The sequence below is a fragment of the Lissotriton vulgaris genome, chromosome 9 (assembly GCF_964263255.1).
Source record: "Lissotriton vulgaris chromosome 9, aLisVul1.2, whole genome shotgun sequence".
Classification (NCBI taxonomy): Eukaryota; Metazoa; Chordata; class Amphibia; order Caudata; family Salamandridae; genus Lissotriton; species Lissotriton vulgaris.
The window spans coordinates 308,340,279-308,412,367 of record NC_141697.1 but is presented as its reverse complement, the minus strand read 5'-3'; positions in this window follow the sequence as shown (position 1 = coordinate 308,412,367).

Sequence of the window (72,089 nt, the reverse complement as noted above, 5' to 3'; positions counted from 1 at the left end):
GATGAACTTGCTGCTGACTCCGCTGCTTAACTTTTAAGCTGCCCCCTCGAACGTTGCTCTCGGTTTGCTGATGGAGCTGTCATGACTCCATCTCGAGCCCGCTGTTTTTTCCTCGCGGTGGGTTTCTCTCGCGGCTGGGCTCAGCCGCTAACATCCACACAACAGAGTTCACCCCTATGAGAGAAACCAACAGGAACGTGTCAATAGTCGAATTTTTATTGATTGAAGGCAGCTTAAGCAGGCACAGGGCAGTAAAGTCCATGCAAAACAAAGTATTTGACCTCTGCCAGACGCGTTTCGGGAACGCCAGCTCCCTTCCTCAATGGCTCAAAGTCCCGCTGATACCGCAGCACTTGTTCTTTGCACACTTATTTGTTCCCTGGACTGCCCCAGTGGGCGGGGCCAATCGCTTGGCTTGCTGGTCCTGGTAGTACAAAAAAGTATATATTCCAACTCCTGTGAGTGCGTTGCATTGAGCAGTCTTAAGAATCACATTTAGCCCATGTGGGTCGATGAACTTGCTGCTGACTCCGCTGCTTAACTTTTAAGCTGCCCCCTCGAACGTTGCTCTCGGTTTGCTGATGGAGCTGTCATGACTCCATCTCGAGCCCGCTGTTTTTTCCTCGCGGTGGGTTTCTCTCGCGGCTGGGCTCAGCCGCTAACATCCACACAACAGAGTTCACCCCTATGAGAGAAACCAACAGGAACGTGTCAATAGTCGAATTTTTATTGATTGAAGGCAGCTTAAGCAGGCACAGGGCAGTAAAGTCCATGCAAAACAAAGTATTTGACCTCTGCCAGACGCGTTTCGGGAATGCCAGTTCCCTTCCTCAATGGCTCAAAGTCCCGCTGATACTGCAGCGCTTGTTCTTTACACACTTATTCGTTCCCAGGACTGCCCCAGTGGGCGGGGCCATTCGCTTGGCTTGCTGGTCCTGGTAGTACAAAAAAGTATATATTCCAACTCCTGTGAGTGCGTTGCATTGAGCAGTCTTAAAAATCACATTTAGCCCATGTGGGTCGATGAACTTGCTGCTGACTTCGCTGCTTAACTTTTAAGCTGCCCCCTCGAACGTTGCTCTCGGTTTGCTGATGGAGCTGTCATGACTCCATCTCGAGCCCGCTTTTTTTTCCTCGCGGTGGGTTTCTCTCGCGGCTGGGCTCAGCCGCTAACATCCACACAACAGAGTTCACAACTATGAGAGAAACCAACAGGAACGTGTCAATAGTCGAATTTTTATTGATGGAAGGCAGCTTAAGCAGGCACAGGGCAGTAAAGTCCATGCAAAACAAAGTATTTGACCTCTGCCAGACGCGTTTCGGGAACTCCAGTTCCCTTCCTCAATGGCTCAAAGTCCCGCTGATACTGCAGCGCTTGTTCTTTGCACACTTATTCGTTCCCAGTACTGCCCCAGTGTGCGGGGCCAATCGCTTGACTTGCTGGTCCTGGTAGTACAAAAAAGTATATATTCCAACTCCTGTGAGTGCGTTGCATTGAGCAGTCTTAAAAATCACATTTAGCCGATGTGGGTCGATGAACTTGCTGCTGACTCCGCTGCTTAACTTTTAAGCTGGCCCCTCGAACGTTGCTCTAGGTTTGCTGATGGAGCTGTCAGGACTCCATCTCGAGCCCGCTGTTTTTTCCTCGCGGTGGGTTTCTCTCGCGGCTGAGCTCAGCCGCTGACATCCAGCGCCCAGCCACGAGAGAAACCCAACGCGAGGAAAAAACAGCGGGCTTGAGATGAAGTCATGACAGCTCCATCAGCAAACCGAGAGCAACGTTCGAGGGGGCAGCTTAAAAGTTAAGCAGCGGAGTCAGCAGCAAGTTCATCGACCCACATGGGCTAAATGTGATTTTTAAGACTGCTCAATGCAACGCACTCACAGGAGTTGGAATATATACTTTTTTGTACTACCAGGACCAGCAAGCCAAGCGATTGGCCCCGCCCACTGGGGCAGTCCTGGGAACGAATAAGTGTGCAAAGAACAAGCGCTGCAGTATCAGCGGGACTTTGAGCCATTGAGGAAGGGAACTGGCGTTCCCGAAACGCGTCTGGCAGAGGTCAAATACTTTGTTTTGGATGGACTTTACTGCTCTGTGCCTGCTTAAGCTGCCTTCAATAAGTAAAAATTCGACTATTGACACGTTCCTGTTGGTTTCTCTCATAGGGGTGAACTCTGTTGTGTGGATGTTAGCGGCTGATCCCAGCCACGAGAGAAACCCACCGCGAGGAAAAAACAGCGGGCTCGAGATGGAGTCATGACAGCTCCATCAGCAAACCGAGAGCAACGTTCGAGGGGGCAGCTTAAAAGTTAAGCAGCGGAGTCAGCAGCAAGTTCATCGACCCACATGGGCTAAATGTGATTTTTAAGACTGCTCAATGCAACGCACTCACAGGAGTTGGAATATATACTTTTTTGTACTACCAGGACCAGCAAGCCAAGTGATTGGCCCTGCCCACTGGGGCAGTCCTGGGAACGAATAAGTGTGCAAAGAACAAGCGCTGCAGTATCAGCGGGACTTTGAGCCATTGAGGAAGGGAACTGGCGTTCCCGAAACGCGTCTGGCAGAGGTCAAATACTTTGTTTTGGATGGACTTTACTGCCCTGTGCCTGCTTAAGCTGCCTTCAATCAATAAAAATTTGACTATTGACACGATCCTGTTGGTTTCTCCCATAGGGGTGATCTCTGTTGTGAGGATGTTAGCGGCTGAGCCCAGCCGCGAGAGAAACCCACCGCGAGGAAAAAACATCGGGCTCGAGATGGAGTCATGACAGCTCCATCAGCAAACCGAGAGCAACGTTCGAGGGGGCAGCTTAAAAGTTAATCAGCGGAGTCAGCAGCAAGTTCATCGACCAGCATGGGCTAAATGTGATTTTTAAGACTGCTCAATGCAACGCACTCACAGGAGTTGGAATGTATACTTTTTTTTACTACCAGGACCAGCAAGCCAAGCGATTGGCCCCGCCCACTGGGGCAGTCCTAGGAACGAATAAGTGTGAAAAGAACAAGCGCTGCAGTATCAGCGGGACTTTGAGCCATTGAGGAAGGGAACTGGCGTTCCCGAAACGCGTCTGGCAGAGGTCAAATACTTTGTTTTGCATGGACTTTACTGCCCTGTGCCTGCTTAAGCTGCCTTCAATCAATAAAAATTCGACTATTGACACGTTCCTGTTGGTTTCTCTCATAGGGGTGAACTCTGTTGTGTGGATGTTAGCGGCTGAGCCCAGCCGCGAGAGAAACGCACCGCGAGGAAAAATCAGCGGGCTCGAGATGGAGTCATGACAGCTCCATCAGCAAACCAAGAGCAACGTTCAAGGGGGCAGCTTAAAAGTTAAGCAGCGGAGTCAGCAGCAAGTTCATCGACCCACATGGGCTAAATGTGATTTTTAAGACCGCTCAATGCAACGCACTCACAGGAGTTGGAATATATACTTTTTTGTAGTACCAGGACCAGCAAGCCAAGCGATTGGCCCCGCCCACTGGGGCAGTCCTGGGAACGAATAAGTGTGCAAAGAACAAGCGCTGCAGTATCAGTGGGACTTTGAGCCATTGAGGAAGGGAACTGGCGTTTCCGAAACGTGTCTGGCAGAGGTCAAATACTTTGTTTTGCATAGACTTTACTGCCCTGTGCCTGCTTAAGCTGCCTTCAATCAATAAAAATTCGACTATTGACACGTTCCTGATGGTTTCTCTCATAGGGGTGAACTCTGTTGTGTGTATGTTAGCGACTGAGCTTAGCCGCGAGAGAAACCCACCGCGAGGAAAAAACAGCGGGCTCGAGATGGAGTCATGACAGCTCCATCAGCAAACCGAGAGCAACGTTCGAGGGGGCAGCTTAAAAGTTAAGCAGCGGAGTCAGCAGCAAGTTCATCGACCCACATGGGCTAAATGTAATTTTTAAGACTGCTCAATGCAACGCACTCACAGGAGTTGGAATATATACTTTTTTGTACTACCAGGACCAGCAAGCCAATCGATTGGCCCCGCCCACTGGGGCAGTCCTGGGAACGAATAAGTGTGCAAAGAACAAGCGCTGCAGTATCAGCGGGACTTTCAGCCATTGAGGAAGGGAACTGGCATTCCCGAAACGCGTCTGGCAGAGGTCAAATACTTTGTTTTGCATGGACTTTACTGCCCTGTGCCTGCTTAAGCTGCCTTCAATCAATAAAAATTCGACTATTGACTTGTTCCTGTTGGTTTCTCTCATACGGGTGAACTCTGTTGTGTGGATGTTAGCGGCTGAGCCCAGCTGCGAGAGAAACCCACTGCGAGGAAAAAACAGCGGGCTCGAGATGGAGTCATGACAGCTCCATCAGCAAACCGAGAGCAACGTTTGAGGGGGCAGCTTAAAAGTTAAGCAGCGGAGTCAGCAGCAAGTTCATCGACCCACATGGGCTAAATGTGATTTTTAAGACTGCTCAATGCAACGCACTCACAGGAGTTGGAATATATACTTTTTTGTACTACCAGGACCCGCAAGCCAAGCGATTGGCCCCGCGCACTGGGGCAGTCCTGGGAACGAATAAGTGTGCAAAGAACAAGCGCTGCAGTATCAGCGGGACTTTGAGCCATTGAGGAAGGGAACTGGCGTTCCCGAAACACGTCTGGCAGAGGTCAAATACTTTGTTTTGCATGGACTTTACTGCCCTGTGCCTGCTTAAGCTGCCTTCCATCAATAAAAATCAGACTATTGACACGTTCCTGTTGGTTTCTCTCATAGGGGTGAACTCTGTTGTGTGGATGTTAGCGGCTGAGCCCAGCCGCGAGAGAAACCCACCACGAGGAAAAAACAGCGGGCTCGAGATGGAGTCATGACAGCTCCATCAGCAAACGGAGAGCAACGTTCGAGGGGGCAGCTTAAAAGTTAAGCAGCGGAGTCAGCAGCAAGTTCATCGACCCACATGGGCTAAAAGTGATTTTTAAGACTGCTCAATGCAACGCACTCACAGGAGTTGGAATATATACTTTTTTGTACTACCAGGACCAGCAAGCCAAGCGATTGGCCCCGCCCACTGGGGCAGTCCTGGGAACGAATAAGTGTGCAAAGAACAAGCGCTGTAGTATCTGCTGGACTTTGAGCCATTGATGAAGGTAACTGGCATTCCCGAAACGCGTCTGGCAGAGGTCAAATACTTTGTTTTGCATGGACTTTACTGCCCTGTGCCTGCTTAAGCTGCCTTCAATCAATAAAAATTCGACTATTGACACGTTCCTGTTGGTTTCTCTCATAGGGGAGAACTCTGTTGTGTGGATATATATATATATATATATATATATATATATATATATATATATATATATATATATATATATATATATATATATATATATATATATATATATATATATATATATATATCCACGCAACATAAATATATATATGTGTGATGTGTGATCTGAGGAAATGGAAAAATCTTCATTCTTCGGGGTCTTACTAATATCAATATAGAACTTGGCACAGAAGCTGAAATATGAAAAGACATCTTTATTAAACTTTCAATAAGTGAGGCTACGTCACCCAGCTGCCTTAGCAACTGAATGAGGCAGTCTGAAGAATACAGAGAACAGAGGCCTTTTATATGCTTAGGGTTACAAAACTCAGCATAAAAGAAAGGGGCAGTCCTAGCTTTTGCAAGCATGCAACAAAAAACAACATTCCTTCTTACACAAGCTGGACAAACCCATAATAAATTACCACAACCCATATCGTAAACAAGCCATAGAGAAGGAACAGAAACAGATGAGAAGTAGGATAAGGGATTTGTATGTGCATACCAAACTTTTCAATCTCCTGTCCTCTGATCCTTAATCTTGATCAGCTACTGGGCAAGGAACTGGTCTAACTAGGTCAGCTTCAGGCAACAGGGTCAGTTCACACAGGTTATTCAGAAGTCAGCTAAAGTCATCTGCCTATGTGAGGGCAACCACAAAATGGCTGCCATGCACAAAATGGAACCCAAGGGTTCAGAACGAAATTTTCAAATACACAGTGAATCCATTGGTGTAACATGACGAAAACACTCATACTTGCTGAGCTCACTGTTTACGGTTCGCCGTTACCAAAATCGTAACAGAACCACAACCTTTATAACCCAGGTTCAGAATTCACGGAATCGCAGACCCTCCTTTTGCCCTTACATAGGCAATAACCTAAACTCACGTCAATCTGAATCCAGGTCTATATTCATCAGATCATCAAGATGTTGCTGGAGCATAATCCTATTACTTAGCAACTCTCTCGGGACAGGTCTCCTTACACACGTAGTAGCACAAAGGCCACATATGGCAGGACCAAATAGGGAATACCTCTATCTGTAGTATGTGGCATAAGACCACACACCCCACAATTAGTGATGTTCACTACTATCTGGTGTTGGTGCAGAAGCTGTACAAAGGAATTATTAGTGAACTCTGACCTCCTAACCAGTTCCTGTTCAGGTAAAGTATAGAAAGAATGCAAAGAAGTCGTAGTAGGAAGAGAATAGGTTGGGAGGTGGGTGCAGAAGTCAATTGAGTAGAAAAAACAATCCCACCCATAAAAGACAACGTCATGTTTAGAAAAACACTAGAAAACACGTCATTAAGAACATATAGACAACAGGAGAAAGTAGTGACCACTATTACAAATGAAATTATAAATTTTCACAACCCTAAGCAAAAAGCAAATCCTAAAATTATCTAGTAACATTTTTAGGGCTCCTATGTATTTTAGTAATTTATTATATGTTCAGGTGAAACAGTGGTGACCCTCATCAATGCTCTGAGGTGAAAAGGGGATACTCTTCCACAGAGAATGGACTTTATTCTGCTTTTACTAAACAGAATAGTACTTTAAAATAATGCCAGCAAAACAATAAGAATCAGACTCCTAACACCTAGTCTATACAATCACACGGAAACCTCTTGTGAAACCAATTATGCCCAGAGTCCGTTCAAAAAGCCTCTCTGGCAGGCTTCTATTGTCCATCAAATCTGCTCCTGTTGTTGCATGGGCCTCTTGATTCAGGCCTCCCATGGAAAAAATGCTTCTCAGTATCTGTTGGAGTGCCCTCCTGGCAAACACTCATAGCTCACTTAAAATTCTCAATGTCTCAATGCAGTGCACCAGTATCTCTCCTCTGTGGCAGACACTACAGATATTGTGCTCTTCATTGGTCATGGGCACAGATCATCTCGTACAGACCCTGGACCATTCTCAGGCTCCAACACTCATCATTCAGTGTCAGAGGACGCTCAGGCTGCTCTTTCATGGGCACCAGAATGTAGTGCCTTTTGCCAATCTTCGATCCTCCGGTGCACTGCACTTCCATTGGAGCAAAGGAAAAAGGGGAGTGTGTGTGGCCAAAACTCAGGCCAAGGGGCTCAAGGGACTGCACTCTGTCAGAGGTTACCAGCACATGACAGGCGCTCTTTTGCACTGGAATTCTGGTTCTGTGATGTCCAATGTCGTCTGATGGAGCAAGTGTGATGCTTTAAACAGTTCATTGTATAACAAGGGGACTGCAAACAGGTGGCCTGCGATCTTCAAAGGAGTGGCCACACGCCATGGGACAATTCTGGTCTAGAATACACTGTCATTTTCAAAAAAACAATATAAATAAAAAGGCAGTAGGCAAAACAGTTCAGAAAAATGGGGTGGTGATGGACAGAGTATCTGAATTAAGCAGAACACTCCTACCCAGTCAACAGATCAGGGCTTGATCCATCACCGTTTTTTAGCTCACTGCACCATCCCAGCTCAGAACCTGGCTACATGCAAATTAGTCTGTCCCTGGCCCAGTGCATCATGGGAACAGGGCAGACCAAACTACCAAGCCAATTCTTTTACTGGAAAGGAAACAAGCTTCTGGGGACCGGTTTCTGGCATTACAGCCTTCTTTGGCCCAGCTTGCTTGAATCCTGATGGTGCAGTGAGCAAGGGACTCACATCTGAGCATACCCTTCCATGCTTATGGTGGACAAAACGATTCAGAAAAAGGGGGTGGTGATGGACAGAGTATCTGAATTAAGCAGAACACTCCTACCCAGTCAACAGATCAGGGCTTGATCCATCACCGTTTTTTAGCTCACTGCACCATCCCAGCTCAGAGCTTGGCTACATGCAAATTAGTCTGTCCCTGGCCCAGTGCATCATGGGAACAGGGCAGACCAAACTACCAAGCCAATTCTTTTACTGGAAAGGAAACAAGCTTCCGGAGGCCGGTTTCTGGCATTAGAGCCATCTTCGGCCCGGCTTGCTTGAATCCTGATGGTGCAGTGAGCAAGGGACTCACATCTGAACATACCCTTCCACGCTTATGGTAGACAAAAGGATTCAGAAAAAGGGGGTGGTGATGGACAGAGTATCTGAATTAAGCAGAACACTCCTACCCAGTCAACAGATCAGGACTTGATCCATCACCGTTTTTTAGCTCACTGCACCATCCCAGCTCAGAACCTGGCTACATGCAAATTAGTCTGTCCCTGGCCCAGTGCATCATGGGAACAGGGCAGACCAAACTACCAAGCCAATTCTTTTACTGGAAAGGAAACAAGCTTCCGGGGACCGGTTTCTGGCATTACAGCCGTCTTCGGCCCGGCTTGCTTGACTCCTGATGGTGCAGTGAGCAAGGGACTCACATCTGAGCATACCCTTCCATGCTTATGGTGGACAAAACGATTCAGAAAAAGGGGGTGGTGATAGACAGAGTATCTGAATTAAGCAGAACACTCCTACCCAGTCAACAGAGCAGGGCTTGATCCATCACCGTTTTTTAGCTCACTGCACCATCCCAGCTCAGAACCTGGCTACATGCAAATTAGTCTATCCCTGGCCCAGTGCATCATGGGAACAGGGCAGACCAAACTACCAAGCCAATTCTTTTACTGGAAAGGAAACAAGCTTCCTGGGACCATTTTATGGCATTACAGCCGTCTTCGGCCCGGCTTGCTTGAATCCTGATGGTGCAGTGAGCAAGGGACTCACATCTGAGCATACCCTTCCACGCTTATGGTGGACAAAACGATTCAGACAAAAACAGTGCCTCTAGGCTTTTTCAATTTGGTTTCCGTGTAAGAGCATATCCTTCATCATCTAAGGGTAGATAGCGACATGATTAAGTCTAAAGAAAATTCTTAAAAAACAGTCTGGTCATACAAAAGGGAATTATACATAATATGGGGGTCTCTGGTACATTACTGTAATCTGGAAGTGTGAACCTGAACAATACATCAACAATAATAAAAGCTGACTAGTGAAAGAAATATGGAAAAGAGAAATGGGACTAGGTCACAGCTAAAATCCCCAATAACTAGGCATGATGCAACATCGGTCAGGGGAGAAGTGACAAAAGAAAAATGTATAGGAAGAACAAGAAATTACTTGGGTAATAGTCAAGCATGTGACACAATACCAAGAGTGTGAGTGATACACAAAAAAAAATCACAATAGTTTAAAAATGTAACTCTACCGCTGGCCGCTACACCATTTACGGTAACCTCAGCTAATGTTCCAGTTCCTTCTTCAGGGAAAAAAATGAAACCTGGTTTCCTTTATGGTACAAAGCCATACACAACGTAGGATGCAGAACAAAACTGAGTAATGTAATATAGAAATTAAGTCACCATGTACAAGAGTCACAAATCTATAATTTATCCTTACGTCCAATCAGGATACATACATTTAGGGCTGCCTGTTCCTTTAAGGGAAGAGGCAGTAAGTGACTGTGACACACTTTGATCCTGTATATCTTTTTTATTTTTCTTGAATACTATTCATAGCCAAATTGACATACACTGGTGAAGTGTTGTCTGTGTCGTGTTCACAAAAATGAAAATATCATATTTGTGAAATTTAGCAAATCAACCCAACTGTTGTGCAGCGATAGGCATCGTCATGTACATCCCTTCACAACATAGGTAAACTTGTAATAGTATCAAAAGCACCAATATAAAACAAAAACATGCACAAAAAAACATACAAAAACGCACATTTGACAGTAGATCACAAGTTGGTGGATATCTGCTGTCAAATACAACTTTCTAACATACAGGACCAGCAAGAACAATTCATGATAGGACCAAATACACAAACATAAAAGACACATGAACATTTCTTTCCAAAGGAGTTACGCAAAAACACATCTCCTTTCAACCAACCAAACTCACGTGTCTTGACTTCCTTAAATCCCCCAGAACAATCCATGAATGATCTGTAGGCAGAAGCAAAAAAAATACACAACACACAAAAGAGGAACATTTCTCATAACAAACGAATTTCAATTATAACTTTTAATCAGAAGGCAAAACCTGATACACATTAACAAACACAAAAATAAATTTCCATTACTTAACTGTTCCCATCTTGTCAGTCAGCTTGCAACATCAAGTCACCTTAGTAAAATTCTTACACTGACACCATAGATTAATTTGGCACCTACAATTTCCCACTGTAAAAAATAATTCTTACACTGACACCACAGATTAATTTGGCACCTACAATTTCCCACTGTAAAAAATAATTCTTAATTGGCAAATCGTTCTCACTTAGGCATGTAGCCTTCAAAATTTTAGTAAAGGGCTGCATCTTATTTTCTTGTCTAAGACCTAATGCAACAATTCATTTTCTGTCAAATAAAAGCAACTAGCAGACATTATTTTTTTTCAGAGCTGAGACACAAATGTATCAGTTCTGCAGAGCATTTAACATGATGTTGGGACTTTCAAAGAAACCTTTTTTATATTTTTTCTTTGGAATTAAGGGCCCGATCGGTATTTTCGGCCGCTACCGATCGGTAAACAGGTGAATGGCATGTAGGGGGCATTATTTTACCGAATCGGTAAAACCGATTCGGTAAAATAAAAAATCGGTAAATATACCGATTTGGAGCCACCCATATGTAGATGGGACTCTTCAGAGTCCCAGGAGCCTTAACGAATCGGTATTTTACTATCAAATCCAATTTGATGGTAAAATACCGATTCCGCTGTGCATGCACATGTGTGCATGCACACCTATGCCATGTGACAGGCATGCCTGCCCTTAGGGCAGGTATGCCTGCCACATGGCACCTGTGCCTGTTTTGGGGGTGCCAGAGGGTGTCAAAGTAACACCCCCTGCACCCTTGTGAAATTCGGTATTTACCGATTCGGTAAATACCGAATCGGTAATGCCCATTCATTCCTATGGGCTTCAAAGCCCATAGGAATGAATGGGCATTATCGATTCGGTATTTACCGAATCAGTAAATACCGAATTCATCCGATTCGGTATTCCAGCACATCTGGAATACCTACATGTCGGATCCATTGATTTACCGATTTTAATTTACAGAATCGGTAAAATTCGGTAATTTAGAATTGGTTAATCGTCCCTACGTACATCTAGCCCTCAGTTCTTTAATTGTACTGATGTTCTTATGGAGAAACCAGAAACCCCACCTTTTAGAGGCCCGTTTAGCAAGGTTTTTCTGCATTCCACAGAGACAAGGCACTATTTTAAAAGGTCACAAATGTCAACATGACAGCCTCTTCCATTGTTTACAGGGAAACTAAAGATAGCATCTCAGCGCAATTTGAGCCAGCCTCTGTAGTTTTCCCAGCCCCCAGCTTCTGCCACTCTGAATCTGTCAAAGACAGAAGGCCTTCCTTATTCCTCCTAACCTGCAATAATTCACTCTGATTTAAAAAATAATTTCTCCTTTTTAGGCGCTAGAAAATGATCTCTATTCCCAGATTATTAAACTACTACATTTACTGTGAATAATTCACAAAACCTAATAACACACATACCAGTTTTTAGAACAAATGCTTGTTGCAATGGTACTCATTTCAGCAACCTTAATTGGATCTCACTGGGCCATTTAAAAGTAAACCCAAATGGGGACAACCTGCAAATTTGTATTATACCTACATGTATGCTTTTACTGAAGCCTAAAGCACTTTAAAGCTATTATAAATGGCAAAAATGCTGTTTTAAATGGTCTATTTTACCCAAATTCGACTTTGATATTAGGGCCACTTAAAAATAAATATCCTATAATTGTGTTACATATTAATCATCCTCAGAAAGTTCTTTACAAATTGCAGAGATTGGACTTTGGACATATCCCATGTAAATCCTTATAAAAATGAGTTTTTTTACACCTGTGCTAAGTAAAAATTCCATATGCTAATGTCCTCATTATGCAGGATAGCACAACTTAAATTAAATTATAAAGCTAGGAGGTCACAGTATGAGCATTAAGCTTCATGAATAGTAAAAAACGAATTTTGTGGCGCTTATTTTTAATAATTATTTTTCAAAATGTATTAATTATTTTTAATAAACCCAATCATTTTTGATAATTCCACATATAAAAGCGAGCTGCATCCCTTGCCTATCATTTTAGACGCATTCATTTATAAGCCTATGCACAGAAGCCTAACTTATAACATGACAACATGTTTGCGCCACTTTTTATCTTTTTTTTTAAAGTACAATTTTTAATTAGCAACAGACCCAAGAATATGCTTACAAAATTTTGCTTAATAGACTGAAAACATAAAAAAACGACAAACACACATTTGAGCTCATTTCAGAAATAAATAGAAAGGGGTCAACACTCAGGACACACAATACGGCGCACTTGGAAAGGGGCGATCACTCGATCCCCCCGAACGTATGGTAGGGGCCCGGATCCCCCCGGGAAACCATTTTGGGTGGGAGGCGTGTCTCGGCTGGTATGCCTGAAGTGGCATAGCCGGGGCGTGCCTTTTCCCGCCCAAGAGGGGTTGTCCTAGACACCTACACCGTTGGCCACGCCCCGTAGGCGTACCAGAGGAGGGTCCACACCCTCCCGAAGAGGAATAAAAGGAGCAACAATCCAAAGGAGCGTCCTCTTGTTCCGGTGCTTGGAAGCTGCACCCTCTCGTTGCACATGAGCCCTCGACGGAACAAGGAGCAATTTTGAGAACTTGTAATTTTTGTGTTTCTCTTCCAGGAGCCTTCTCTGCATTTCGGACCTCTGGATCCAGGACCTCGTTGAGTAGCTAAGCAGCAAGGGCCGAGCATTCGACAACGATGCCTGGCAAGAAGGCTGGAAAGAAGGCAGGGACGGAACAGATGCTCCGCATGCTGATGAAAGATATGGCGAGCATGAAGAAGCAGATGGCCGCAATGAATAATACGGGTAGACCAGAGAAGGTCATCGGACCAGCATTGCCGGGAGTAGTCCCCACAGGGAGAGGTAAAAGGGCCAGGAATAGGGCGGCAGGGGGGATGCCCCAGTTCCCGAGTCACCCCCGGCAAGCCCAGTTAGTCCGGTCGAGGCCCCGGTACCGATCCTGGATCCGGGCCGACCGATTCCGGTTGTAGTTACGCCCACCAGCGAGGTGGAAATGCCTCCAGAGTTGGCAGCCCAGTTGGCCGCATGGCTTGGAAAGAATACCGAGGGTGCAGCGGCACCCGGAGACACAGCCAAAGAGGCTAGGTTGCTAATGAAGCAGTTGCGGCAATCGCGAGATGCCGCGAAGGCGAATCTCCCTCTTGTCCCCTCACAGGTTCCCTCGGAAGAACCAGCGGCTGGCGGTGGAAAATCAGCGGGACCAGCGATGGAGTCTGGTAAGCAGCCATTGCCAATGGCAAATGGGGGGTCTTTGCCCTCAAGGAGGGAAAAAGTAGTTCAGCATATTCCATTGGCCACGAAGGAAATGATTTGGGCTGATAAATACGTAAATATGTTTTCCCTCCTGACTGACCATCATGAAATTGAGTATGTTAAGGCTCAGAAGGATTTGTTGCATCCGAGTGTGTGGCGCGCGAAAATAGCGGGCTTCAGGGTGGATGAGACGATCTCTAATTGGGCCAAGGCCTTTGGGATGTTTACGGCTATTATGGGTGAACGTAAGCCTGAGATTTTGAGTGAACTGGCCTGTTATCAGACACGCATAATGGATTTCTATGAGACATATGAGGGCGATCAATGGAGGGGTTATGATAGTAAGTTTCGTAAGGCCAAGGAGCACGATTCGTCTCTGACGTGTGACTGTCTCGACTCCGTCTCTTGGCAGAAGCAGCTCTTGCCGGGCACGAGGAAGTCGTCCTCGCTCAGTGAGTATGGGTCAGCGCCTTCCCGCCATCAATCGGCGGCGCCCTTTCGAGCAAGCCCCGCTGGTGATCACCAACCCAGGAGTGGTGGGAATGGGGGTAGGAAAGGAGTTTGCTGGAATTTTAACAGAGGCAGGTGCACAAGGCCACAGGGGACATGTAAGTTCAGGCATGAGTGTGCGGGATGCGGGCACTCTTCACACCCTGAGAGTTCGTGCAGAGCCAAGAATGGAGATACTGGGGGTAGAGGAGGTGCCAAACAGGTCTAATATAGGCCAAGGGGTACCACTGCCTACCCCCGTAGATATCATGGCAATGATCCCCTGGCTAAACGAATACCCTGATCATGTCTCCGCTGGGGTGTTACGGTACGGCTTCTCATATGGTTTGCACATTCCGGCGGGGGATTTTCGGGGGGACTCACTGTGTAGAAATCAACTGTCCGTTCAGCAGCACCCGGTGGTGGTAGAAAGCAAGATTGCGAAAGAAGTGGCCCGAGGCAGGGTCGCCGGCCCATATAGGCACCCGCCCGTTCCTAATTTCATCTGTTCACCGTTGGGAGTAGTCCCCAAGAAGGACCCGGGTGAGTTTAGGTTAATTCATAACTTGTCGGCTCCTAGGGGTCTTTCGGTAAACGATGCGATTGATCCAGGAGTCTGTTCGGTGCGGTACGCATCCTTTGATGAGGCCGTCGCCATGTTGAATGGCCTGGGGCCCAGAGCGCTGATGGCTAAATCAGATATTGAATCAGCGTTCCGGTTGCTCCCGGTACACCCGCAGGATCAGCGTCTGTTAGGTTTTGTGTTTCAAGGACGCTATTACATGGATAGATGTATACCTATGGGCTGCTCCATCTCTTGTGCTTATTTTGAGAAATTCAGCTGTTTTTTGCAATGGGCGTTCACCAGAGCTACGGGCTATACACAGGTGATGCACTATCTAGATGATTTTTTGTTCTTGGGACCAGCCGGTGACACGGAATGTGCACAGGCTTTACTGGAATTTTGCAATCTCATGAAACGATTCGGCGTGCCATTGGCACCGGGAAAAACTGTGGGACCATCTACTTCACTCGAGTTTCTTGGAATTGAGCTCGATTCAGTGGAGGGATGCTTCCGTTTGCCCAGGGACAAAGTAATGAAATTTAGGGCCTCGCTAGAATTGTGCATTAGCAAGGAAAAGGTGACTCTACATCAGTTGCAGCAAGCAGTGGGCCAGCTTAACTTTGCCCTTAGAGTGATACCAATGGCCCGCCCCTTTTCCCGCTCTATTGCACAAGCCATGGTCGGTCTCAAAGAAGGACACCACCGCACGAGACTGTCTGCAGAGGTTCGCCCGGATATGCGCATATGGTTGGCATTTCTGGCGGATTTCAACGGTCGAGTGGTATGGAGCAAACCACCGGCATCCTCGGATGAGCTGGGTTTGTGGACCGACTCGGCAGGGAGCGTAGGATTCGGCGCCATCTTTGGTAATCGATGGTCGGCGCAAACATGGCCGACGTGGTGGCACACCAGTGGGTTAACAGGTAACATTGGGTTTCTTGAGTTGTTCCCCATTTTGGTGGCCCTGAAGTCATGGCCGGACGATTTCCGTGATCGCTCAGTGGTGTTTTGGTCCGATAATATGACCGTGGTTGAGTGCATAAATAACCAGGCAGCACGCTGCAAGTGGATTTTGAGGGTATTAAAGGAGATTGTACTGCTGTGCATGAGACTGAATGTGCAGTTTAGGGCAAGGCACGTGCCGGGGGGTACTGAACCAGGCGGCTGATGCACTCTCTCGTTCCCACATGCAGGCCTTCAGGGGTTATCTACCTTCCGCGGAACTAGTGGCGGCACCATTCCCCGAAGCTCTCTGGTCACTCGGTGCCCCGGATTACAGGACCTCGTGGGAGCCAGCTTAGCCCCAAGGACATGGAAGGCATACGAAGGAGCGTTTCGTTCCTATTGTGCAAAGGGGGATAAGTGGGGGCAGGAGGAGTATGTACTGAAGTTTTTAGTAGCACTCCACAAGGAAGGCCGATCAGCAGCGACGGCCAATAGGCACCGGGCCGCCATTGCATTCATGGCACAGGCATATGGCATCAGGGACCCTACATTGTCCTTTTTGGTAAAGAAGGCGCTGCGAGGGTGGCAACGCCTCGAGGGTCGTAGAGTAGACGAGAGGCGCCCGATTGGGCTAGAAAGATTGTCCCTGTTGATGTCGGTGCTCCCCACGACATGTTCCTCCCAGTCTGAAGCAGTGCTATTCCGGACCGCTTTCGCATTAGCATTCCATGGGGCTATGCGGGTGAGCGAGCTGGTGGCAAGAAATAGGAAGGATGTGGGGGGAGGCCTATGTCGGGAGCACTTCCAGATCAAGGGTGATTCAATGGTAATCACAATCGCCAGGTCTAAGACCGATCAGGGTGCGATGGGGGAAAGTATTGTGGTCCAGCGCATGCGAGGGTCCCCCATGTGCCCGGTGCAGTGCGTTGAGGAATATCTGGCGCAAAGGGCTGTAGCATGGGGGGAAGCTTGCTGAGAAACATTGACGCCACCCCACTGACAAGGTTTCAGTTTCAGCGGGTGTTAACTTTGGCAATCGCGGCAGCGGGCTTGGACCCGAGCGATTTTGGGACCCATTCCTTCAGGATAGGGGCTGCTACAGAAGCTACAGCCGGGGGTCAGAATGTGGAAATGGTGAAAAAGTTGGGGCGATGGTCCTCGAACTGTTATAAAAGGTATGTGCGGTTGCACATGTTGTGAAGCTAATGTCATGCACTCACGCTTCTTGTCTTTTGTTTGGTTTACAGTTTCGCGAGCTTGCGAGGCGGGGCGGACTGTGCAGTCGACCCGACACCTGGGGACCAGCGGTCAAAGAACACCGGCTGAGGGAAGAGTGGTGTGGGTCGTGGGCCACTCATACGTGAGACGTGCCGCGGACGTATTCAAAGCAGGTGACATGATTCACGCAGCTGGGGAATACGGGTACAGGGTGACCTTCCACGGAAGGGGCGGGCTCTGTATTGACCAGTTTCAATGTTTTGTCGAGGGACTGTTAGGGCGGACAAGGTCACCGCCGTCTATAATCATAGTGCATCTGGGTGGTAACGATTTGGTGGCGCTCGGTCGGCGGATACTCCTCGAGCGGGTTCTATCCACTGTTAGCTGGCTGGCAAAGAGGGTTCCGGGGTGCACGATAGCATGGTCGCACATGATTCCAAGGAAGGTGTGGCAAGGGGCCCTCTCTGTGTCAGCTTTGAATCATTCAGTAAAGAAAGTCAATAACAAGCTGGGTAGATTGTTTCGTTCAGAGCAGTTGCACTGTATTCCGCATGGTTGTATTCGGGGGGATGATATGTATCTCGAAGATGGGGTTCATTTGTCCCGGGAGGGGAATGTCTTACTCATAGGAGACTTCATAGCATGGTTAAAGGGTTTGTGTAATCATGACCTTTTGTAGGAGTGTGGGGGGTCCGGATAGCCAGTCAACTATCCGGCCTGTGGCGGTAAGGTCATGATCGGTGAGCAGTAATTTCAAGATCCCTAGAGGAGGGGCACCACCCATTATGGATGGAAGCGCCCGGGGGGAGGCGGCCATTGGCCCCTCACACGGGGAGGCGGCACCCACTAAGTATGGGGTCGCCGAAGGGAAGGCGGTCATAGGCCCCTCCCAGGGGAGGTGGCGGCTTGATGCCCCTCCTAGGAATTTCCCGGGGCCAGGATATCCGCGACGGCGGATGTGATGAACAGTGTGGGGTGGGAGGGGGGTCCATGCTACCTTCTAGACACCTCACACGAGTCCTCGGACGACCATTAAGATGGCGTCGAGTTAAATAAGGGGCCCCCGCTAAGACAAGGGAAATTGGCAGTTGGCACAGAGGTACAGTCCTCTGTGCGCCCGCCCCTCACACGTGAGGGGGGAGTTCTGGTGGTAGGGATCTGACACCGGTTACGACCTTGCCGTTGGCCCGTAATGTTAGGATGTACAATTTTATTTAGAAAGTATGCATTTGCAGGATGTTTAGACTCGGCTAGGAGAACCTTTGTATCAGAGATTTGTTAAGGTTAGCCAATAAACGTGACTGCAACATAATGTATAAATGAAAATTGTACATGATATGAAACTGTTATTTTAATGTTTTAATTTTGTTTCATATTTTAATAAATACGGCCGGGAGGGTGACTCCCTCCCGCCTTCCAAAAGTTCAGAACTGCATCCGTCTTCCCATCCTTGGGGATTGTGTTGGGAGGGGGTGAAAGGCATCCCGGCCATATTTGCCATGCATTTCGTGAATAGCGCCATAGCTATTCACTTACAGAAGTTGCACTACTGGGGGAACCACATAGACATTTAAACACACATTTGACCAACAAATCAATACTCAGAACAAAAACAAAGAACAGCCCACAGACTGTACTTGAACCAAACCATTTGCAAATACTAGTTGAAAGCCATATTTACAAGAAACGCTTCTCAATAGTGTTCCAAAAGACTGCAAAAACAGCCCAACAGACTGATGTATGTCCAAGAAGTGAAAATACAATCAATTCACTAGCTTTGGCTAGCAGAACACCAAACAAAATCGTTCTGCATATCTTCATTCATAAAACTGCGCAGAACAAAGGATCCTTGTTTTGAATTATGTCATATTTTAATTCCCTGGGGATACAAAATCACCTAGGAAGAAATATGTTTTTAAATGTAACCTATTTAGATATTCCCTTTAGGGGAAGCTGGCTAATTTACTTCACATCATACTACAGTACCTTTCAAAAAAAGTAACACATTTTTCCATGTGAGCTTAAAATAGGCATGCCAAAAATTCTGCGGAATACGCAAGTATTATAATCAAAGTAGTGCTTATGGTACTTTTCGTACGTGCACCGTTCCTAAGGACCAAATAGAGAAAATTCTCCTCATTACCTGTCTACACAAATTTCAATTCGCATATCCAAACCTGTACAAACCAAAAGTTGGCCAACACAAATTCCAAAGTTCCAAAGCTACATTTCCAAATTTGCTAAGATCAGGCATCTTATAGCTCACTAATCTAGCTTCAAACTTCAAGGGGTTATCTCTACCAATACACTCACAAATATACGAGCCCCTCGGCTATGGTAATTGCAATAACCAAATCAAAAACCAAGAAACCAACCCTTTGGCTTTGGTAATTGCAATAACCAAATCAAAGACCCAAAGAACCAAAAACTAAGGGCTGGGAGCGACCCACCTATACTTAACTGTTACTTTTACTAATCAAAAGGTTATCCACATTCTAACTGTCAAGTTCTATATGACCTAACGGTCTTTTTAGAATACTCACGCCAAAAAGGTTCTCAGTCAAGAGTGACATCATGTGGAGGATCAAAATCAGGAAGATCAGAAATATACTGGGCTGCCGAAACAAAGAATCTCCAGAATCCCTGTGCACAGAGTACCTTCTTAGTAGAATCCTGTTCTGTCCTCCTCAGTAGATTTCAGTCTCCTGACAAGATCACTCCCACAGAAAGTCACTTCTCTGATGAGCCCCGCGTTGGCTGCGCCATTTGAGGAAATGGAAAAATCTTCATTCTCAGGGGTCTTACTAATATCAATAAAGAACTTGGCACAGAAGCTGAAATATGAAAAGACATCTTTATTAAACTTTCAATAAGTGAGGCTACGTCACCCAGCTGCCTTAGCAACTGAATGAGGCAGTCTGAGGAATACAAAGAACAGAGGCCTTTTATATGCTTAGGGTTACAAAACTCAGCATAAAAGAAAGGGGCATTTCTAGCTTTTGCAAGCATGCAAAAAAAACAACATTCCTTCTTAAAGCCGGACAAACCCATAATAAAAGACCACAACCCATATCGTAAACAAGCCATAAAGAAGGAACAGAAACAGATGAGAAGTAGGATAAGGGAGGTGTATGTGCATACCAAACTTTACAATCTCCTGTGCTCTGATCCTTAATCTTGATCAGCTACTGGGCAAGGAACTGGTCTAACAAGGTCAGCTTCAGGCAACAGGGTCAGTTCACTCAGGTTATCCAGAAGTCAGCTAAAGTCATCGGCCTATGTGAGGGCAACCACAAAATGTCTGCCATGCACAAAATGGAACCCAAGAGTTCAGAACGAAATCTTCAAATACACAGTGAATCCATCGGTGTAACATGAGGAAAACACTCATGCTTGCTGAGCTCACTGTTTACGGTTCGCCGTTACCAAAATCATAACAGAACCACGACCTTTATGACCCAGGTTCAGAATTCACCGAACCTCAGATCAAGGCTCTCCGGAGCTGGAACGCATAATGGCTGTCATACCGGTGGGTGAATAAACTGATTTAATGCACCTTATTTGTGGTCTGTGCTCTATTCAGTGGCATTGGCAGTGGAGCAAAGAAAGCAAAAGGCCCTCAGGGAAAATACACAGAAGCAAACAATAGAGGGACGAACTGACCCACAGGACCCCTTTGATATCAACATTAGGGACCTGGAGAATTTGGCTGTACTAGAGGAACTACAAGAGGAGAGTGGATCCCAGGAAGTACCGCCAATGGATGTAGCCAGTAGAGGCGCAGCCATTGGTATTGCCCAGATTGGAGAACGTAGTATCTTCAAACCATCCTCACGGTTCTGCCCCCAGAGACACTGACTGATGCTGTCGACATTTTCTCAGAAACGGTGAACCAAGAACTGCAAAAACTATTTAAGCAGGAAGAAACCAATAAGCATACAATGAAATGGAATCTATCGTCACACCAAAGGGATGCAATTCTGAGCCTTGAGAGGGATGACTCGATCGTGATTAAGCCTTCCGACAAAGGCAGAAATGTCGCCAGAATTACTGCAAAGAAGCCCTACGCCAGCTACAAGACCGCAACAATTACCTACCCACAACAGAACAAGAATACCAATGAAGTATACGCGAATACCATATCCTGATTGAGAACTGGTATGGTAAGGGGATATTATCCAGGGAGGAGTACCTATATCTACAGAATAAACAACCTTGGTTACCCAATTTCTATCACTCACCGAAAGTACATAAAGACTTCACTAGACCACCAGGGAGACCCATTGTGGTAAACAGTCAAAACATTGAGTAAAAAATATCGAATGGACATAATATTGAGTTCAAAATATAGAATGGACAAAATATCGAATGGACAGAATATAGACATCAAAAATATCATTTTTGAGGTAAGTAATGTAATATTGAATGTTAGAAATATAGAAAGTTAAAATATCGAAGTATATATAATAGGTTATTAAAATTATCGAATTTTTAATAATATTGAATTTTTTATAGTGTTTTTTATTTTATTATATGTGTGAAAAGTGTGTATTTATGTTATAATTTATTTTAATTAATGCATTTAGTTTTTTTAATTGTTGCGTAGTTTAATTCTGTAGCGGGTTATGGGTTTATAGGGGAATAGGGTGGGAATTAATTTATTTATAATTAATTAAATAATTCAATTTAATTAATTGTATTTAATTTGAATTATTTGTTAATTAATTTTAAATCTTTATTAATTAATTGTTACTTTGTAATTAATTATTATTATTAAGTAACTAATTGTAATAATTAATTAAAATTTGTAATTATAATTGATTAAATATTATATTATATTAAATTGGTAATTACTTGTAATACATTTTTTATAGATAATAATTTATATTTTTTTAAATAATATATGAAGTATTTACATTCCCTACTGTTGCACTCTCTGGAGTGGGAATAGTAATTTTTACCCCTACGCTATCCAACGCTTTCCCTACTGGTGCACTCTGGAGTGGGAATAGTAATTTTAACCCCTACGCTGTCCAATGCTTTCCCTACTGTTGCACTCTTTGGAGTGGGAATAGTAATTTTTACCGCTACGCTATCCAACGCTTTCCCTACTGTTGCACTCTTTGGAGTGGGAATAGTAATTTTAACCCCTACGCTATCCAATGCTTTCGCTACTGTTGCACTCTTTGGAGTGGGAATAGTAATTTTAACCCCTACGCTATCCAACGCTTTCCCTACTGTTGCACTCTTGGGAGTGGGAATATTAATTTTTACCCCTACGCTATCCAATGCTTTCCCTACTGTTGCACTCTTTGGAGTGGGAATAGTAATTTTAACCCCTACGCTCTCCAATGCTTTCCCTACTGTTGCACTCTTTGGAGTGGGGATAGTAATTTTAACCCCCACGCTATCCAATGCTTTCCCTACTGTTGCACTCTTTGGAGTGGGAATAGTAGTTTTTACCCCTACGCTATCCACGCTTTCCCTACTGTTGCACTCACTGGAGTGGGAATAGTAATTTTTACCCCTACGCTATCCAACGCTTTCCCTACTGTTGCACCCACTGGAGGGGGAATAGTAATTTTTACCTCTACGCTATCCAATGCTTTCCCTACTGTTGCTCTCACTGGAGTGGGAATAGTAATTTTTACCCCTACACTATCCAACGCTTTCCCTACTTTAGCACCCACTGGAGTGGGAATAGTAATTTTTACCCCCACGCTATCCAACACTTTCCCTACAGTTGCGGTCTTTGGAGTGGGAATAGTAATTTTAACCCCTATGCTATCCAACGCTTTCCCTACTGTTGCATTCTTTGGAGTGGGAATAGTAATTTTTCCCCTACGCTATCCAACGCTTTCCCTACTGTTGCACTCTTTGGTGTTGGAATAGTAATTTGTACCCCTACGCTATCCAACGCTTTCCCTACTGTTGCACCCACTGGAGTGGGAATAGTTATTTTTACCCCTACGCTATCCAAAGCTTTCCCTACTGTTGCACTCAATGGAGTGTGAATAGTAATTTTTACCCCTACGCTATCCAACGCTTTCCCTACTGTTGCACTCTTTGGAGTGGGAATAGTAATTTTTACCCCTACGCTATCCAACGCTTTCCCTACTGTTGCACTCACTGGAGTGGGAATAGTAATTTTTACCCCTTCTTTATCCAACGCTTTCCCTACTGTAGCACTCTTTGGAGTGAGAATAGTAATTTTTACCCCTACGCTATCCAACGCTTTCCCTACTGTTGCACTCTTTGGAGTGGGAATAGTAATTTTTACCGCTACGCTATCCAACGCTTTCCCTACTGTTGCACTCTTTGGAGTGGGAATAGTAATTTTTACCGCTACGCTATCCAACGCATTCCCTACTGTGGCACTCATTGGAGTGGGAATAGTAATTTTAACACTCTTGATATGCTACGGTAATAATATTGTATATTTTTTAATAATAATATGTTACTATATTTATATGTTTTAACAAATATGATTTTAAACATTTTTTTATAACTTGAAATAATTATTTAATTATTAGAAGGTATTTTAAGTATTTTTAAGTATATTTTAGTAAATAATTTTTATTATCAATTTAATTTAACATTGTTTTTAATAAATTCAATATTTTTACTAACTATATTTTGTAAACGATATTTTGTACTCAATATTTTTGTACTTACCTATTTGTAGATACAAAGGCGATATTCTGTCTGTCGATATTCTGTCGCCGATATTTTTGGTAGTCGATATTATGTCCCTCGATATTATTTCAGTGTTCCACCCATTGTATCGTCCATTGGAGGACTGACGGAGAATATGTCAAAGTTTATTGACTCTTTTTTGGCCCCATGGGTAACTCAATTAACTTTGTATACCATAGATACAAAAGACTTCCTTAGGCAGATACAGAATGTGGAGTGGGAAAATGATCTGGTAATGATAACTTTAGACATTTCCAGCCTATATACCAGCATAAGGCCTGCGGATGGGATGAGAGCGGTGAAAACCTTCCTTGACCTAAGATCTGCTAGATACCTGGAACACATCAGGATGATCATGGACTTTATATCATTCTGTCTAAATAACAATATCTTTATTTTCCAGGATCAATGGTACAGGCAGATCAGGGGGACAGCCATGGGCACCTGCTCCGCCCCCAGTTACGCAAACTCGTTCGTGGGCTGGTGGGAGAAGCAGGTGGCCCGGGCGGATGACAAGGCAGAGTGGGTGGACAGGATAATCTGTTGGACGAGATATATCGACAATCTCTTCCTTATTTGGAAGGGATCGGAATCCTCAGCAGAGGATTATATTGCGTCCCTAAACATCAAAGATCTGAATTTAAGTTTCACCCACAATATGAGCAGGAAAGAGGTTAATTTCTTGGACCTTAGGGTCTTTGTCGATTCAGGCTCAATCCAAACCGCGCTTTACAGAAAGGAAACAGCGGGGAACTGTCCTGCATGGACGGAGTAGTCACCCCGGAACCCTCGTGAAAAGTATCCCCTACGGGGAACTGTTGAGAATAAAACGCAACAGTTCCCTGGATAAGGACTTTGAGAAGGCAGCTGAGAAAAGCATAAAACGTTTTAAAGCTCGCGGCTACTCACATACAGTGCTCAAACAAGCAAAAGACAAAGTATTAGCCACTGACAGGCAGACACTCTTGATCGAGAGGGAGAGTAGAGCAAGGAAGGGTGGCAATGGCATAATAAGATTATTCACCAACTATTCGGTCGCAGCAAATAGGGTGAGAGCCATCATGCTAAGGAATTGGGGTATTCTCAAATCCGATACTGTTATCGGTAAAGATCTATCGGATCATCCAATGATAATGTTCAGGAAAATCAAGTCCCTGAAGGACAAACTGGTACAAAGCCATCTGTCCAAAGAGAGATCTAAAGCAGAACTACACGCCATGCATGGGTCATACCCATGTGGGAAATACAAGGTCTGTAGCACGAGTCAGAGTGTTATCATACCAGGTACCCCACAAGGAGGCCAAGATCAGTATCCCTAAATTCATAACCTGCTCTACCACACATGTGGTGTACTGCCTGAAATGTCCTTGCGGACTCCACTACGTAGGGAGCACAATCAAACCGGTGAAGCTAAGAATACTAGAACATCAACGGGCCATCACTAAAAAGGATGAGAACTATCCGATGGCCCACCATTTTGCCACGCATCATAATAGCGATAGAACTCTTCTTAGCTTTTTTAGCCTAGACTGCATCCCACAAGATTTGAGAGGGGGTGACTACAAGCGGAAGCTAAGACGCTTAGAGTCGAGATATATCATTTAACTCCAAACGAAGTCACCTGCAGGTCTCAATGCAGGGGAAGAATTAACATTGCACCTGTAATCAATGATCAAAGAATGTTACTATGAACTGTGTCGATGCCAGAGTATTTATTACGAATGAATTGAAGAAACCAATGTGGTAAGAAGTCAGGGGATTATATGATACATGATATAATGTATACTTCCATGGTTGACTAGAACAGACAGCGAATCCAGAATAACTAATAATAGTCTAAACTATTCACTGTTTGCCCATCCAGGGCCCTATGGTAGCTGCGTGCTTCAATGTAATATATTTTTTCCCCGTGACATATCTCTACATGAAAAAAAATAACAGGTGTATATCAGAGACTGTGGGATTGTGATATATTAACCAATTCAGATGCAGTGAATTTAATGTCCCGCAATTATTGCCCATTCAGGATTTTAAGATAGGAATGTCATAATTTACTTGGTGTAATGCAATAGTAAACATCACATGTATTTGTTCCTACAGTAATCTGAACCTGATATACCTGAATTGATATAATTGTAATTTTGGTTTTTGCCATTCTAAGATGGCGCTTATAATTTGGACCGTGGTCCGTTTTTTATTTTTATTATGATTGCCTTTATGAACTACCGCCTCGCCGCCGCCAGTTGACACTGACGAAGGCAAGTGCTGAAACGCGTCTGTTTCATTGTTTGTTTGTGCAATAAACCTGACTAGGTTTAACCTACTACGAGTGCTGGTGTGTCGAGTTTTTTGGCAGTGGAGCAAGAAGATATATATATATATATATATATATATATATATATATATATATATATATATATATATACATATATATTCACTGAAAAAAACATAGGTTTCACACCAGTTATAGTTAGCTGGAAATTATACAGACATAAAACCATAGAAATCCCAACGTTATAGTTAGTTGGACTCACTATAACAAGCGCGCCTGCAATGCACTGCTGATGACGTCACATATTACATCACTCATGACATCGTCAGTGACATCATTCATGACATCACTGATGACACCAGCCAGTATTTGTATTTGTAAAGGTTCATGGAAGAATAAATGGTTAAATAAGTGTGTAAATGGATGTTTTTTTTTAAAAAAAAATGATTGGTTAACTGCCTTATTAAGTGTATTTTATTGAATACATATATTAGCGAGTAACTTTTAAATATTGAAATATATGTATCAGTGTTTCACTTTGTGTATAAGTAGCTGCATGGGTTGGTGACTGACTCACTGTTTGTATGTGTTTTGAAGACAGCATATGTGCAGGACTGTATGGGTGGAATAGTGTGTATATGTGTGTTTTAGTGAGTGAATGACTGTCTCTCTATTGTCTTTTTTAGTAACAACATATATTTTATTCTAGTGTATGTGAGTTTTGATGTATATAAGTAAGTATATGTGAGAGTAAGAGATTGTAAGAGTTCCTGTTTAAATAAGTATGTGTTTCTGTAAGTGATTGTCTAAGAGAGTAAGTATGTGTAGGTTTCCTTAGAAGTAAGGAGGTAGTGTGTGTATAGTTGCATATGCAAATAAATGGATGCTCAATAATTTATTTGCATGTGTGAGTATGTGTGTGAGGAACTTTTGGATGACTGTTGGTGTATAACAGGATGTATAGATGTATCACTACATATGATGAGTGAGTATATGTATGAGTCACTATATAGAACTGTTGGTGAATGAGTGGATGTGTATATAGATGGTGGAATTACTGAATTGGTTTTGTAACTGGTATGGGTATCTCCATTTTTTTGAAAATGTTAGTTTCTATTTTTGAATATGTGTTTCAAGGGTTACATTACACTAAAAATAGGTCTGTCACTCTGTCACAAGGATGGTGTCATAAGTGATGTCATGAGTGATGTCACTGACGATGTCATGAGTGATGTAATATGTGACGTCATCAGCAGTGCATTGCAGGCGCGCTTGTTATAGTGAGTCCAACTAACTATAACGTTGGAATTTCTATGGTTTTATGTCAGTAAAATTTCCAGCTAACTATAAATGGTGTGAAACCTATGGTTTTTTCAGTGATTTTAATAGGTTTTTTAAATGCTAGTTCCTAACTATAACTGGTGTGAAACCTATGGTTTTTTCAGTGAATTTCATAGGTTTTTTAAACGCTAATTCCTAACTATATATAGGGCTTCAAACCTATGAAATGTAATAGTTTTTATAATGAATCCTAAATTGTATATTTATATAATACTATTTTTTTTTTGCCCTGGTGCATTCCCGGTGCGCGCCCCTGTGTGCGCACCGGAAAGCGCAGTTTTCAGGCACGCCCCGTGGCGCGCACCGGTTAGCGTCCCGTTAGCGCTATGGCCGCGAATGAAAACATCATCGTGACGTATCGCGTAGCCGCGTCCGCGTGATATGCACGGCGTAAGCGCACCCAGAAGCACTCGAGCGAATACGATCACGCAATGTAAGCATCCAACACGCTAACGCGACGCGCCCCGGGGCGCGTCGCGTAAGCGTGTGGGTCATGTGCCTGAAAATAACACTTTTTATTGGTGCAGAACAGTTTTGGTTTCCAAATGATGAAAGCCCGGGTCATGTGACCTGAAAATAACACTTTTCATTGGTTCAGGACAGTTATTTTTTCCAAATGATGAAAGCCCCCACCTTTTTTCCTTATTCTGACTTTGTCCTTTGACTGAGGAAGACCTGTTTTGAGATCTTTGAGTAATATTTTGTACTTTAAAGGGGCTACAGTAGCAGCAGCAGCTGGAGCATCTGCACCACCACCACCAAGAGGACCACCACAACATCACATTGGTGGTCAAGAAGAAGAGGAGGAGAAGGAGGAGAGGAGGTGGCTGCCAGAAGACAATATCCCATACAGGCCAAAGCAGCACATTGTATGGGAGTTTTTTTCCATCCCAGAGGGCAAGAAGAAAGTGAATGCGCCAAAGGTGACTTGCCAAATCTGTGGCATTGAACTTTCAAGGGGGAACCCTAATAAGAAATATTCATTTGGTAATAACACCATGATTCGGCACATGCAGCGCAAGCATCCCAACAACTATGCTGCGGCAGAGGTGAGAGAACTGGCCAGCAACCCTCCCCAATCTTCACCCAGCACCTCCAAACGAAAGCAACCCACTCCATCGGGACCAGAAACAAGAGAGATGGTCCAAACATTCAACCAAAGTTTGGGCAATACAAGATGTCTTTTTGTGGTAAGACCATCACCAATAGTGAGCAAAGCATAACGCTCATCAACCGTGCTGGTGACAACCACAAATGCCCCAAAAATCCATAGTTTTTTCATGATTTTTTTTTTGCTCCAGTTGAGCCGTTTTCAATTCCCTGTTTTTTGTCTCTCCCCATAAAAATAACAAAAAAATATAAAATAGTTCATAAAAGCCAAAAAAATGAACAAAATGTTCAAAAAAACATTAAAAAAATATAAAACAACAAAAAGAAGAAAAAAAAAACAGTTCTTTTTAGAACTACCTCCAATTTATAAAAAAAGGCTACATTTTTTAAAAACTCTATCATTCTTTTTTCCCCATGGTACACTCCCTGGTACGCTCCGCGGTGCACGTACCGGCGCTTCCCCGCGCAAATCAAAAAAATGTTTTTGTCCCGCAGGGCCCTTTTAGAGCCCCCACATCAAACCTAGGGGGTCAAGGGGGGTCTACTCTGCCCCCTTATGGTCATTTCCCCCTTTGTTTTTGCCACCTCTTCTGTCTCGATCCTACCGAGACACAAGATGGCGGCTGCTCCGGACTGTTTGGAATGTTGACAGACACCCGAGAGCCAATCAGCTTTCCAAGCGCGAACACGCGTAGCGCGCTGGTTAGCACCCCGGTGCGCGTACCGGGGCGCGCTTATAGATATATATATTATTTTGAACCTAAATTACTCAAAATGCACTGGAGCACACATCTTGAGACATAGCAAAGGCACATCGGGCTACCAGTCCCTACAATTTTGCCAAGTTTGGTAGAAATCCATTCAGCCGTTCGGGCTAAAATTGAGGTCGACCGCCCTATGGAAATTAACATGGGGAAAACACGTATTGGACCCCCCTTTTTTCTCGGCCCTCGCTTGACAAATCCCGCCCAAACTTTCAGGAGGCAAATTTGAGGAAATTTTCAGGCAGATTCCTCAACCGGCGCCAAAGTTTTTCACAATAGAATGTTGAGATTTTCTATTGAAAATAATCCTAACTATAACTACCTACTGGCGACCGCCAGTAGGTAATATATATATATATATATATATATATATATATATATATATATATATATATATATATATATATATATATATATATATATATATATATATATATATATATTACCTACTGGCGGTCGCCAGTAGGTAGTTATAGTTAGGATAATTTTCAATGTTAAATCTCAACATTCTATTTTGAATAACTTTGGCGCCGGTTGACGAATCTGCCTGAAATTTTCAGGAAAATGGTCTCATGGCGGTCCGGTCCTTCCCTGAAAGTTTGGGGGGGATTCGTCAAGTGGGGGCCGAGATAAAAGGGGGGTCCCAAAACGCGTTTTCCCCATGTTAATTTCCATAGGGCGGTCGATTTCACTTTTAGCCCGAACGGCTGAATGGATTTCCACCAAACTTGGCAAAATTGTAGGGACTGGTAGCCCGATGTGCCTTTGCTATGTCTCAAGATATGTGCTCCAGTGGATTTTGAGTAATTTAGGTTCAAAAAAATATATATATCTATAGGCGCTCTCCCGTGCGCGCACGGGAGTGCGCTCCAGGCGCGACACGCGACTTGCGCGCAGGAAGCTGATTGGATCTCAGTTGTCTGTAAACATTCTAAACAGTGCGGAGCGGCCGCCATCTTGTGTCTCGGTAAAATCGAGACACAAGGGGTTTGAAAAAAAAAGGGGCAAATGACCATAAGGGGGAAGAGTAGACCCCCTCTGACCCCCTAGGTTTGATGTAGGGACTAAAATAGGGTCCTGCAGGGCATTAAAATTTTTTTTTCGTTTTGCGCGGGGATAGGCGCTCTCCCGTGCGCGCACGGGAGTGCGCTCCAGGCGCGACACGCGACTTGCGCGCAGGAAGCTGATTGGATCATAAGGGGGAAGAGTAGACCCCCTCTGACCCCCTAAATCCAGGACTATATTTATGAAGGCCTTGCGCTGTTAGTTTTGCGCTTCCTGTGCGTCAATTTTTGTGACGCACCAGCGGTGTAAAAAAATGCGCATTGTTATGCAATATTTAAAAAGTGACGCATCTATCTAGATGCGTCACTTTTTAAATATAGTGCAACGAGGTACATTTTATTACACTGCTGGTGTTATGCGTCACTTTTCTGTGCGCACTCCTTATGACGTTCCAGATGTGTCATATTTAATGTATGACGAATCATGTTGCAGATACAATATGGCGCAGAGTTTTAAAAAGTGACCCATGTACCTAGATGCGTCACTTTTTAAAAATAGCGTCAGGTATAATGTATGCAGAGGGGGTGTTCTCCCGCAAAAAGCTTTGTAATAGCGACGCAGTGAAATCTTTGAGATTTCACTGCGTCAGTTTTAGGATGCTGTTGCGTCAAAATCTTGTGCCTGCTTTACAGCAGGTGTTAGACTGAGGCAAGACCTTTCATATGCTGCTTTCCCCATTTGAAAGGACACATTACTGGAGTTGCGTCACTTTTGTGACGCACTCCAGCAATGCGTTACTTGGAATGTCATAAGGAGTGCGCACAGAAAAGTGACGCATTGCACCAGTAGTGTAAAAAAATGTGTTGCGTTGCGTTATATTTAAAAAGTGAGGTATCTAGGTAGATGGGTCACTTTTTAAAATCAAGCGCCACATTATATCTGCGTGAGGTATAATGCATGCAGAGGGGGTGTTCCCCCACAAAAAGCTTTGTAATAGCGACGCAGTGAAATGTTTGAGATTTCACTGCGTCACTTTTAGGATGCTGTTGCATCCTTTAAATATAGTGCAACGAGGCACATTTTATTACACTGCTGGTGTGATGCGTCACTTTTCTGTACACAGTCCTTATGACATTCCAGATGTGTCATATTTAATGTATGACGAATCATGTTGCAAGGAGTTACAGATACGTCAGTATTTCTGACATATGTGTAAACATAAAAGTGATGCGAGGCCGGCGCAAAATTTTGACGCAATAGCATCCTAAAAGTGACGCAGGGAAATCTCATAGATTTCAGTACGTTGTTATTACCAAGCTTTTTGCGAGGGATTGCCCCCTCTGCATACATTATACCTGATGCAGATACAATATGGCGCAGAGTTTTAAAAAGTGACCCATGTACCTAGATGCGTCACTTTTTAAAAAATAGTGTCAGGTATAATGCATGCAGAGGGGGTGTTCCTTGCAAAAAGCTTGGTAATAATGACGCAGTGCGTCACTTTTAGGATGCAGTTGCGCCAAAATCTTGCGCCTGCTTCACAGCAAACCTTTCACATGGTGCTTTTTCCATGTGAAAGGACACATTACTGGAGTTGCGTCACTTTTGTGACGCACTCCTGCAATGCGTTACTTTTGTGTTTACAGATATGTCAGAAATACTGACATATCTGTAACTCCTTGCGAATTGATTAGTCATATATTAAATATGACATATCTGGAATGTCATAAGGAGTGCGTCCAGATAAGTGACGCATCGCTATTTTCACGTAGCGATGCGTCACTTTTCAGAAATGAGGCCTCCAGTTTATTCACTGTGTCATAACTTTCTTTTCTAACACTCACCTTCTTTCAGTCCTCCTACTTCACTTCCTTTCACCTCTCATACCTTTCTGTTCTTTCTTACTCATTCTCCTTTCAATTATCAATGCACTATATTTCACTTACTCTTCATTTTTTAAGATTATAGCTCTTTGATGAGAATTGGAGGTAGTTCTGAAAAGAACTTTTGGTTTTCTTCTTTTAACTGAAGAGGAACAAAAACAGGGAATAGAAACTGCTCAACAGGAGCAAAAAGAAAAGAAAAAAATTAGGGGTGGGAAGGGCAGTGATGGTTCTCTAATGCCCGAACCATGAGCAGGACACTTTGCTCCCCATAGGTGAGGAGTTGATTGCAGTATCTGCATCTGACGACCCCATGGTTGAATGCAGGTTGGATGTTTGCTACCTGCCCCTGAGATTGTTCTCTTCCAGAAGAAGTTGCTCCTCCTGTTGATGTAGAGGCCCCACCTCTGGGAACCTCCTGTGCCAGAGCCCTGACACTTTCTCGGGCAAAATTCTGGGGGTGCCTGGTCTCCACATGGCGAATCATGGTGAAGTTGCCAAAAGAGTATTTTTTTGGGGGGTTACCCCGTGACAGGACCTTTTTGCAGATCCTGCACTCTACTTTTGGTGCATTCACCTTCTTCTGGTCTGCTGGAAATTTAAAGAATTTCCAGATGAAATGTCCCTTCACCTTTGGGGTAGGTGGCTCTTCATCAATGAAGTCATCTTCACTGCTGGATGATCTGGCAGCCATGATGAATCCAGGAATATGGAGCAGCAAAAAAGGCAGGTCTTTCAGTCACAAAAGTGAAAGAAGAAGTGAAGGAAATGGGTGGGGATTTCATTCATTGTAAAAAAAAACTGTTAGCAACCAATGAAAAGTGTTATTTTAGGGTCACATGACCCGACGCGCTTACGTTGCGCGCTCAGGTGCACTTCCGGGTGCGTTTACGCTGCGCGATCGTAGGCGCTTCCGGGGCGCACACGTGGCGCGATCGTAGGCGCTTTTGCGTGCGTTTAGGCGCCGCGCACGTAGGCGCTTCCGAGGGCACGTACGTTGCGCGCCGAAGTGACGTCATCAATCTTTAATAGAAATGCATAATCATTTTCCATATTAAAAAAAACAAATTTTATTTGTATGGTACGAAATGTTTTGCATTATTATTAACTTTTCATTCATATTTTTTTTTCACGAACGACAGTTGCGCTCTGGGTGCGCTTTCAGATGAGCTCTCGGAGAAGCTTACAGGAGAGCTTAGCTGAAAGCTTCCAGGAGCGCGCACCCAGAGCGCAAAAGAAAAAAATTATAAAAAAAATGAATACTTAAAAAAAACAGCAAATTGTAAAAAAAAAAAAGGTTAGAAACTCGATATACAAAGGAATTAGCATTTAAAAAACCTATGAAATACACTGAAAAAACCATAGGTTTCACACCAGTTATAGTTAGGAATTAGCATTTTAAAAACCTATGAAATTCACTGAAAAAACCATAGGTTTCACACCAGTTATAGTTAGGAATTAGCATTTAAAAAACCTATTAAATTCACTGAAAAAACCATAGGTTTCACACCAGTTATAGTTAGCTGGAAATTTTACTGATATAAAACCATTGAAATTCCCACGTTATAGTTAGTCGGACTCACTATAACTTGCGCGTGCAATGCACTGCTGATGACATCACATATTACATCACTCATGACATGGTCAGTGACATCACTCATGACATCACTGATGACATCATCCTTGCGACAGAGTGACAGACCTCCTTTTAGTGTAATGTAACCCTTGAAACACATATTCAAAAATAGAAACTAATATTTTCAAAAAAGTGGATATACCCATACCAGTTACAACAACCAATTCAGTAATACCACCATCTAATACACATCCACTCATGTGTATGTATATGGGTTATTAGATATTTTTATTAGTATCAGTATGAGTGTCTATATGGTTTGGTGGGGGTATTACTTAGCACATAGATGCATGAGTGACTGACTCTTTGTTTGTATGTGTTTTGAAGACAGCATATGTACAGGACTGTATGGGTGGATGAGTGTCTATATGTGTTTGTTAGTGAGTGAATGACTGTCTCACTAGTGTCTTTATCAGTAACTACATATGTTTTAATCTGTGAGAGTAAGAGATTGTAAGAGTTCCTGTTTAAATAAGTATGTGTTTATATAAGTGATTGTTTAAGAGAATAAATATGTGTAATTTTAAATAGAAGTAAGGTGGAAGTGTGTGTATAACTCTATATTCAAATAAATGGATGTTCAATAGTTTATTTGCACGTGTGAATATGTGTGTGAGTAACTTTTGGATGAATGTCGGTGTGTAACAGGATGTATAGGTGTATCACTTCATATGATGAGTGAGTATATGTATGAGTGACTATATAGAACTGTTGGTGAATGAGTGGATGTGTATATAGATAGTGGAATTACTGAATTGCTTGTTGTAACTGATATAGGTATCTCCATTTTATTAAAAATTTCAGTTTCTATTTTTGAATATGTGTCTCAAGGGTTACATTATAGTGAAAGGAGGTCTGTCACTATGTCACAAGTATGGTGTCATGAGTGATGTCACTGACCATGTCATGAGTGATGTAATATGTGATGTCATCAGCAGTGCATTGCACGCGCAAGTTATAGTGAGTCCGACTAACTATAACGTGGGAATTTCAATGGTTTTATATCAGTAAAATTTCCAGCTAACTATAACTGGTGTGAAACCTATGGTTTTTTCAGTGAATTTAATAGGTTTTTTAAATGCTAATTCCTAACTATAACTGGTGTGAAACCTATGGTTTTTTCAGTGAATATATATATATATATATATATCCAACCACATCCAGGACCCAACATTGGACTGGCCACTCGGAAGCTGTTTGTCAGACATCATCTTTATTGCAGCATGCTGGTGAAGCTGGGAACAGAAAGACACTCTCAGTCTAGTATCAGTGCCAAACGCGTTTCGAGAGTCAAAGGCTCTCTTCATCAGTGGCTTGGTAAGTTTAAAATGAAGCAGCAGCATGATACATTTTCAAATAGTTAGCACCTGCCCTCCCTTGGGCGTTGCCTTCACGGCTTTCTGGGTGCTGTAGTTTCAAAGTTATTAAATCCAAGTGGATGCGCCCTTCATAAACATTGTCCAAATATACTTCCCAGTCTGGTGACAGTGACACATTCTGGCCTCGACTCACCCTGCTTTGTTGTTGCAACAAGGTGCGGGAACGCACGCACGCCTGGATAGCGTTCGCTCCCATTCCGCCTGTAGAGTGCTGTAACCAATGTTCGTAACAGCCAGGTTGAAAAAATTCTCTCAAAGGGCCAAGTCCGCGACTTTGGAGAGCCGCTATAAATCCAACCACATCCAGGACCCAACATTGGACTGGCCACTCGGAAGCTGTTTGTCAGACATCATCTTTATTGCAGCATGCTGGTGAAGCTGGGAACAGAAAGACACTCTCAGTCTAGTATCAGTGCCAAACGCGTTTCGAGAGTCAAAGGCTCTCTTCATCAGTGGCTTGGTAAGTTTAAAATGAAGCAGCAGCATGATACATTTTCAAATAGTTAGCACCTGCCCTCCCTTGGGCGTTGCCTTCACGGCTTTCTGGGTTCTGTAGTTTCAAAGTTATTAAATCCAAGTGGATGCGCCCTTCATAAACATTGTCCAAATATACTTCCCAGTCTGGTGACAGTGACACATTCTGGCCTCGACTCACCCTGCTTTGTTGTTGCAACAAGGTGCGGGAACGCACGCACGCCTGGATAACGTTCGCTCCCTTTCCGCCTGTAGAGTGCTGTAACCAATGTTCGTAACAGCCAGGTTGAAAAAATTCTCTCAAAGGGCCAAGTCCGCGACTTTGGAGAGCCGCTATAAATCCAACCACATCCAGGACCCAACATTGGACTGGCCACTTGGAAGCTGTTTGTCAGACATCATCTTTATTGCAGCATGCTGGTGAAGCTGGGAACAGAAAGACACTCTCAGTCTAGTATCAGTGCCAAACGCGTTTCGAGAGTCAAAGGCTCTCTTCATCAGTGGCTTGGTAAGTTTAAAATGAAGCAGCAGCATGATACATTTTCAAATAGTTAGCACCTGCCCTCCCTTGGGCGTTGCCTTCACGGCTTTCTGGGTGCTGTAGTTTCAAAGTTATTAAATCCAAGTGGATGCGCCCTTCATAAACATTGTCCAAATATACTTCCCAGTCTGGTGACAGTGACACATTCTGGCCTCGACTCACCCTGCTTTGTTGTTGCAACAAGGTGCGGGAACGCACGAACGCCTGGATAGCGTTTGCTCCCCTTCCGCCTGTAGAGTGCTGTAACCAATGTTCGTAACAGCCAGGTTGAAAAAATTCTCTCAAAGGGCCAAGTCCGCGACTTTGGAGAGCCGCTATAAATCCAACCACATCCAGGACCCAACATTGGACTGGCCACTCGGAAGCTGTTTGTCAGACATCATCTTTATTGCAGCATGCTGGTGAAGCTGGGAACAGAAAGACACTCTCAGTCTAGTATCAGTGCCAAACGCGTTTCGAGAGTCAAAGGCTCTCTTCATCAGTGGCTTGGTAAGTTTAAAATGAAGCAGCAGGATGATACATTTTCAAAGAGTTAGCACCTGCCCTCCCTTGGGCGTTGCCTTCACAGCTTTCTGGGTGCTGTAGTTTCGAAGTTATTAAATCCAAGTGGATGCGCCCTTCATAAACATTGTCCAAATATACTTCCCAGTCTGGTGACAATGACACATTCTGGCCTCGACTCACCCTGCTTTGTTGTTGCAACAAGGTGCGGGAACGCACGCACGCCTGGATAGCGTTCGCTCTCCTTCCGCCTGTAGAGTGCTGTAACGAATGTTCGTAACAGCCAGGTTGAAAAAATTCTCTCAAAGGGCCAAGTCCGCGACTTTGGAGAGCCGCTATAAATCCAACCACATCCAGGACCCAACATTGGACTGGCCACTCGGAAGCTGTTTGTCAGACATCATCTTTATTGCAGCATGCTGGTGAAGCTGGGAACAGAAAGACACTCTCAGTCTAGTATCAGTGCCAAACGCGTTTCGAGAGTCAAAGGCTCTCTTCATCAGTGGCTTGGTAAGTTTAAAATGAAGCAGCAGGATGATACATTTTCAAAGAGTTAGCACCTGCCCTCCCTTGGGCGTTGCCTTCACAGCTTTCTGGGTGCTGTAGTTTCAAAGTTATTAAATCCAAGTGGATGCGCCCTTCATAAACATTGTCCAAATATACTTCCCAGTCTGGTGACAGTGACACATTCTGGCCTCGACTCACCCTGCTTTGTTGTTGCAACAAGGTGCGGGAACGCACGCACGCACGCACGCCTGGATAGCGTTCGCTCGCCAGTCCAATGTTGGGTCCTGGATGTGGTTGGATTCATAGCGGCTCTCCAAAGTCGCGGACTTGGCCCTTTGAGAGAATTTTTTCAACCTGGCTGTTACGAACATTGGTTACAGCACTCTACAGGCGGAAGGGGAGCGAACGCTATCCAGGCGTGCGTGCGTTCCCGCATCTTGTTGCAACAACAAAGCAGGGTGAGTCGAGGCCAGAATGTGTCACTGTCACCAGACTGGGAAGTATATTTGGACAATGTTTATGAAGGGCGCATCCACTTGGATTTAATAACTTTGAAACTACAGCACCCAGAAAGCCGTGAAGGCAACGCCCAAGGGAGGGCAGGTGCTAACTATTTGAAAATGTATCATGCTGCTGCTTCATTTTAAACTTACCAAGCCACTGATGAAGAGAGCCTTTGACTCTCGAAACGCGTTTGGCACTGATACTAGACTGAGAGTGTCTTTCTGTTCCCAGCTTCACCAGCATGCTGCAATAAAGATGATGTCTGACAAACAGCTTCCGAGTGGCCAGTCCAATGTTGGGTCCTGGATGTGGTTGGATTTATAGCGGCTCTCCAAAGTCGCGGACTTGGCCCTTTGAGAGAATTTTTTCAACCTGGCTGTTACGAACATTGGTTACAGCACTCTACAGGCGGAAGGGGAGCGAACGCTATCCAGGCATGCGTGCGTTCCCGCACCTTGTTGCAACAACAAAGCAGGGTGAGTCGAGGCCAGAATGTGTCACTGTCACCAGACTGGGAAGTATATTTGGACAATGTTTATGAAGGGCGCATCCACTTGGATTTAATAACTTTGAAACTACAGCACCCAGAAAGCCGTGAAGGCAACGCCCAAGGGAGGGCAGGTGCTAACTATTTGAAAATGTATCATGCTGCTGCTTCATTTTAAACTTACCAAGCCACTGATGAAGAGAGCCTTTGACTCTCGAAACGCGTTTGGCACTGATACTAGACTGAGAGTGTCTTTCTGTTCCCAGCTTCACCAGCATGCTGCAATAAAGATGATGTCTGACAAACAGCTTCCGAGTGGCCAGTCCAATGTTGGGTCCTGGATGTGGTTGGATTTATAGCGGCTCTCCAAAGTCGCAGACTTGGCCCTTTGAGAGAATTTTTTCAAACTGGCTGTTACGAACATTGGTTACAGCACTCTACAGGCGGAAGGGGAGCGAACGCTATCCAGGCGTGCGTGCGTTCCCGCACCTTGTTGCAACAACAAAGCAGGGTGAGTCGAGGCCAGAATGTGTCACTGTCACCAGACTGGGAAGTATATTTGGACAATGTTTATGAAGGGGCGCATCCACTTGGATTTAATAACTTTGAAACTACAGCACCCAGAAAGCCGTGAAGGCAACGCCCAAGGGAGGGCAGGTGCTAACTATTTGAAAATGTATCATGCTGCTGCTTCATTTTAAACTTACCAAGCCACTGATGAAGAGAGCCTTTGACTCTCGAAACGCGTTTGGCACTGATACTAGACTGAGAGTGTCTTTCTGTTCCCAGCTTCACCAGCATGCTGCAATAAAGATGATGTCTGACAAACAGCTTCCGAGTGGCCAGTCCAATGTTGGGTCCTGGATGTGGTTGGATTTATAGCGGCTCTCCAAAGTCGCAGACTTGGCCCTTTGAGAGAATTTTTTCAACCTGGCTGTTACGAACATTGGTTACAGCACTCTACAGGCGGAAGGGGAGCGAACGCTATCCAGGCGTGCGGGCGTTCCCGCACCTTGTTGCAACAACAAAGCAGGGTGAGTCGAGGCCAGAATGTGTCATTGTCACCAGACTGGGAAGTATATTTGGACAATGTTTATGAAGGGTGCATCCACTTTGATTTAATAACTTTGAAACTACAGCACCCAGAAGCCGTGAAGGCAACGCCCAAGGGAGGGCAGGTGCTAAATATTTGAAAATGTATCATGCTGCTGCTTCATTTTAAACTTACCAAGCCACTGATGAAGAGAGCCTTTGACTCTCGAAACGCGTTTGGCACTGATACTAGACTGAGAGTGTCTTTCTGTTCCCAGCTTCACCAGCATGCTGCAATAAAGATGATTTCTGACAAACAGCTTCCGAGTGGCCAGTCCAATGTTGGGTCCTGGATGTGGTTGGATTTATAGCGGCTCTCCAAAGTCGCGGACTTGGCCCTTTGAGAGAATTTTTTCAACCTGGCTGTTACGAACATTGGTTACAGCACTCTACAGGCGGAAGGGGAGCGAACGCTATCCAGGCGTGCGTGCGTTCCCGCACCTTGTTGCAACAACAAAGCAGGGTGAGTCGAGGCCAGAATGTGTCACTGTCACCAGACTGGGAAGTACATTTGGACAATGTTTATGAAGGGCGCATCCACTTGGATTTAATAACTTTGAAACTACAGCACCCAGAAAGCCGTGAAGGCAACGCCCAAGGGAGGGCAGGTGCTAACTATTTGAAAATGTATCATGCTGCTGCTTCATTTTAAACTTACCAAGCCACTGATGAAGAGAGCCTTTGACTCTCGAAACGCGTTTGGCACTGATACTAGACTGAGAGTGTCTTTCTGTTCCCAGCTTCACCAGCATGCTGCAATAAAGATGATGTCTGACAAACAGCTTCCGAGTGGCCAGTCCAATGTTGGGTCCTGGATGTGGTTGGATATATATATATATTTTTTTTGCCATGAGTCTCACTCGACCTCCCTTTCGACAACATAAAGAAAATACTTGTCTATGTAGATTTTTGCGCTAATGTGATTGGTTAAACAAGTTCATGAAAATAAACATGCTTAATGCAACCATTGAGATTTACATATCCCAGCATAGTGCCTACTGAATTAACAATGTTTGCCGGTATAACGATAATGTGCTGAATCTAAACGCATACATCACAAGTAATATAATTCACTTGCCTGTTAGCGAAAAAGTTACAAAATAGCTTGCTACCGCCAATATCTCTAAAGTGCCCATTTATATATATAAAAAAAACAAGATACATTAATAAAAACTGTGCTGACTAGATCTCAATATAATTGCCCAAAAACGCTTTTCGCCCATGATGTCTGGAAGTAATGAAACCTCGTGCTACATATATCCTTGATTTCAACAGTGAATTGAAGGAAAACATTCACAGCAGCAACAATAAAATATGGTGTTGGTACTTGGCCAAACAACACCTAAAGTGTGTATTAATGACATACATGCCTGTCTCCCAGTAAACATTTATGTCCCCTTGGGGACTACCTTTCCCATAATGTTACAAGGCGGTCTTATGAAAGTCACCAGTTCACTGACCGCATATGTGAAGGTCCATGTCGTTGATTAAACATACCGAAGTTTGTGTACATACAAGTATTTAGAAATCGATAAATAAAGTCATTTGCAGGGAAATGCTCCTCAATGTTTATGAAGGCAGAAAGCACAGGAATGCAGATTCATTAGGCACCAAACTGCGAGGTCGATGAAGATCAATCAACAAAAAATTACATATGCCGGACAATCCTCATCGCCTCTGCGTCGGCATCTGCAGTGCCCAGTCACCAGGGAGCACCAGTATCCAGAGTAAGGCATTTCGAGGTTCAGGAATTGCAGACCCCATGCTGGCAGTCAGCAAACCGCCCGCTGCAGGATCTTGGTATTCCATCCACTGTCATCCTTATTTCTCTTCCTGGCGTCTGTTCTGGGGGCTCTACAGCTTGCATTCCCATACTTACCCAAACAAACGCGGTCCAAAGGTAGAGCCACAAACGACTGGTGTTGCATGTAACAGCGTCAAACCACAACCACTGTAATTGAAATGCACACACCATCCTGCTCCAGAAATGAAGAAGGCACGCACACAAAGATGTCATAATAAGGCTTTTTTTATTGCCAAGAGTCTCACTCGACCTCGCAGCTAACAAGAGATGCATTTCGGCTTCCAAGAAGCCTTTGTCAATCTAATTGGCACAATGCAGACGTAAGTATTTTTTAGCCCTTCCCTTTGGACAACAATAAAGAAATTACTTGATTATGTAGATTTTCGCGCTAAAAGCAGAATTTATACAGTTAGAGGGTATATATATATATATATATATATATTCATCAGATTCCTGGCGTAAACTTCATATTCAAAGACACCAGAGTCGAGGCCCAAATCGTTTGTGCAGTGCTTAGGTTTATTGGCAAAAAAACAACCCCTACGAGTTTCGAGGTAAGCCTACCTCTTGCTCAAGAACCAATAAACCTAAGCACTGCACAAACGATTTGGGCCTCGACTCTGGTGTCTTTGAATATGAAGTTTACGCCAGGAATCTGATGAATTTTGGGGTTTGGCGATACCATCGAGTGCCTGCTGTGAAAGCGGCAGAAGCACGCCACCTTTGTGTTTTGGATATATATTTATATATATTCACTGAAAAAAACATAGGTTTTACAGCAGTTATAGTTAGCTGTACATTTTAGTATACAAAACCATTGACATTTCCCGTTATAGTCTTTAACATACCAATTAAGACAAAGCAATAAAGACTTTCACACAGTTAAATAACTACACAATATATATAGTGAGACTCTTCGAATTTGTCAAGGAAACAATCAATTGCACTGTTACTAAATCCACTATCCACCCATTTATATTTATATATCTACCCATTCTTCAATACATATTTAAATATCAAAGCAAACCATTTTCACTGGATGATGTCATCAGTGATGTCATCAGTGATGTCACTGACCATGTCATGATGTAATATGTGACATCATCAGCAGTGGATTGCGGGCGCGCGATATATAGTGAGTACAACTAACTATAACGGGGGAATTTCAATGGTTTTGTATGAATAAAATGTACAGCTAACTATAACTGGTGTAAAACCTATGCTTTTGTCAGTGAATTTCTAAGGTTTTTTAAATGCAAATTCCTAACTATAACATGTGTCAAGCCTATGTTTTTTTCAGTGAATTTCAAATGTTTTTTGAATGCTAATTTCTAACTATAACGTGTGTCAAACCTATGGTTTTTTCAGTGAATTTCAAAGTTTTGTAAATGCTAATTCCTAATTATAACGTGTTTTAAACCTATTTTTTATTCAGTGAATTTGCAAGGTTTTTTAATTCTAATTTCAAACTATGACGTGCGCGATACCTAAGGTTTTTTTCTGTGAATTTACAACATTTTTAAATGCTAATTCTTAACTATTATGTGTGTGAAAATGATATTTTTGTAGTCTTTTTTTTGTGAGACTTAAGTTGAGATGGCCTATTTGCAGAGCTACAATAGACCGGACCCCAGAACTCCAGTGATAGACGATCCCAAGTAGTACAATTGTGGTTGAATCTGGACTTTGTTCTTCCGAACAGGGTCTGACATGAACTCTTGCTTGCCCTCCAGGGTCCTACTCATGTCCTCTCTATATTCACGTGTCTCAGACCTCTTTGGACTGTACTGATGCAATAAAGCTCTGAAGTCTTTGTGAACTCTTCCCTATGACTTACTAGTTGCCCGATGGGTGAGGCATTCCTTTATAGATTTGCTTTGTTCTTACCTACTGTGTGGAGTGGTATTTCAATTCTCAGTCCATTTCTTTCTAATTTTGCCTGCTTTAAACGTTTTATTGAAATTGTCAGGTAGACAGTGAATAATGTATAAAAAGTGCATGGTTTCATCTCACTTGATATACGATGGACGTCGGCTCTTTGATGTCCAACAATCCTTTGACGAAAGAATGGTGCACATTTTATAAAAAATGATATAAAAAAATAAAATTTATTCAGGTGTTTTCTTAGATAATAATAAAATAATAATAATAATAATATATATATTTTTTTGATTCGCGATTTTTTTTTAAAAAGGGTATTTTTCCCGTTGGGGTTCTTTAGGGACCCCCTGAGAACCTCTAGGGGGTCAGGGAGTGTCTACCTTGCCTCCTTTTCATGTTTTGAAACTTTTATATAAATCAGGTAAAACGCAGTGCGCACGTTAAGTCATGTGACTCAATAACAACACTTTTCATTGGTTCATATTAGTTTCAGTTCTAGAATCTTCCAAAACTCCACCCATTTCTCTCACGATCTGTTTCAATCTCGTGGAAGAAGGACCCTCTCCAGCTTCTCTGAGAAATAACTGAAATGGCTGTCAGACAAGAATTATCATTATCTGATTCTGATGAACAGTATCGACCTCCTCAATGGTGAGTGAAGGAATCTCTTATTTGGCAATTTTTTCGATATCCTGAAGGACAAAAGAAGGTGAATGCACCTAAGGTCACTTGCACCATTTGTGACACTGTCCTTTCTAGGGGAAACTATTCATTTTCCATTAACACGATGATCAGACGGGAAACATCCTTAACAACGAAGTTCTAATTCTGACTTACCTGAACAATGATGTCCGAACCAGGACAAGTTCCGAACAACGTAGTTGTAAACCACGAAGTCCTAAACCACGACTTTTCCCTGACTGCAATGCAAAACTATGCTTCGCATCTCTCCGCCCCCATTGTCTGCACGTCACTCTCTTCTCCCGACATTGATCTCAGAACCCGGACTGCTCACGTCACTCATCTTCACCCCACCCCTGAAGACTCACAAAAACAAGTGAACACCATTGTTCCGGGAGATGTTCACTCAAATAATCTTTGCTCGGGATATATCCAATCAGCATTGAGGAGTGATAGAGCCATCAATATGCAAAATTAATCCCGTTTCCTATTGGTCGTAAAGGTTTCTCAGGGGCTAGATCACAATGAGACGCCTCCTCAAAATATTAAGTAAATAGTTAAATTGGTTCCTGGGTACGTGATGTGTGCCCAGCTGGCACACTCTGTTGTTTGTTCAGGGCACACTATGGTGCGGGATTCTACATGCCTCAGATTTTGACGAGATAGCGCTCAACTCTTCTTTAATTAGGCTATGCACGTCCCCCACCCCAAAAAAGACACTTGAATAAAGATATCAGGCTGACGGGTGCAGAGGAAAGTTGGGAAGCAGCCAGCCTTCAAAATGCCAACATGGTAATAGGTTGGGGGAACCAAGCACCACAAGTCTCTCCTCCTCCCCATCGATGTTGTCAGGTAGGTGATTTAAATTTTAGATTGAATTGATTTAATTATTATTCATTTTATTCTTTTGTAAAATAATTATATCAGAGTCAACATTTTGTAAAACAATATTTTAAATAATGAAATATGAAATTATCAAAAATAAGCTTAATCGATATTGTTAATGTTGTCTTTTCCAAACATTTACATTTTTAAGCATAATATCAATTAAAAAAAAATACAATCATTTATAGTTTGTCAGGTTTTAGAAAATATAACAATAAATTAAAATATAAACTGAATAAATACAAAATAAAAAGGATAATGAGCAATGTAAAAATATTTCGAAAAAGTATTGTAAATACAATAATGCCATCTAATGGCCAGTCACAAAGTGTTTTTTTTTCGTGGAATAGGAAGCCATTGTAAAATACAGTAGTGGTACCTCGCTGCGATATATTGAATTTAGGAAAAGGGGGTGGTGATGGACAGAGTTTCTGAATGATGTAGAATACTCCTACCCAGTCAAGAGATGAGGGCTTGATCCATCACTGTTTTTTAGCTCACTGCACCATCCCAGCTCAGAACCTGGCTACATGCAAATTAGTCTGTTCCTGTCCCAGTGCATCATGGGAACAGGGCAAACCAAACTACCAAGCCAATTCTTATACAGGGAAGGAAACAAGCTTCCGGGGACCGGTTTCTGGCATTTCAGCCGTCGTCGGCCCGGCTTGCTTGAATCCTGATGGTGCAATGAGCAAGGGACTCACGTCTGAGTATACCCTCCCACACATAGTGTGGACAAAATCGATTTTGGAAAAGGGGGTGGTGATGGACAGAGTTTCTGAATGATGCAGAATACTCCTACCCAGTCAAGAGATCAGGGCTTGATCCATCACCGTTTTTTAGCTCACTGCACCATCCCAGCTCAGAACCTGGCTATATGCAAATTAGTCTGTTCCTGTCCCAGTGCATGATGGGAACAGGGCAAACCAAACTACCAAGCCAATTCTTATACTGGGAAGGAAACAGGCTTCCGGGGACCGGTTTCTGGCATTTCAGCCGTCGTCGGCCCGGCTTGCTTGAATCCTGATGGTGCAATGAGCAAGGGACTCACGTCTGAGTATACCCTCCCACACATAGTGTGGACAAAATCGATTTTGGAAAAGGGGGTGGTGATGGACAGAGTTTCTGAATGATGCAGAATACTCCTGCCCAGTCAAGAGATCAGGGCTTGATCCATCACCGTTTTTTAGCTCACTGCACCATCCCAGCTCAGAACGTGGCTACATGCAAACTAGTCTGTTCCTGTCCCAGTGCATGATGGGAACAGGGCAAACCAAACTACCAAGCCAATTCTTATACTGGGAAGGAAACAAGCTTCCGGGGACCGGTTTCTGGCATTTCAGCCGTCGTCGGCCCGGCTTGCTTGAATCCTGATGGTGCAATGAGCAAGGGATTAACGTCTGAGTATACCCTCCCACACATAGTGTGGACAAAATCGATTTTGGAAAAGGGGGTGGTGATGGACAGAGTTTCTGAATGATGCAGAATACTCCTACCCAGTCAAGAGATCAGGGCTTGATCCATCACCGTTTTTTAGCTCACCGCACCATCCCAGCTTAGAACCTGGCTACATGCAAATTAGTCTGTTCCTGTCCCAGTGCATGATGGGAACAGGGCAAACCAAACTACCAAGCCAATTCTTATACTGGGAAGGAAACAAGCTTCCGTAATTTAGTCATACATTCTGATCAGACATGTGAGGCAAGGGCATCCTGCGCAGTTTGCGAAAGCATCCACTAGAGCCCTGGCCACACAAATGCCACCAGCTGTGGCCAGCATTTCATCTGCAACACCTCCATCTCCATCAACTGCAGAACTGGACCAGGGGCCTTTTTTTAAGAAGGTGCACATGAGGTGTAACAAGTGCTTTGAAATAATTGTATATTCTGAACAGAGCCTTGTTCTAATTGAGAAGTGCAATAATGAACATATATGCAGTGAAGGAAGATTATTTTGTTTTATTTTTGATTTTCGTTGTTCCTGTTGACAACTTTTAAAATTCAAGATTCCTGTTAGTGTTTGAAAAAAAAATATGTAAAACTTTTAAAAAAGAAAAAAAATTATAAAATATCAAAACGAAAAAAAAAGTTCTTTTCAGAACTAACTCATTTTTCAAAAAAGAGCTCCATTTCTTACGCACTGTGTCATCATTTTTTTGAATGAATGTGTAGTGTATAAATGAATAACTGAAATGACTGACTAAAGTGGAGGAAGGGACTGAGGGAATGAGTGAGGTAAAGGGAGTATAGTGAGTGAGGAAAGGGGAGTAAAAGACTGGTTGAAACAAGGGGACTAAGGGTAGGGTAGTGAGTTAAGGGGAATGAAAAAGTATGGGAAGAGCAGTATGGAAAAGAAACTGAAGGAGGAGGAGTGACAGAAGGGGAGTGGGGATGGACATATGGAAGGAGAGTAAGGGACAAAGAGAGATAAATAGAGTAGGGTAAGGGGGGTGAAGGTAAAAGAAATGGAAAGAGGGTGAAGAAGGGGTTTTCAGGATGATAAAAGGGAGGTAAGTGAAAGTGAGAAGTGAGGAGTGAGAGAGAAAGAAATTGAGTGAGGGAATGGAGGGACTTAGGAAAGCGTAGAGATGGAATGGGACTGAGGGATAGATTTATGTTACCTGACACATCTCTGCAAATTAGCAGAGATTCGCCAGGAAAGATGCGGCACACAAGTTTATCCTTGCGCCACCCATGATGCACCGCATTTGCAATGCGGTGCACCATGGCGCAGGAATAAACAGATGTGTGTCGCATCTAGGGCGAAAAGTTGGCACAGTGCTGAAATTGTGTTGCATGCGGCACGCAACTCCAGCACTTTTCTATGTATGGCCGAATTTTGCAAATTCGCGGTTCATGAATTTGGGTATTCACGAATTCGCAATCCGAAAAATCCGCGAACTCTCGCGAATTTGCACATTTTTTCTTTTTTTGTGTTCGCAAGGGTTTCTGCCAGTTCGCAAGGGTTTTGTACCAGTTTGCAAACACGAACTTACTTGTCGGGTCGCAACCGTTGCGACCATGTTGTTTCTACGTCTGGTTCATCACAGCACCCTCTGTTTCACCACTGCCAGCCTCTGGTTCACCCATGCCACCCTCTGGTACATCACTGCCACCCTCTGGTTCATCACTGTAGATTATGGGGGGAAAAGCACACCTGCCCTGCTTCAACTGACATGAATTAATTTGGGGTTGATTAATGTGTCACTGAATTTGAACTTCCAGTCTGGCACCTGCTTCCTTATCTGTAATTGCTTTCTGTTGCAGTGCAATTTTTTTTCACAGGACCTTTGTGGCCTACTTGTAGCTATTCTCTGAGCCTGCTGTGAGGGTAAGAGCAGGGTCATAGAATAGTTGCAAGTAGGCAACTGAACTCTGGAGGGGGCCCTCAGGAAGCGCTACAGGGAATTGTTACTAATGATGAGCTTGAACTTTTGCACCTGCTGAGTGCTTTCAGTTTTGCAAAAATCGTTTTTCTGCAATTTTGCGGGATTCGCGGGCTCGAATTTGGTCGAGATCGAATTCGGAAGCCGCAAATTCGTGCGAATATGCGATTTGTTTTTTTGCGGCACAACGAGGCGAAGTTACCCTAACAGACGTACATGGGCGTGGCCATCTTGTTTGCGTGACGTCTTTCCGTTTCCGGGTGCTATGTGTAATTTTGCAAAGTGTGCGGCTCGCTAGTACAAGTTCGCGTGTGATCGCGGGGGAAATCTGCGAACCTACCCCCGCGGTCGTGAACGGGCGCTGCCATCTTGTTTTTCATTCATTGCTATGGTTCTGGGCATGCTTTCTGTATCCTCTGTCAATCTCTGCCTTCCTTTGCTTGTTTTAAGTTTTTTTTAATCTATTTTACTTATTATCTATCCCTCTATTATTCTAGCTCTATATTTTTGTGTTTTCTGCTACTTTTGGTTAATTTTAAACTACTTTTATAAACTCTTTTCTTTTCTTCTTCCCTATTCTATTTCTTATTTATTATTTACCTTCCTTTCTGCCCAGACCATGGTAAAGGGAGCCGGGAAGCAGCCTGAGAAGGGGAAGGGTCCCGCACCCCGTGCCCGGCACCCGTGCGCGAGTTTGAGGGGGGAGCAAGTCACAGCCCGGGAGATCTTTAGCGCGGAGGAGGTGGCCGCACTAGTGTTTTATGTCCAGCGCCGCCTCCCCAGGACCATCATGGCAGGCGGCAAGATCGCTAGTGGCTACGGGCTCCGGGAGTGCCAGAAGCGGTGGGAGAACGTGTGCCAGGCCCTGTATCAACACTCCCGGGTCCAGCGCACCTACAACCAGGCCACCCACCATTAGATGGATCTCCTGGACCGGGAACGCGACTTGCTCGACCTGCTCGGCCTCGAGATCCCCGGGCTTGGTGAGTAGTAGTAGCTATTTCATCACTACTCTGTTTTCTCCTGCTCTGTATGTTATTATTATATTGCACATTTTTGTTTTTAACCAAGAGCAATAATGCTGCTGATTACATTGTAGGTAAATTATATTTCAAATCTTCTGTGCATTTCAGGTGCACTGCTCTCCTTCTCAGTAGCGTTGCTACAATGCCTATTTGTTTTCGATTTTGTGTTCATTTCATTGGCCTGAGAAATTATGTATGAATGTAGTTTACAGAACTGCGTAATGCTAGACCCTAAGGGGCAGATTTGCAATTACCGGTGCATCCCTGCAAAGTAGCAGGGATGCGCCAGGAATTGTGCGCCATGCCACCACCACCCATGGTGCGCCGTATTTACAATGCGGCGCACCATGGGCCCAAAACGTCACCGAAGTGTTACGCATCTGTGCCGTAAAGGCGGCGCATTGCTGGAGTTGCGTCGCAAAGATGGCGCAGCTCCAGCAATGCTCTGGGGTGCCCTATCTCCCCAATGCTGCGTCAAGCCATACGTCTGCTTCAAGCAGGTGCAGGGTTTGAGTGACGCATCATTGTCCTAAAAGTGACTGATTGAAATCTTGCAGATTTCCCTCAGCCACTTTTAGGAAGCGTTCCTGCGCAGGAACGCCCTTCCTTGCGCCGGAACGCCCCCTGATGGCGCAGGGCTTTACAACGTGATGCATCTTCCAAATGCGTCACATTGTTAATATACGCCGCACCATGTGCCTCTTTTGTTCTGCCGCTGCATTCCAAAAGTCACGCAACAACGGAGCAAAAGAGCCGCAATGAGCTTGTAAATCTGCCCCTACAGACTCAAGTCCAGTCCTTCCTTTGTACACCTGGCAATAAGAAGAAATAGTGGTGGTGGACTGATAGTTTGAGTATTTTAATGACAGGTTAATGTAGTATGAAACTTTTTAGTGTTGTCACTGATGTGCAATCACAATGGAGTTTGTTTGTCACTTTGCGTGCTGCGGACTGCTGCATGTCAGTCCTAGGCGAACCTTTTTAGTAGCTTGTTTAGTGAGTTACATAACTTTCCAAGTCGACGGTCCACTAATCAAGCAATACTAATATCGTAGTAGACCACATGAGATAGGTAAATATATCCCGTGGAATACTTGTCTATTTGCTATTTCGCCAAAATATTTTGTTATTGTTCTTTTGAAATGTTTCATTTGGTTGACAACAATCATCCATGTTTTCGGGTCTTTCTTTCTTTCATGTTGCACATCAGCTCCCCCCAGGGGCAAGAGGACAGAGGAGGAGGCTGCTGCTGCTGTACAAGGCCGGGATCGGGCAGGCGAGGGCTCCTTTGCTGGCCCGGTAAGTTTTAATTTTAATATAGAGTACCTATTTTTTCCTAGCGTTCCTCATTCAATTTTTTCTAAATCGTCTTTGATCTTCTTGTAGACTGTATCTAAATTCTTATCCTACCTCTACTATGACTCCCTGTGGTATTACCAGATTATTCTTATTAGTCTGTCTGTGTAGCTAACTAAGATTGCACATTTGGCAAAAGGTGTTAAACAAAACTCCCATTCTAGTCAGCAATAGCTCTATGCACTGAGTGCAGTCCTCTGGGATTGTCCATAATGTCTTCAAGTCTTCCAAATGTTTATGCTTTGACAATTCCTAACAATAAAATCTGAATGACCACCAAGAAAGAATAAGATACTACTTTACTTTTGGTTTGGATAAGAGGACAATCCATACTACTACTGTTGCAGGGACACATCTGCACAAACAGTACTATGGACACTAAATAGTGCATTGTTTATCCATTATAATAGGCGCAGGTAGACTTTCCACATACCTCAGTGATATCAGACTTTGAAGAACCCCCAATCTCCTTACTGACTACATAGTGTGGCAGAGTCATTTAGCTCCCGAATTCATTGATGATTGATTCCCAATGATGATTATCCAATGCAGGACAAGAGTACGGAGTCAGAGTCCAGAAGTGTCAGAGGCACAGACTCATGCTTGCAAATTGCAAAACCTTTTACTCATTCACTCTTGACCAAAAACCACAGAGTCTATTTAAGTTTTAAAGCTTTATTAAAAGTAAAAACATTTATTAAAATCAAGCTTGTCATAAAACATAAACGGTTGATTAAAAATGGAAAAGTGCTTAGTGATTTATTTCACACATTTATTGTGGGCGAGCCGAGCCCTCACCTAGTTTGAACTTTAATTTTTCTTTTTGATGCTGAATCGTTGGTCACGCCGTCCTAGTGATGATAATTTGTTCTTAGAAGTGAAGCTTCTGTCTGTTATGAGAAAAATGGTGCGTGTTAAAAAGCATAAGTAAAAGCATTCATAAGTTGTGCCAAAAAGTGCAGCAAGACAACACCCTTCCCTGGAAAAAGGGACATTTTTACTTTAGAGTAGACAGTCACAAATTATTAGATTGGTTTCTGTATTCACATGTCTTCGTTCCTAGACAAAATACTAGTGAGGGGTGTATGTCTACGACATCTAACATTCTTAAATGTGCTTTGTAGGTGGAACATCTGGTGCCGGGCCCGGCGCGGAGGTGGAGGAGGACACTTCTGGGGAGGAGGCGGTGCAAGTGCCAGAGGAAACTGCTGTGCGGGTTGCCACGGTAGTGGCGGGCAGTGGTAAGCTCTTATATTCCTTACTTATTGATATTGCAGACTGCAGAGTGTGCTCTCTGCACGGGTGTAGTATATATGTTCTACAGTTAAGTTACTATACTGTTAAGCAGACTTTCAAAATTTAGAACAAAGTCTTTATCAACCAGGTAGTAGCCTCCTCTAAATTTACTTCAACTCAGCTGTGAATTTTTTTTCGAGAATTCAAATCAGATCTGAGATAAACTTGATGGATGGGATGAACGAAAAGCGAAAGAAGGATGTAAGTAAGTGTGGAAGGACGAGCAAGTTAAAAGTAATGATGACTGACAAAGAAGAATGATACGTGTTTGATTGGTGCCCGAGGTGGCTGGGAAGGAATATGATGCATGGCTGGGTGAAGGATGAAGCAAGGATGGGTGGAAGGAGAACACCTTGGGTGGGTGAAACAGACACTGTATGTGTGCGCAATATATGCTTTGGTTGAAATTCAAATGCAAGTCAAGCACGGATGTATGGCTTGCGGTTTCCCAAATAAAATGAAAAGGTTGTTTTCCCGTGAGAAAACGTAAGGTTTGTCCAGATGAGAGACATGAAGAAGAATGATTGACATATAGTTTGAATGGATGGATGCCTGGATCATGGTACTATCTGACTCTTATATAGCATATGTGTATCTAGAGAGTAGACGGTCACTGGATGAACTAAGTGTTACTTTAAAGAGCATGTAACACCGCACCCGCACGTCCGTCCCAGTGTAGGAAAGGCAAGGAAAAGAAGTTGTAATTTTGTCCGAATACTACCATGAATAGTAGCAGTAGTTTGTATTGCAAGCACAGCATATATCCGGTTATTATGATGGCCACTCACTACCTCTGTTAATAAGTTTAGTAGAACTCGGTCATTCATGTGTGGATGTATCACTGTTCACTCAATAAAAAGCAAAGCACCTAAAATCATCCCATATGTAAGCAAATACATACCAGTGATAGATAATCAGATTATTTATCTTTTCTAGTATTCATTGGCACTGTATGGTGAAAGTTCAATTAATTAAGCAGTAGCCCTTGTAACAGAGTATTCTCAGTGGCACCCGTAATAGAAAAGTAAGAGCATCACCACCTGCATGTACTGGACTGGTACAGTAACGCAGGTCTGTCTCACTCATCATGGCGGGCGTCTGTTTTTCTCGGGTGCAAGTTGACTGCGCTGGCATTATGCCGGCTTGCAGAAGTTACCGTACCAATTTTGCTAAACAAGAGAGAAGAAGAAGAATAAGACTGGTGTACTGTCCTATTCCTTAAACTCCCACTAATGTTAGAGCAAGGATGAAGAAGTGGGAGGTTAGATAGATACTGGCCACAATAGTTATGTACTGCGCTTGCAAGTTGCTAGTTCTACTGTGACACAACTTTATGCTGAATCATTTTGTGTTAATCTTAAAGAGCATTGGTTACAGACTATGTCTTTCTTTCTTCATATAGATGCTCCTTCCAAACCAACACGGAAGGAGCTGGCTAAAAGGGCCGGCAACGGAGGCTGGAGGCCACTGTCGCCGAATATTGGCGGCTGGTGGCCCAGGAGGAGGAGGACACGCAGAGTATGTCGACAGCATCCACCGCGACACCTGCATCCTCCTCCGCGCTCCCTGGGTCAGCCAGTCAGCGCAGCAGGGCTCCAGCGGTACGTAGCCGGGGCCGCAGCCACCCGCCACTGCCGAGCAGCAAAGAAATCAGCTGCCCCCCACAGCAGGTGCAAGGCACGCATGCACCGCCTTTAACTTAGGGTGTCCTACCTTGAGCAGGAGCTCCTCAACACCAAAACCCTGCTCGAGACCCTCCACAAGGAGCATGCCGACTTGGCCCGAAAAGTCAACAGCAGCCAGCAGTAGGAGGAGACTGTCCCGTGCCCCTTTTTTAAAGACTTCTGGGGGTGGGAATTGGGAGTTGGGTTTTCTACTTTTTTGGACTTCGTTTTCACGGACATTAGTTGGGGTTCGGGAGGGGGGGTGGGTTGGGTCTTGCGGGATATTATTTATGTTAGGGATATATAAATATACTTTAAACTTTATCTTAGCATACGTGTTTTTTTACTGCTTTTGAGGCTGGTGGGTGGGGGTTTAACAGTAAGTTTGTTTTCCTGAAACTTAAGTGGCATCTTGATTCAAGTTGTGTAAGTACTAATTGCCCAAATGTTTTCACAACTAAGTGCCTCTCACAGAGTAAGTGAATTCAATAGTCCTAGGACCGTCAGTCTCTCGTCTCTCCTAATACTCCATTATACTACCTCCCCCCAAATGCTTATCTTACCTGTAATTTGTGTTTGGAAATAGGGCTAGGCACAGGGCTGGCTGCACGGGAAATGGCGATTAAGGTTGGCAATCCTGGGCGGATGAAATGTCATCATTGCTGTGGTACTTGTGGTGTTACACAGTGACAGTTGCAGCATCTGAAAAAAAAGAAAATGAAACCTTGTTTGTCCTTACCGCAGCATTAGAACGGTACGATAGAGAATATAGCAGGTGACAGTACATTAGAACAGTGCCACAATGTAGCCTAACAAATGGTAAAGTATTGAAAGTATAACGAGTACTTGCGTTGAATTTCTTTGACATTGGCTACTACTATAAGAAATAGTACTGAAGGTGAAGGACACAGCAGCGTAATAATTTGCCACGTCTAGGAGGAGGATGTTCTTGATGACTAATCAAGTTGATGGCGCACATGAAAATCTGCTTTCATTTGCCATTAGTGACTCAGTGTCAAGCTGAGTAAGAATATATCCTTGGATTCCTTCACCAGCCTGTTGCTATGACCTTATCCTCCCCAGCAAGTGTGTGGAATTATTGCTGTCATTTAGTCACACATCAATCAAAACCACACAGCTCGGGGGAAAAGGGTTAGGGTTTGAAAAATGGATGGGAATGGGGGTTTTTGGGAAAGTTTTGTTGAGAGAAGAAAAAAAAGCACAGCATGGACGAACAATAATTGAAGATAAACAAATATTTGGGTACAAAGCTATCCATAAATCTGTTAAGTGACATAAAGGAAGTGCATGCACTACTGCATGCATGGTTACTTAAAAGTAAGTAGTACTTTCGACAACCGTGAATGAAAGAATGAGACAGTACAGGGCTGCAGTAATAATTATGAGTTTTCATTTGCCTATCTCTGCACTCAGAGAAACACTTCGTTCATTAAATTAGGTTTGAAAAATAGCAGAAGTAAAACCACTACAATGGCTGTAGGGATGAATTTAGAAGCAGAGATCAAAGAAATGCAGTCACACTCATAGAAGTTCACAGCAATAACATTACTTAAAAAATAATTAGAAAAGAACGGATACTGTATCTGTATGTTGTTGTAGTTGTCCTGTTGAATTTGGTAAGTTGCATGCATCCAACCATTCCTCTTATTAGCGGGACTCCTCCATTCCATCTGATGCTCCGTCCTTCAATGTTGGTGACCAGAAGACACCCTGTCCACTGCCTGACTGGCGGATGCTGAATTGCGGCTCGCTAATGTGAAGCCTGACTTCATTCTTTTTTTCCCATTGCACAGGCTGAAACCCGGCTTGTAATTATTGATGAAAAAACAGGAAGTGATATTAGAACACCACTGACAAATAAATATAAGGTATGTACGCTGTGTAGTGCAAAAAGTCACACTTTGAGTTTCCTAATAGACAGTACAATATTTTTGAAAGTGCGTACTCTGTCTGAGTCTCCTTTTGAAGGATAAATAAGTATGGGCGAATTAATTTAGCGGATCTTTCCCCTCAAGCTAGGTGTACTGTAAACTGTGTTTTAGAACAAAATTAGACCTTCCCAGCAGTGCTCCCAGACCCTTACTAAACCCAGTCAGATCTAAAAAAACGAGGCCTAGCAGAAATTGGTGACAAAACGTACTTTGAAAGTAAAGTAGGCCCAAATCCCACCTTACCCACCATGGATTGTATTCAAACCACTTGCAAGCAAGCAAAAGTATCCATACCCAGCATTGCTCCAAGACTCGCAAACCCCCCCACAAACACCAGGAACTCTCACAAACAGCCCCCCGAAAATGGTAGAGTGAGCGAAATCTCAGAAAATGCAAAAACTGTTTCCCCAGGGATTGTCTCCAAAAGACTTTCTTTCAGGTATTTGACCTTCCCAGCAATGACCCCAGAACTGTCAACCCGGGAGAAAATAAGTTTAACCTCCCCAACAAGCCAAAAGGCAAAACCCGGGAAAAGCCACACTCCGAAAACTTTGGGCCTACCTGGAATTCAGTCCAAATGCGCTGTGCAGCTAGGCCCCAACTTGACTTTTCCTCAATGGATTTCCTGAAAAACAAATGCAATCAACATTAGACTGTGCCAGCAGTGCTCCCAGACCCCAAAACCCACCCACAAACCCCTGGAACCCACCCCAACAGCACCTCAAAGACAAGCAAGTCAGCAAAAACGCAAAAAAGTTTTGCCTCCGATTTTGTCCAAACCACTTTTATCCGGTATAAGACCTTCCCAGCAATGGACCCAGACCTGTCAACCCAGGCGAAAACAAGTAGAAGACCCCCAAACAGCCAAAAAGCAAAAGTACAAAAATGGGGACTTACAAATTTTCAAGCAAATTTCCAAAATCACTCCACAAGCGCTCTGCAGCTAGGCCCTAACTCCCCTTTGCCATCATGGATTTTCTTAAAACCACTTGCAATCAAAACTACCCATACTCAACGTTGCTCCAAGACCCCAAAACCCACCCACAAACACCAGGAAGCCCCCCAAACAGGCCCCCGAAAGCGCTAAAGTGAGCGAAATGTCAGGAAATGCAAAAACTTTTTCCTCATGGATTTTCTCCAAAACACTTTTTTCCGGTATTAGACCTTCCCAGCAATGGCCCCAGACCCGTCAACCCAGGCAAAAACAAGTAGAAGACCTCCAAACAGCCAAAAATGCAAAACTACAAAAATGGGGACTTAGAAATGTTCAGGCATATTTCCAAAATCACTCTACGAGCGTTCTGCAGCTAGGCCCTAACTCCCCTTTGCCAACATGGATTTTCTTAAAACCACTTGCAATCAAAACTACCCATATCCAGCGTTGCTCCAAGACCCCAAAACCCACCCACAAACACCAGGAAGCCCCCCAAACAGGCCCCCGAAAACGCTAAAGTGAGCGAAATGTCAGGAAATGCAAAAACTTTTTCCTCATGGATTTTCTCCAAAACACTTTTTTCCAGTATTAGATCTTCCCAGCAATGCCCCAAGACCCGCCAACCCACCCGCAAAAAAGCACAACACCCCCAAACAGGCAAAAAGCAAAAATGGGCCTACCTTCAATTCTGTACAAATGCGCTGTGCAGCTAGGCCCTAACTCCCCTTTTCCACCACGGATTTCCTGAAAAACAAATGAAATCAACATTAGACTGTGCCAGCAGTGCTCACAGACCCCAAAACCCACCCACAAAAACCTGGAAGCCCCCAAAACAGCACCCCAAAGACAGGCAAGTGAGCAAAAACGCAAAAACATTTTTGCCATGGATTTGGTCCAAAACACTTGAATCCGATATTAGACCTTCCGAGCTATGCCCCCAGACCCCTGCAGCCACCCGCAAAAAAGCATTGAAAATATTGAATACAAGACACCTGGAGAACTGTGCTCTTTGGATCCAGTTAATGTATGCAGGTATTTCAATCATAGGTTTGAAGCTATGATGTCTTTTAAAACAAACAAAAAAGAATCCTCCGCTTGGAGAGGTGTTGAATTTCTTTTGGAGAAAGGAGTATCAAGCAAGAGGTGCTCCTCATATACATATGCTGCTATGGATTAAAGATGCACCAAAATTTGGAACAGATTCAGATGAGAAAGTGATGAGTTTCATTGAGCAGTATTCTACATGTGCTGTTCCGAAAAGTACAGAAGAAAACATTTCAAGACATCAAGTTTTACGCTTTCAAAGCCATCGTTGTGGGAAATACTGTCGTCGAAAATACAAATCCAAGGACAAGTTCTACACGAAATGTCGTTTTTGCATTTCCACGTCCAGTAACATCGAAAGGAAGAGTCAACAATTTTATGTCTTCTCTGCGACATACTGTGACAAGAAAATCAACCAAATATACATACAACCAAAGAAGAAATGAGGAATACAAATTCATAAATGACTACAACCCAGTCATTTTGTCCATGTGGAATGCTAACATGGATATTCAATATGTGGCTGACAACTCTATTGCTGTGGCTCGATATGTGACATCTTACATCACAAAATCAGAAAAGACGGAACTGAAAGATATGTGGGAGGAAATTTCACATGAAAAGAGTCTAAGCAAGAAATTATACAGTTACAGTCTGAAGATGTTGTCGCATCAAGAAATTGGAGCATATGAATGTTCTGATCGGTTATCATCAGCAAGTCTATATGCCAAATCTAGAACCATCATTTGGGTGAGTCTAGGTCTTGCTGCAACACGAAACCGAGTTTTGAAATCTGTACAAGAAATAGAGTATTTGGCGGAGAAAGTTATACAAAACAGTTCATAAAAAAAACCACTAAAAATCGTAGGTTACAAACTCGATATAGAAAGGAATTAGCTTTTAAAAAACCTTTGACATTCACTGAAAAAACCAGAGGTTACACAATCGTTATAGTTAGGAATTAGAATTAAAAGAAAAACCTTTGAAATTCACTGAAAAACCCATAGGTTTAACACTCGTTATAGTTAGGAATTAGCATTTAAAAAACCTTTGAAATTCACTGAAAAAAGCATAGGTTTAACACTCGTTATAGTTAGGAATTAGCATTTAAAAAACCTTTGAAATTCTCTGAAAAAAACCATAGGTTTAACACCAGTTATAGTTAGCTGGACAATTTACTCATACAAAACCATTGAAATTCCCACGTTATAGTTAGTTGGACTCACTATAACTTGCGCGCCCGCAATCCACTGCTGATGATGTCACATATTACATCATTCATGACATGGTCAGTGACATCGCTGATGACATCACTGATGACATCTCACATGACATCACTGATGACATCACTGATGACATCATTCATGTGATAATACAATGCACCTCCTCACACTCTTATCTAACTTTTGAGATATCCAGTGTTAAACACAGACTACCATTACAGAAACCATTGACACACCAATACCAGTTACTACATGCGCACTCACTGATTCCTAAGTGTACACACACATCCAATCATTCACCCATACAATCACTCATACATACAGTCACTCATCAATACAACACTGTCATATGCACCCATACACCTATAGAGGTACTCACACACTGTCACTCATCCATGGAGTTCCTCACACACCTAGTCAGTCATGCAAAAAAATCCATCACATTCCCATTTCCTCATCTATACAGTTATACACACATAACCTTACTTATTCAAACATATACTAACACATACTTTCTCTCTTTTACAATCCCTGATACAAGTACACATTGATCTATACAGTCACTTACGCAATCACAGGCTCTCATGTATAGTCATTAATATATGCCAACTCTCACATGCACTGTGTTTTACATATGTACTTACTTGGACATGTAGCACTGAGATATCCATTCACTCACCAACACACCCATGCACACAGTCAACCGCCCATACAGCTGTTTCCACAGGCACTCTTGAACCCATACACCAAGTGAATGAACTGCTCACACATCTATGCACAGTCACACACCTCTCAGCCACCCCCACACACACTCACCCTCATATACAAATACTTGGGCAACCAATCAATATCCCATATAGCCACTCATATAGCTACTAATCAACACATGCAGCAACTTACACAACAAAAGACATAATGATGCACACATTCAGACAGTTTAGTCACTAACCTATGCATTTATTAAGACACATTAATTCACTCACTCATACAGTCAGTCACGCACCTACTAAATCCTTCCTCCACACAGTCATACATAAACTCATTCTTCAATATGTGAAACATATTTTAACTTTACATAAAAACTCATTCACTGGATGATGTCATTAGTGATGTCATCAGTGATGTCATTTGAGATGTCATCAGTGATGTCACTGACCATGTCATGAATGATGTAATATGTGACATCATCAGCAGTGGATTGCGGGCGCGCAAGTTATAGTGTGTCCAACTAATTATAACATGGGAATTTCAATGGTTTTGTATGAGTAAAATGTCCAGCTAACTATAACTGGTGTTAAACCTATGGTTTTTTCAGTGAATTTCAAAGGTTTTTTAAATGCTAATTCCTAACTATGACAAGTGTTAAACCTATGGTTTTTTCAGTGAAGTTCAAAGGTTTTTTAAAAGCTAATTCCTAACTATACCGAGTTTGTTACCTCCGGTTTTTTAAGTGAATTATTACGTTTTTTTAATAGCTTTTTTTATAGCTTTTAATTATTTCAATTTTAATAAAATTATTTTAAAAAATGTTTATTTTTCTAACATTCATTTTTCAATGTATTTTTTCGGTTTGTTTTAAAAATCTTTTTACCCTGGAGCGCTCAGGGTACGCGCAACCGTAAACGCACCCATACACATAGCGACAGCCCCCCTTCTTAAAAGTACATTTTTAAAAAAGGGATTGGGAGGAGGCCACACCCCCTCCCTGCACCTTTCTGCAAACGCACCCCCTGGCACATTTGCAGAGGGTGAACTAATTCCCCTTGCATACTGGGGGTCCCTGGGGGGCAACTAGCCCACCAGGAACCTCCAGTATGGGCCAGGGGGCTGCGTTGCAGAGAGATGTAAAAAGGGGCTTAGGCTCAGAACACCTCTCTGCAAAGCAGCCCCCTGGCACATACTGGAGGATCCTGGTGGGCTAGTTGGCCCCAAGGGGCCCCCAGTATGCAAGGGGAATTAGTTCCCCCTAGGGAAACGCCCCAGGGGGCTGCGTTAAGGAGAGGTGTAAAAAGGGGCATGGCCTGATTACACCTCTCTGCAACACAGGCCCATGGCGCATACTGGAGGTTCCTGGTGGGCTAGTTGGCCCCCAGGGACTCCCAGTATGCAAGGGGAATTAGTTCCTCCTCTGCAAATGCAACAGGGGGCTGCTTGCAGATAGGTGTAAAAAGGGGTGTGGCCTCATTACACCTCTCTGCAACACAGCCCCCTGCCTCATACTGGAGGTTCCTGGTGGGCTAGTTAGCCCCCAGGGACCCCCAGTATGCAAGGGGATTTAGTTCCCCCTCTGCAAATGCGCCAGGAGGCAGCATTGCAGAGAGGTGTAAAAAGGGGCGTAGCCTCATTACACATCTCTACAACGCAGCCCCCTGGCGCATACTGGAGGTTCCTGGTGGGCTAATTGGCCCACAGGGACCCCCAGTATGCAAGGTGAATTAGATCCCCCTCTGCAAACGTGCCAGGGGGCTGCATTGCAGAGAGGTGTAATGAGGCCTTGCCCCTTTTTACACCTCTCTGCAACGCAGTCCCCTGGCGGATACTGGAGGTTCCTGGTGGGCTAGTTGGCCCCCAGGGACACCCAGTATGCAAGGGGACTTAATCCCCCAACTTAGAACACGCTACTGGCGCGTTTGCACAGTGGTGAAGGTAGGGGGCGGGGCTTGAGGTGATTTGTGTGCAAACATGCCCTGTGGCGCTTTTTAAGTTGGGGAATTAATTCCTCTTCAATCCAGAGTTCCCCTATGGGCCAACTAGTCCAACAGGTACCTCCAGTAAGCACCACAGATCTGCGGGTTTGCTGAGTGCTCTCTGAACACCTCTCTGAAACGCAGCTCCCTGGCGCATACTGGAGGTACTTGGTGGGCTAGTTGGATCACAGGGGACCTCAGGATTGAAGAGGAATCAATTCCCTAACCTAGAACACGCCACAGGGCATGTTTGCACACATGACACCTCAGGCCCCGCCCCTTCCTTCACTATTGAGCAAAATATTCCTCTAAAATCAGCCGAACTACGAATTCCGACTTACTCACCTGTTATCACGGGAGACATCAGTTCTGCATCTTTGAGCCCAGTACAGACCCTGAAAAGTAAATCCAAACATACTTACCAGTAACTTGTATTTCCTTCCATAGGAATCTATGGTGTGGTTTTCACCAGAAAAGTTTTTAAGTGTCTATTTTTGAAACGTATACATATTCCTCTAAAATCAGCGGAACTGCAAATTCTGATTTACTCACCTGTTATCAGGAGAGACCTCAGTGCTGCATCTTTCAGCCCACTACTGATCCTGAAAAGTAATTCTAACCATTAATACAGTAACTTGAATTTCCTTCCATAGGCTAACATTGACTGGTTTCACTTGGAAATTCGTCTAAGTGTGGAGTTTTGGAACTTTAAAAAATTCCTCTAAAATCAGCCGAAGTACGAATTCCGATGTACGCACCTGTTATCTGGAGAGACCTCAGTGCTGCATCTTTCAGCTCACTACTGTTCCTGAAAAGTAATTTTAACTGTACTTACCAGTAACTTGAATTTCCTTCCATAGGATATCATTGGCTGCTATATAAAATATATATAAATTAAAAATATATCTAATAAATAAAAAAATATTACAATTTTAATATTTAAAAAAATAAAAATAATCAATGTATATTAAAAATATGTAATGTAATTTAAAAAATAAAATATCTAAAAATAAATACTTTAAAACAATGTAGTAAATCTGTATTAAAAAAAATAACAATTAATACATTTAAAAATGATCATTTACAAAACCTTTGAAATTCACTGAAAAAAACATATGTTTCAGCCACGTTATAGTTAGGAATAAGCATCTAAAAAACCTTAGATATTCACTGAAAAGTTATAGGTTTCACACATGTTATAGTTAGTTGGACATTTCACTCGTACAAAACCATTGAAATTCCCCTGTTATAGTTAGTTCAGCTAACTATAACTCGCGCTCCCGCAATGCACTGCTGATGACGTCACATATTACCTCACTCATGACATGGTCAGTGACAACACTTATGACATCACTGATGATATCTCAAATAGAGGATGTTAAAAATCTCTCTGACCTGGTGCACAACTTTGAAGAGGAAGACTATACAGCTAGCCAAGTCTTGGAAGAATTGCAGATGGAAAGTTCACAATATGTAAAAGTGGCCTAAAAAACAAATCTAAATACTGCCTAAAACTCACACCGGGCAACAAAATTGATCTTTTTTCTGAAGCAGTTATGAAAGATCTAGAAGGGATAGAAAAAATATGCAACAGGAAGAAAAAAGAGAATCTAACAAGGAAAGAAAATGACGCCATAACAAGTCTGAGAAACAATGCCCTTATAACAATAAAGCCGGCTGATAAGGGTGGAAGCATAGTCATTCAGAACACCAAAGAATATATACAGGAAGCACATAAACAATTGGATGACAACATGAAATATAAGAAATTAAGTTCAAATTCTATGAACAAAATGATTACAGACTTAAAAATGACTCTAAATGAATGGCAAAAACAAAATCTAATCAGCGAGGAAGAAGCGCAATATTTGTTCAAAGAATTTCCTACGGTTCCAACAATATATTTTCTTTCAAAAATTCACAAAACTTTGATTAACGCCCTAGGAATACCTATAGTTTTTACATGTGATTCTATATATGAAAATATGTCAACGTATGTTGATCTGTTCCTAGCACCAATGGTCAAGAATTTAAGTTCCTATATACAAGACACTGTAGAATTCCTGAGAACACTAGCAAACATCACATGGAACACAAACTTTCTTCTAGCAACAATAGACGTGGTGTCTCTGTTTACCTCAATAGAACACAATATGGGGCTAGAAGCATGTGCATACTTTTTCAGACAAAGAAAGGTAACAGAATTACAACACTCAGCCATTTTGCTGTCAATGATAAAGATCTGTCTAAGCAACAATGTCTTCCTCTTCGACCACCAGCTATATCATAGGCTGTGTGACACTGCCATGGGCATCTCCTTCTCCCCAAATTTTGCTAACCCAACGATGGGTTGGTGGGAGAAGGAGATAGCCTGGGGCCCAGAAAATCAGTCAGCCTTGGAAAAAATCGTGCTATGGGTACGATATATTGACGACTTATTCATCATCTGGGACAGCAAAAAGGACAAGTTCTTGAGATACTTTTAAAGTCTGAAAAATAACAATATTGTGCTATCATTTACCAGCACAACAAGCAAACCCAGGATAAACGTCTTGGACACCACAGTCTATAAAGATCAGGGAACAATACAAACGATGCTCTATCACAAGAAGACAGCAAAAAACAGCATACTACATGCAATGAGCTTTCACCCACAAACAATATTGAACAGTATCCCGTATGGGGAATTTTTGAGAATTCAAAGGAATTGCTCAAAAGATCATGATGCAAATGAACAAATAGAGGCCAGTGTGAAAAGATTAAAAAACAGAGGATACCAACAGAGAGTCTTGAACAAAAGTAAAAGAAGTGTGGAAAAGAAAACACACAATGGGATCCTCATGGCAAGATCCGAAAAAGAAAAACCCAAAGTAGAAGAAGGATCAAATGGGAAGACGACAAACAGAACACAGGAAGTACAAGAGACTGCACCAAGGCTAATCCTAACATTCAGCAAGGAAAATGAAAAGGTAAAGAAAACTGTTCAAAAATATTGGAATCTTCTGCTACAAGATATTGATATTGGCAAAATTATTGGAAAGGGACCACTGGTAACATACAGAAAGGCAAGGTCATTAAAGGACAACATAGTCAAAAGTCACTTCCTAACCTCGAAGGAAGAAACATGGCTGACACAACAACAAAAAGGTTTCAGGAAGTGCCCAAATTGCAAAGCGAGCAAGATTGCCACAAATAAGAACCAAATAACAGATCCAGAAGGGAAAATCATAACAATAAATCAAAGAATCACTTGCAACACACAGTTTGTAGTGTATGTGATACAATGTGAATGTGGGAAAAGATACATTGGAAGCAGAACAGGCGTGCTCAAAAAACGGATATTGGAGCACATAAGAGCGGTTAAGAACAAAGATACAAACTATGCAACATCGAAACATGTTGCCAAGTGCCAAAACAATGACTGGAGAAGAATGGAATTCTTTGGTTTGGACTGCAACGCACAAAATGAAAGACTAGGCGACCGGAAGAGGAAATTCTGGCAAATGGAGTCCAAGTACATAATTTGATTACAAACAAAGGCTCCGAGGGGTCTGAATAATGACGAAGAGATGTGCACTCACCTATAGAAACAGGGATGAAAGAAAACATAAGAAAAGAATTTTTAGAAAGTTTGAAAAATAAAACAAAACTGTATCTCTGAACACTATGACCAAATGTACAATAGGCATATGGACAGTTAACAGATACTAATCCAATAGTGGACTAATGTGGAAGTGTACTAACACGTAAAAAGTGAATTAAAACATGTGTAGATAATCTAAAACATGGAGAATATAATGATTGCGATAGACAATACAAAATTTTACTCTACGCAGTCTCCCATTAATAACCAAGTATAATGCAAGGATACTAATCCCATAATGGTTGAAACTATTGGTATTGTCAGAAGGTTACAAATCACATGATACTAAACAAATATAAGAACATGCCTTAAATACAAAATGCAATGCAATGTGTAAACACAAAATGTAATGTCTGTCGTTTGGGAATAGTGAAAATCACTACAACTCTCAGAATGCAATGGGGTTGTTTTTAACAGGAGATGCTTGAAATAGATGATGGAATTAGTGTCTCTCTACCTTGACAAAGGCTGTCAGGCCAAAACGCCTCGGTTGACAGACTGTTTTGAGATTGAAAGGACTGTTGTGTGCAGCTGAAATTTGTAGAAATGTATATATATATATATATATATATATATATATATATATATATATATATATATATATATATATATTTTACCTACTGGCGGTCGCCAGTAGGTATATATAGTTAGGATTTTTTTGAATAGGGATTTCTGAAAATTCTATGTTGAATAACTTTGGCGTTGATGGACGGAATTGGCTGAAATTTTCAGGAAAATGGCACATTTTGTCTCCGACCGTCCCCTGAAAGTTTCGGGGGGGTTTCGTCAAGTGGGGGCCAAGAAAAAAGGGGGGTCCCAAAACGTGTTTTCCCCATGTTAATTTCCATAGGGCGGTTGGACTCACTTTTAGCTCGAACGGCTGAATGGATTTCCACGAAACTTTGCAAAATTGTAGGGACTGTTTGCCCGATGTGCCTTTGCTACTTCTCAAGATATGTGCTCCAGTGGATTTTGTGTAATTTAAGTTCAAAAATATATATATATCTGTAAGCGCGCTCCGGTGAGCTTCCCGGTGCGCGCACCTGGCGCGTAACGGAACTCAGGAGGAGAAGCGGATTGGCTCTCCGGTGACTGTCAACATTCTAAACTGTCCGGAGCGGCCGCCATCTTGTCTATCGGTAGGAAAGAGAGACAAGAGGTGGCAAAAACGAAGGGGCAAATAACCGAAAGGGGGCAGGGTAGACCCCCCTGCCCCCCTAGGTTTGATGTGGGGGCCATAAAAGGGCCCCGTGGGGCAAAAAAATAAAAGTTTTGATTTTCGCGGGGGGAGCGTCTGGTGCGCGCACCGGGTAGCGCACCGGGGAGCGTAACAAGAGGAAAACCAAGAGAAACAATAAAATAATATTTTAGAGTGCTTTGAGATAGGGTAGCTCTGAATAGAGCTGTTGTGTTGTGTGGATGATTTAAGTACCAACATGTAGGTACCAATGCATAGTCTTAAATTCAATGTACACTGTCTCCTCTGTAGATATCTTGCATGTTCTAATATGGAATCCATAACATAGTCTGTCATGAAAGTAGAAACAGATCCTTTGAGCACTCCCTGAGCACATAGTAATATAAAAATGTTGTACTCTTTACCATTAGTCTGACTTGTTTTTATAATTACTCTACTATTATATCTTAAATTTGAAAAAAAAATGAATAATGTCTCAAACTATTTTTAATTTATAAATACAATTTTATTGATATTAATTTTAATAATCTTTGGAAATTTCAAGTATTATTTCATATGGAATTTCATGATCTTTATTTTCATACATTGTCTCTTGTTTTTCATAATTGTCCATAAATTTCAACAGTTGTTCCTCCACTCTCACATTAAAAAAATCGTCAATATTGTCTTGTATTTCTGATTGTACTTTGGGTTCCTGTGCTTCTTTATCCATAATTGCTGTTAAGGTAGAATAAAAAGAGAGAGAGAAATAGAATTTGAGTAAGAAACATCAACATTTTTATTTTTAACCTAACGTGTACAACATAGTTCTGAGTTTTTAAGAGTGAATTTATGTTTGGGCAGTGTATTGTACAAGGCAGGAAGTAGAAATATAAAGTACTGCATGTGATGAAGTCTAACTCAATCCATGACTACAACAGAGAAGCCTAACTCAATCCATAACTATAACTGAGGGACAGTAAATATCTAACAGAAAACGTTTTTATAAAAAAATTTAGGTGCACAACATATTTCTTCTTAGAATCTATTAACTTACCTTTGGAAAAGTGTCTTAGGTTTCTCAGGAAATGCTCTGTAAATGTGCCTCAGGGAGTTCCAGTCAAAATGGCTGTCTTTCCCTCTTATTTTTCATATATATTCATGTACCAAACCAATCAAATGTCAGCACATAAAGATACAACTTGAAAGTAATGTTATCATTGGTTTTCTAATGTGTTTTTGCCATGGCAATTTACCTCAGGATATTTCGACAGGGCTACAGCCTGAATGGCTCGATGGAATTCCTTCAAATTTTGGAAAATGGTAGGGACTGGTATGTAGTAGGGACTATTTCAAATTTGGTGAAGGTGTCTGCAGTGCTTTTTTTGTAAATTAACTTCCCACATTTTCTTTTGCCGTTCGTGCCCCGGAGCGCGCACCGGTAAGTTTACCGACAGCGTAACGGAAGTCCGCCATTTTGTGTTTCGTTCGCATTTAGACACAAGATGGAGGACAAACAACAATGGGAATGAGTAAAAGGGGGCACGGTTGACACCCCCTGACCCCCTAGGTTTTCTGAGGGTGGCTGTGGAGGCCCATATATGTAAAAAAAAAATATTTTTTTTAAAATTTTCGAGCGGTTAGCGCCCGGTGCGCGCACCGGGTAGCGCACCGGAAAGCGTAAAATGGTGAATATTAGTGAAAAAAGTTAAATTAAAAATTTATTTTGAGTGATTATAGTTAGGGTAGCTCTGAAAAGAGCTTTTGGGTTCTGTGGAACATTTAGGTACTTATAAGTAGGTACCAATACACAGTCTTACATTTTGGAGGAAAACTCTGTTCCCCTCATCTGAGAAGTGCACACCATCTCCTCTGTAGATATCTTGCATGTAGTAACGCAAGTTATTGTTGTATATGGAGCCCATTCCATGGTCTCTCATGTAAGCAGAAACAGATTTATTTACATGTTTCCTCGCTTTCTCAATTTGTGGACAAAATTGATTGGACCACCTCCATTTCTGTCTTTGGCATATATTTGAATACACCAAGGCAGTTTGAGGAAAAAGTGCCATCAATTGCTCAAAGGTGTCCTTTAAAAGCATTTCCAGACCTACCCCAGTCAAAGTGCCTAGGTCAGTTCCACCACAGTGCAAAATTATGAGGTCAGGGTGTGGCAGATGCAAAAAAGGTTTTCACCAATAATATCAATTCGTGAGATCTCAATCCTCTCTGGCCAATCCACTTGATGTCCACATTTGGTAAATTGAGGTTGTGTAAATTTCTGTTATCAGCGTACCTTTGAGCCCAGTGGATGTAAACTATGTCCAAGAATCCAGACAGAATACATGGTGAGAAGAGGTTCTGCTGCAGTCAGATGAAGTGTGGGAATGAAATGGCAGTTGAAACAGTAGGAGTTTGCAAAGAAAAAAAACTGCGGAGTTTCAGAGCTATTGATTCACTAGCAGTGATTGGTGGATTTTGATTGCTGAAAACTGAAAGTTAGGGTGCATGGTTGTGTTCTTTGAAAGATGTAATTTGAATGGTTAAGAAAAAATCATTTTAAGAAACATTGCACTGGATTAGCAGGTGTACTGCGAGGTCAGAGTTCAGTTGAAACATTGTAGTATGAACTTGTAAACATGAGAGGTCAGTCAGTAGGGAGTTGCTATGGAAAAAAGGCAGAAAGGGCAGAGGGGGGAAGGGTGTTGATTTGAAAAAAGTGAGGGAAGAGTTTTGATTGGGTGACATGAGGGATATGTGTGTAGAATTACAGCATTTCTGTGCCATTGTTGGTTGCAGGCTCTGAAGTGCATACCTTTTGCTCTGCATCAGAAAAATTGGTGTGTGTGAGAGACTGTTTTCAAACTACAAAAGCATTTGTAAAGGTGAGAAAAGATTCATTTATTTTAGATGGAGACTAGTATGGTTTATTGAGAAAATTAGGAAGCAGGTTGTGTTTTTTTTATGTTGCTTTGTGTCAAGTTTTTTCATAATGCTTAACAAAAAGACTTTGCTTCTTTGAGAAGTTGTATTTTGGGAAAATATGAAATATTAATGCTGACAGGGTGTGCTTCTACATAGGAGCAGTGCTGTGTTTTTAAATTATGTTGTTAAAATCGTTTTTTAAGAAAAGGAATGCATTAAGCATTTTTGAGAAGGAATCATTAGTGTTTGCTTCTTAAAATGAATATATTTGAACCATACACAGACTTGGAAGACAAGAACTTAATTTTAAAATTTAGAAGCAGAATGCCTTTTTAAAAAAGTTGCTTACTGTCAAGTTTTAATGAAATGTATAATGAAAAGAATTTGCTGCTTTGAAAAATTGTATTCTGTAAAATTGAGAAATTTCTGTAGTGTCCTGTAGTGCTTGTACATAGGACCTGTGCTGTGTTTTTTAAATATGATGTGTAATGTGATTTTGAGGAAAAGGAATGCTTTTTATAATTTTGAGAAGGAACAAATGGTGTCTGCTTCTTTAAATAAATACATTTCAATCTATGACAATCAAGTCTTTAGTGTTACCTCAGATTAGGGAGCTGATTGTGTTTCTTTAATGTTGGTTTGTGTCCACTATTTTGATAATGCTTGGTAACAACATTTGCTAGATAGAGGTTTTTTTGGGGGGTGAAATAGTGAGGTTTCAGTAGCAAAATGAAATGCTTGTACATAGGACTTTTGGTCTTGTTTAAAAATGTACTTTTAAAAACGATTTTGGGGTAAATGAATGGCTTGTAAAATTCTGAGAAGGAATACATAAGGTTTCTCTTTTATGAGGCTCCACATCACTTTTACGCCGCTGGTGCGTCACTTTTTGTGACGCACCAGTGGCGTAAAACTTGTGCCTTGTTGCACCATATTTACAAAGTGACGCGTCTAGGTAGATGCATTACTTTGAAAACCCCTGTTGGTTTGTGCCTACTATTTTGATAATGCTTGGTAACAACATTTGCTAGATAGAGGAATTTTTTGTAGGTGAAATAGTGAGGTTTCAGTAGCGAAATGAAATGCTTGTACATAGGACCTTTGGTCTTGTTTAAAAATTTACTTTTTAAAACGATTTTGGGGTAAATGAAAGGCTAGTAAAATTCTGAGAAGGAATACATAAGGTTTCTCTTTTATGAGGCTCCACATTACTTTTACGCCGCTGGTGCGTCACTTTTTGTGACGCACCAGTGGCGTAAAACTTGTGCCTTGTTGCGCCATATTTACAAAGTGCTGCCTCTAGGTAGATGCATTACTTTGTAAACCCCTGCACCACATTATACCTACACCAGATATAATGTATGCAAGAGGGCGTTTTGATGCAAAATTGGGTTGTAGAAGTGCCGCAGTCAAATCTATGAGATTTCACTGCCCCACTTCTAGGTCACAAATGCGTGAACATGTTATGCCTGCCTCACAGCAGGCGTAAGACTGATGTAGGCCCTTTCACATGGGGCTTGCCCCATGAGAAAGGATACATTGCTGGATTTGCGTCACTTTTGTGACACTCTCCAGCAATGCGTCACTTTTGGACCATACAGATATGTCAGAAATTATGATGTATGAGTAACGCCTTGCGCAATGATGTGTCACACTGTAAATATGATGCATCATTGGTGTAGCAAGGAGGGCACAGTGAAAAGTGACGCATAGCTGTCTTCTCGCAGCGATGCGTCACTTTTCATAAATGAGGCCCATAGTGTCTGTATGTATAAATAAATATGTTTGCTTATTTTACAATCAGATCACCTGTTTTCTGTATTACCTTAGATTAGTAAGCAGATTGTGCAGATGAGGTTTAGGCCTGTTCAGGGAAACAGAGGAGGTGAGGCCTGCGTCCAAGAGTGCAGTGTACAGGACTCACCTCCTCTGTACTCCTACACGGTAGTTACCTTTTCTGCACCCTTTAATGTACATAAATTATATTTGCAACTTTGAGCAGGCCAAACCTCTTCCAAACCTCAGGATACGCTTCATGTCATCTGCAACCTCTTATCGTCAGTGTAAAGTGTATACATTTAGGACTGTCTAGGGGGCATGGAGCAGCGGAGGCTTGTGTAAGTGTCAGAGGAGGTGAGTTATGTCCATTGCACTGTTGCATACAGCCCTCACCTTCTGCGTACTCTTGGATATGCTTGACCTCATCTGCACAATGTGATTCCTAATCTGAGGAAACACAGGTGATGTGATTGTGAAATGAGGAAAATATTTGCACGTTTTACAATTCTATCACCTGTGTTTCTTTGGATTAGGAATCACATTGTGAAAATGAGGTTTAGGCCTGTCCAGGGAAACAGAGGAGGTGAGGCCTGCGTCCAAGAGTGCAGTGGATAGGACTCACCTCCTCTGTACTCCTACACAGTACTTACCTTTTCTGCACCCTTAAACATACATAAATTATATATGCAACTTTGAGCAGGCCCAATCTCTTCTAAACCTCAGGATAGGCCTCACTTTATCTGCAACCTGATACCGTCAGTTTAAACTGTATATATTTAGGACTGTGTAGGGGGCATTGAGGAGCTGAGGCTTGTGTAAGTGTCAGAGGAGGTGAGTTATGTCCATTGCACTGTTGCATACAGCCCTCACCGTCTGTGTACACTTGGATATGCTTGACCTCATCTGCACAATGTGATTCCTAATCTGAGGAAACAGAGGTGATGTGATTGTGAAATTAGCAAAAATATTTGCACATTTTACAATTATATCACCTGTGTTTCCTTACATTAGGAATCACATTGTGTAAATGTGGTTTAGGCCTGTCGACGAAACAGAGGAGGTGAGGCCTGTGTCCAAGAGTGCAGTGGACAGGACTCACCTCCTCTGTACTTCTACACAGTACATACCTTTTCGGTATGCTTGAACACACAGACATTTTATATGCAACTTTGAGCAGGCCCAACCTCTTCTAAACCTCAGGATATGCCTCACTTTATCTGCAACCTGATACCGTCAGTTTAAACTGTATACATTTAGGACTTTCTAATGGGCTTGGAGTAGCTGAGGCTTGTGTAAGTGTCAGAGGAGGTGAGTTATGTCCATTGCATTGTTGCATACAGTCCTCACCTTCTGTGTACTCTTGGATAGGCTTGACTTCATCTGCACAATGTGATTTCTAATCTGAGGAAACACAGGTGATGTGATTGTGAAATGAGGAAAAATATTTGCACGTTTTACAATTCTATCACCTGTGTTTCTTTGGATTAGGAATCACATTGTGAAAATGAGGTTTAGGCCTGTTCAGGGAAACAGAGGAGGTGAGGCCTGCATCCAAGAGTGCAGTGGATAGGACTCACCTCCTCTGTACTCCAACACAGTACTTACCTTTTCTGCACCCTTGAACCTACATAAATTATATATGCAACTTTGAGCAGGCCCAATCTCTTCTAAACCTCAGGATAGGCCTCACTTTATCTGCAACCTGATACCGTCAGTTTC